At 53.4% G+C, this 70272-nt stretch overlaps 1 protein-coding gene across 4 annotated transcripts; it reads left to right on the top strand.

Moving 5' to 3' along the window:
* Nucleotides 1-9359: 9359 nt before the first annotated feature.
* IRX1 (iroquois homeobox 1) lies at nt 9360-33350 on the top strand. 4 transcript variants are annotated; one of them, XR_008685441.2, is made up of 5 exons: nt 9360-9899; nt 12709-13729; nt 14321-14393; nt 32168-32704; nt 32790-33350. XR_008685441.2 is itself a non-coding variant. In XM_055422295.2 (4 exons), the coding sequence occupies exons 1-4, from the start codon at nt 9621-9623 to the stop codon at nt 32172-32174; spliced, it is 1380 nt and encodes a 459-aa protein (XP_055278270.2). In that variant the 5' UTR covers nt 9360-9620; the 3' UTR covers nt 32175-33350. The 4 variants fall into 4 exon arrangements, 3 of the variants coding, with proteins under 3 accessions (XP_055278270.2, XP_055278272.2, XP_055278269.2); XM_055422295.2 differs by having other exon boundaries at nt 32168-33350; XM_055422297.2 differs by lacking the exons at nt 32168-32704; nt 32790-33350 and adding an exon at nt 27285-32157.
* Nucleotides 33351-70272: the final 36922 nt, after the last annotated feature.

Here is a 70272-nt window from a genome sequence, read left to right on the forward strand (position 1 = left end):
ACCCTCAAGGATGGCGTCACCTCGGGCGCCTGGGGCCTCTCTGCGATTTTCCTTGCCAGGACTGAAGAGCAGGGGGAGGTGTCAGACAGACAGACAGACACCCTGCACTCCGGAGAATCCCTGGGCGCCCTCACAGTGCATGGGACGTCCATGCACGAGTAGGCAAAGGTCCCCCTGGTCTGGGGCTTCTTAAGGCTCCCCCCTCAGACCGTTCGGGCTTCCCTGGTGGATCAATGGTAATGAATCTGCCTGCAATGAAGGAGACTCGGAGATGTGGTTCCATCCCTGGGTTGGGAAGATCCCCCTGGAGGAGAAAACGGCAACCCAGTCCAGTACTTTCGCCTGGGAAATCCTTCGCGCATTTATACCCTGGTTTTGCTCTTCTATGAGAATGGTCCTAGAAGATGCTGGTGATCTTTGTGTATCTTCAGAACTTTCTCGAAACTGTCTCCTGAACTCCTAAAGAATCCTCTGTGGGGTACTTTCGTTGAATGAATGCCTCTTAAATGAACAGATTTTTAACCAATAAGTCCGTGACTTCTGGTCCACACATTATGCGTGCAAGATGAAAATTTCTACCCAGACTGTTGTACGGACCTATATTTATCAATTGGTATTTTACAAAGGTATTTCTACCCTAAAGACTCTACCAGAAAACTACTAGAGCTAATCAATGATTACAGTAAAGTTGCAGGATATAAAATCAACACATAGAAATCCCTTGCATTCCTATACACTAATAATGAGAAAATAGAAAGAGAAATTAAGGAAACTATTCCATTCACTGTTGCAACGAAAACAATTAAATACTTAGGAATAGATCTACCTAAGGAAACAAAAGACTTGTACATAGAAAACTATAAAACACTAGTGAAAGTAATCAAAGAGGGCACTAATAGATGGAGAAATATACCGTGTTCGTGGATTGGAAGAATAAATATTGTAAAAATGAGTATACTACCCAAAGTAATTTATACATTCAATGCAATCCCTATCAAGCTACCAACAATATTTTTCACAGAATTAGAACAAATAATCTCACAATTTGTATGGAAATACAAAAAACCTCGAATAGCCAAAGCAATCTTGAGGAAGAAGAATGGAACTGGGGGAATTAACCTGCCGGACTTCAGGCTCTATTACAAAGCCACAGTCATCAAGACAGTATGGTACTGGCATAAAGACAGAAATATAGATCAATGGAACAAAATAGAAAGCCCAGAGATAAACCCACGCTCCTATGGACACCTTATCTTCGACAAAGGAGTCAAGAATATAAAATGGAGAAAAGACAGTCTCTTTAACAAGTGGTGCTGGGAAAACTGGTCAGCCACTTGTAAAAGAATGAAACTAGAACACTTCCTAACACCATACACCGAAATAAACTCAAAATGGATTAAAGATCTAAATGTAAGACCAGAAACTATAAAACTCCTAGAGGAGAACGTAGGCAAAACACTCTCCAACATAAATCACAGCAGGATCCTCCAAGACCCACCTCCCAGAATATTGGAAATAAAAGCAAAAATAAACAAATGGGACCTAATTAAAATCAAAAGCTTCTGCACAGCAAAGGAAACTCTAAGCAAGGTGAAAAGACAGCCTTCAGAATGGGAGAAAATAATAGCAAATGAAGCAACTGATAAAGGATTAATCTCCAAATTATACAAGCAGCTCCTGCAGCTTAATTCCAGAAAACTAAGTGACCCAATCAAAAAATGGGCCAAAGAACTAAACAGACATTTCTCCAAAGAAGACATAAAGATGGCTAACAAACACATGAAAAAATGCTCAACATCCCTCATCATCAGAGAAATGCAAATCAAAACCACAATGAGATACCATTTCACACCAGTCAGAATGGCTGCTATCCAAAAGTCTACATGCAATAAATGCTGGAGAGGGTGTGGAGAGAAGGGAACCCTCTTACACTGTTGGTGGGAATGCAAACTAGTACAGCCACTATGGAGACCAGTGTGGAGATTCCTCAGAAAACTGGAAATAGAACTGCCATTATGATCCAGCGACCACACTCCTGGGCATACACACCGAGGAAACCAGAATTGAAAGAGACACATGTACTCCAATGTTCATTGCAGCACTGTTTATAATAGCCAGGACATGGAAGCAACCTAGATGTCCATCTGCAGATGAATGGATAAGAAAGCTTTGGTACATATACACAATGGAGTATTTCTCAGCCATCAAAAAGAATGCATTTGAATCAGTTTTAATGAGGTGGATGAAATTGGAGCCAATTATACAGAGTGAAGTAAGCCAGAAAGAAGAACATCAATACTGTATATTAACGCATATATATGGAATTTAGAAAAATGGTAACCTGAACCCTGTATAAGAGACTGCAAAAGAGACATAGGCATTTAGAACAGTCTTTGGGACTCTGTGGGAGAGGGTGAAGGTGGAATGATTGGGGAGAATAGAATTGTAGCATGTATATTATCATAAGTGACCAGTCCAGGTTCGACGCATAAATTTTCCTCTGTTCATTTCTTTGCATTTGTGCTTTTTTAATAAAAATACTTTTTTAGAAAATTTAAAAAAAATAAAATAAAATTATTTTAATGAAAAATTATAAAAAAAAAAGGTATTTCTAGTAGGTAGGTTTTATCTTTAATAATATAAGCGATTGAGGGCTGAGAGGGACTCATGGGAGATGGACTACTCTTTGGTCTAAATTTCAAACATTTTGGAAAGAGCCCAACACAAATAAGCTATTTAGTATTTTCCTTCTTCCGTCGCTCACAAACCATTTTCTTTGAGGGTTTTACTAGCAAATCGTCTTTGGATTTGCTCAGATCTGAGGAATGTATTATCAGCTCTAAGCTATTATCTCATGTCCTTTCTGGTTTTTATTGTCAGTTGTCATTTGGAAGAATATGTGAAGTAAATTTATAACTAAGTTTAAAATATGTATTCATGTAGACCGATTTCTTAGGAAGAAAGATGCTGCTATAACCATAACTTAACATGATTACGTTTATAATTTAAAAATAACCATGATCAGTTGTTAAAGCATCAGTTTTAAAATGCACAGCTATGATAAAAATGAGACTCTAAAAAAGTTAATAATTCTTATCAAAGATTTTATTTTTTCTCGTAAGCCTACTCCTACTTAAACACTATATTATTAAAACTTAATATTTATGTGATAACAGTGCCCAAATCTGCAATTAAATATTTGGTTAATGACCCATGAATGAAAATAACAGTGGAATTCAACCAGGTGGATTTCATATATGTTCAGTTGGGACACATCCCCTTCAGAGCCCATCGGAAAGGGTGGCACAGTTTGGAGTCATTTGCTCTCGCAGAAAGAAAAGGGATGAAATCCTTCCATTATTTAGGAATTAGGGGTTAAGATCACAGTCTGGGGCATTGTAGCTTCCCTTTCTCTAATGTTCCATGACCTCAGAAAGCCTTCCTGTCACTAGTATGGAGGTTCAGGCACCTGGAGAAGCTGGGCTGGAGTTTTCCTGAAGGAGATGTACCAGTTCATTGCAAATATGAATCATAAAATGAGTCATAATAGGCAGCTGTCATCTGGCACACACACACACACACAAAAAAAAACTATTGAAAAATGAAATATTTTATTAGTTCATTTTTTAAATGAACTATTTAAAAATAGATGTGTATGAGGAAAAGGGTTGGAGGATATTAATCTCGAAGGGGCCCTGCCTGCATAACAGAACTAAGCCTCTGTTTGGCTAATAGGAGCCTCTGCCCTCCCCTCAGCCTTCCCGAGATGATCACCCTGTGTGTGCTGAGTGTTACAGTAACCATTACACACTCACAGTTAAAACGCAAACCTTACTACATGGCTGCTTTATACTGTAATGTCCTTATATAACACAAGTTCTTATCAGAGGTCTGCACTGCACTTGGCAAACAAGACGTTCTACCTTTTAAACAAATAATTCATTAGGTAATTAAATTCAAGTGAGATTACTCTAATTAAATACATACTGCTGTTGAATCATAATTTCTATGTGGTCTAGTTAAAGATGAACAATCTCTTATTCCCGATCCAAAAAAAAAAAATCTTTAAAAGAATTCCCTGGTGGCTGGGAAGACTAATTTATACTCACTGCACAGAGGTCATTTCAAGAAGAGAAACGCGCAGGACCTGGGGGTGGGGGTGGGGGTTCTCCCGTCTGGAGATTCCCAAAGTCCCGGCTGTTGGCCGTGACTTCTATGAAAGGGCTGCGGAACCCCGCGGGAAGTGGCAATGACCTTTCTCCAGCGCTGCGTCCCTGCGCGCGCGCCCACAGCCAGCCGGGCATCCGGGGCGCGAGCCTGAGGAAGGGTGCCCAGCGCCCACCAGGCCCCACGGCCAGAGCGCGCGGGAGGCCGGCGCTGGCCCAGGGAGCCCAGGATTCCAGCAAAATGAAAAGTCACTTTGTCCCCACGCCGAGCTGCACCCGACTCTCCCTCTAATAGCATTAGGAGCGGCCGCCACGGAGGCGCTCGGAGGGCGCAGGAGTCCCCGCTGGCTTTGATCTGCGCCTCTCGGCTGCCGAGAGCTGACAGTCCGCCCGGCTTTCATTTGTCAGACACGAGCTTCCGCGTGTTCCCGAGCAGGCAGCTACACCTGTACTTCGAGAATTTACATCGCCGTGCTCCGGGATGGCATTGATTTGGGACGGGTGAACTACAAACGCAAACTAATTAAAAACTGCATAATGGCGCCCTACAGGAACACGGGAGAAAAACAAATAAATACAAGTGCAGCTGGCGCGGGCGATCACACCTCTGCCCCGGAGCAACCGTCTGGTGGCATCAAATTATAAAGCCTGCAAACCCTCACACCGTCGCGGTGGATGGGGTTGGAGGCATAATGGAAATGATCTGGTTAATTAAGGGGAGGTTTATAAAATATTGACATGTGCGCACACGCATGTAATTCGCTTCCTCCGACACTCAGGCCGGGCCCCTGTGGTCCGTGTCTCCACCGGGGAAAAGGGAGGCCGGCTCAGGAGGCTCGCGGCGCCCGGGGCGCACTTCCCCCTCCATCCAGACACGCGCTCTCTTAGTGCGGGGCTTGGCCCCGAGCATCTGGCCGTCCCACCGCCCTTGCTGCAAGGCGATTTTTCTTCCCGGGTTTTTCTGGAATCTCCTCCGCCGGCCCCACTGGGCTTGTCGTGCGGAGGCAGGCGCGCACGTCTCGCCGCGGGGTCTCCGCAGTCCCGCGCACTCAGGACGTTTGCTGGGTGCTACTCTAGGCCGGGAGGCACCAGGGATAACCTTAGGTCGGGCTCCGCGTGGGTCTGGGCTTGGAGTCGCCGGGGCGCGCAGGCCCGGCCCCGAGGGGTCCAGGCCGAGGGGACTGCGGAATCGCCATAGCCCGACCAACCCGGCTGGCTCCGGGCTGGAGCCCTTGGGATCCAGGGTGAGAGCTGGACGCTCCTGAGAGGGTCTTGGCTGCCCAGGGACTGTTTGACACTCGCCTCGCTGTCGCTAAGCAGGGGTGGCTTTCCGGCTGGATCCTGCTGGAGAAAGGTCCTAAGTGCTGCCCAGGGTTTCATCCATCAGGGTGCAAGCTTTGGGGCGGGGGACTGGCCGCCGGGGCAGGGTGCCGCCAGGGTCAGACCGCCACCAGGGTCAGGCCGCCTGATCCGCCTCCGATCAGAGCTGCGGCCCCGCGAGGCTGCCCGGGTATCTGCAATCAAATACGGGCCGTTTGGAAAGGCAGGCAAGGAGGCCGAGGCGCCGCCTGCTGCGCCTGAGTCGGTCTAAGTGGCCCCTGCCTTGGCGACAGAGGCAGGTCCGTGAGGGCTCGGGGATTGGACTGGCTTCCCGGGAGCTTCCTGCTCTTCCTCAGAGACCTGGGTCCGCAAGGCTGGAGGTTTATTTCCGAGGGAATAAAATTGTAAATGAGGATGCCATTTGGTTGACTTAATCTCATTCTTATGTAAACAGAGGGTGCGGTGGGCAGGGATAGGGAAGGGAACTGGAGGAACTTTTATGGGGGCCTGGGGAAAGAAAAAGCACAGGATATGCTTCAGGTGGGTGATAGCAATTCCCTCCCGTTAGAAAACCTGCTCCCCCGCCACCCCCCAACTTTCCGCCTAGTTGGTTCACACGCTCATTGTTCATGCGTCACCCCGGGCCCGCCCTCTCCGGGTAAGCAGCCTGGGAACCTTTCACTCCGCCCACCAGAGTCACCTCCCTCCAGAGCCGCGTCTGCACACGCGGGCCCTGCACACACGTGGGTGTCTCCCGAGGCTCACATCCTAGCCGGGAGGGGCGCCGAGAGTCTGGGCTTTACAGCCAAAGGGAGCTCTGCGGGGTGATGGAAGCCAATCACCTCGGGTCCCTGAGGGGGTGGAGGTCCTTACTGAGCACTGGGCTCCCGGACCCAGCGTGCCAGAGCTCCGATTCGACCTCGCAGCGACCCCTAGGTCCGGCTTTGCACGGCTCTCAGGGCAGACCGGGCGGCAACAGGCTGGGGGAAGGCCCCGTCCCTGCAGCTCCCAGACCAGGTGTCCGGCCCGCCTGAGCCACCCCAGGGGAGGCGGCGATGGTGGCTGAGGTTCTGCAAAGCGGGGCTTTCTCCGCTCTCAGGCCCAGAGCAGCCGGGCTGGGAGCTGCCCAGCCAAAGGCAGGATAGCTGGAGCCCCACCGCCCACACCCCACAACCACAGCCTCTGATGCAGGACCAGGGTCATCTTGTGAATGGCCTGGATGTCCAGAAGCGCTGAGCTGCTGAGCTGCGCTGGCCTCTTGGGGAAAGTTCTGGCTCCATTAGCACTTGGTCAAGTCAGCCCCAAGGAGGTTTTGGGCAGAGGGCCACTCTCCTGGCTCAGGCACCCCGGGCCTTCCTGGGCTTTACTTCACCACTTGATGTTAAAAATGAGTAGAGGACCAGTGGCAAGATGCTGAACCATGAAGCTCTAGAACTTTCTCTGCTCCCCCTTGATGGTCCGACACAGATTTCTTAATTCCTTTTTTTTAAAATTTAATTCTTGTGTACATTGCTTCCAAGTTTTCCATGTGCAAGTTTTCGGGCTCCTCTGTACCCCTGTACCAAGGAGAAAGAAGAGAAGGGGTGGTTGCCAGACTCCATTAGGATGCTGTGCCTGGCCCTCGGGGAGGCCTACCTACAGGCGCCCTCAGGCACCCTGCCAGGGCTCCCTGGGGGCCAGTCCACAGGCCTTCTTAGTACCAGTTTCCCCAGAACCGCCTTATCCCCAGGCACCATTTCTGGTGGGCCCTTCCCACTCACCTCCCAGGTGCATTCAGGAACCCCAATCACTCCAGGACCAGAGAGGGGGTGAAGCAGACACAGCCAGAGGGGAGTGGCACTGCCCGGCCCTGGGGGTCAGGACAAGGCCGTCCTGTCTTCCTCCATCCTCCCCGGGCTGGGATGGCTAATGGTGTGATGGGCTCACACAGCTGCAGGTAGGGGTGGGAAGAAGGTGATTCATCCTGTGGCTCAGTCTTGACACTGGGGAGTTTCTCTGGGCATACATTCCATCCGGCTCTTCAAATCTCACAAGAGGCCTTATCTTACCTGTTTACCTGTCACCCTGAAATGTGACACTGGAGTTTGCTAAACAGGACAGTGGCCAAGGTCCATTGGTTTGTTTTGGGTGTTGGTGAGAGAGAGGGGGTTGGGGAGTGTGGGCTGGGGGGCTGGGGGGGGCAGGAGGAAGCTGTGGTCACAGGGCTTCCCAGAGCAGGAGCACCCACCTGCCTGCTGCCCTCCCACCCCCAGAAGCTGTCACTGCAGGAAAGGAGTCCTAGCAGTTGCTGTGGGTAAGAGGGGCTGGTTAGTGTGGTGAGGTTGGGGGTGGAGAAAAGGGGATGGGGGGGAGCATGACCAGGAAGAAAACCTTACTCTGAACACAGAAAATAAAGCCGGGTTACACAGCTGGTAATTAGTAATTACTATTATGGGCTGTTATTGCAGCTAATTACAGGCGCCGGCTCTGTCCTCAGGTCTCCAGCTGGGGAACCCAAGTCTCTTCTGATGCTTCCAAAGTCCCTGGGCCTGGAAGGTCCCTGGCAACTGGAAGAGGGAGTTAGAGGCTGGAAATGGATGCCTGGGTGTCCAGGGTACAGACGAAGAGCACGCTGGGGACCTGGCCTCAGTTCTGTGGTCTCCAACAGGCCCAAAGCGAGCTGGAGACCAGGTCCGTATGCCGTCCCTGCATGGCTCCGTGTGCCGGAATACAGCTGCAGGCAGTACTCGCCGGGCTTTGGCCGCAGCTTAGGAGAGGGAGCCCAGGCGGGTACCCGGGGGCGCGCTGCCCATCCAGCCTCCAGGGCCAATCCACCAGGGCCGCGCAGGAGCGGCCTGCCGGAGCGCGGTCCAAGGAGCAGGCAGGGAGGCCAGGAGGGCCGAGCGTTCTGCGCGTCTGCGCCCCAGCCCCACCAGACCCCAGGCACCCTGGGTCCGCCCTCCCGAGCGCACGCGGTGCCCCGCCAGGCCGCTCTCGGCTCTTCAGGAGGGCGGTGGGAGGAGGGGGGAAGGGGTGAGGGCGGCGGGAGCCTGACGCCCCGTCCCGGGCTCGTCGCGGCGCCGCCTCGGGCCGCCGCGCTGTGCACAGGCTGACTTCCAGCGTCCGCTCGCCTAGTGGACAAACGAGGGCGTCCAGGCCACGCTGGCCCCTCCTGTCGCCAGGGCGGGGGCGGCCTGTGTCTCTCCCGCCGCGGTGGTGCTTTCTCCGCAAAGAAAAAGTACCCTCCCCCCGCAAAGAACCGGCCGTTAGCGTCCTCCAAGCTTCCCAGCCGGTGGCCTTTCTCAAAGTTCACACCGCTGGAAAAGCTCGCGGCGCTCGGCGGCTGCCCGCCTCTCCGAGTGCAGCGAGCCAGCCCCTGCCGGAGGGATGCCCCGTTAATCCCTGGTGGGGGGGCAGGGGGACACCCTGCCCGCCTCGGGGTGCACACCAAGCCGGTTTAGGGGTACTTCTGCCAAAAGAGGTCCTGGGGGGGACGCCCGAGGAGGAGCCTGGAGCTCGGAGGAGAGGGCGCTCCCCGCCGGCTGGCACCGCGCCTCCGCCCGCCCCTTCCCTGCCGCCCCAACGGTGGGAAAGCAGGCCCCGAGGTGGTGTTTTGTGAGCAAGCAAGACGCGCCCAGGCTGCGAAACTGCAGACCCCGGTGTCCGCCAGCTGTAAACCCGCGTCGACAGGTTGTCAGACGGCCGGGCGGGCCGGCCGGGACGCGGCCTGCGGGCCCCCACGGCCGCCCGGGCGCTCGGCGGGCGGAGGTGGCCGGGCCGGCGCGGGGCACCACGTGCTCGGCGGGAGGGGCGGGAGCGGCCGGCGCGGGCGGGCGGGAGCCGGGGGCGGGGCCAGCGCTCAAGGGGATGCCAATCAAAGCATCAACTTCAAATTGTGTCTGAAAGCCGCGCCGCCGAGCGGAGGGCGGCCGCCGCAGTCGGCGCGCGATCGCGGAGCCGGGCGCAGCCGGGAGCCGGGCGCCAGCGAGCACCGGGCCGCGGAGCAGCCACCGGCCCCCGCCTCCGGGCCGGCCCGAGCGCGCCCGGCCGGCGGCCCGCTGCCCCCCACCCCGACCCCGGCCTCCCCCAGCCCCGCGCCTAACCTCCCCGCCCCTTTGATACTTGCCCGCCGCCGCCGCCGCCGCCGCCGCGGACATGTCCTTTCCGCAGCTGGGCTACCCGCAGTACCTGAGCGCCGCGGGGCCCGGCGCCTACGGCGGCGAGCGCCCGGGGGTGCTGGCTGCGGCCGCCGCCGCCGCCGCGGCCGCCGCCTCGTCGGGCCGGCCGGGGGCGGCGGAGCTGGGCGCGGGAGCGGGGGCGGCCGCGGTCAGCTCGGTGCTGGGCATGTACGCGGCAGCCGGCCCCTACGCGGGCGCGCCCAACTACAGCGCCTTCCTGCCCTACGCCGCCGACCTCAGCCTCTTCTCGCAGATGGTGAGTGCGCCCGGCCCGCTGTCACGCGCTGCCCTCCGGGGGCGCGATCCGGGCGCCCGGGCCGAGCAGGCGGGGGCCCTGGCGGGGAGACCGAGGGGCCCAGTCCGGCGGGGCGGAGGCGGCGGGGAGTGCAGAGAGGCCGGCCCGGTAACGGCCCGGCCCGAGGGCCTGGGGAAGCGGGAAGATGGGAGGCCTGGGCCGCTCAGGGGGTCCGGGTGGGAGCCGGGAGGCCCACGGAGCAGGCCCGGGGCCAGCGGCCCGCGCTGAAGGTCGGGACAAACCCGTGCCCGACGCCCCCGATTCGGTGGCGGGGGCGGCGGCGGCGGCGGGACAGGCGGACGGGGTTCAGGCAGGGCGGTTCGGCCCCGTTTACCCGGCTGCCCCTTCCCGGGCCGCGGGCCCCGCTGCGCGACCTTTTCAGCTTTTGGGCCGGGCCCGGAGACTCGATTTTCTCCCTCTCGGGCAGAACTCGTGCGGTTGTATCCCGTGCATCCGAAGGAACCTTTTAAAGCGAAATAAAGGCGGTCAGAACAAGGTTAACAATGGAGATCGGATGGGCCGAGGGGGTCTCCACGGCCTGAGTGCAAATTTGAAATTAAAAAAAAAAAGGCGAAATAATTGTTGGCGTCTGAAACGGTGTTTGCTTTGACTTCTGTAAGTTGTCAAAGTTTTCATTTGCACCGAAAAGAAAAGCACTTTTCTTCTTGTGTTATGTAATGGAGGATTAGAAAGAAGTGTCCCTGGGCTTAAAATAAATGCTGTCTCTTAGCCTCCTGTCCCAGTGGGTGTCAGATGCGGGGGGTGGGGTGGGGAGCGTGCTGCAGATTGAATGCTCCGCAGGGCCGTTGGTCTAAGGGATCCATTTCTCTAAGGTCTGCCTGCGAAGTCTAGTTTAAACTTCGGACTGATGGGGACTGCACGCCGGGCGCAGGGGTCGGGGAGGCAGCCCCCTCCTGCGCTGCTGCCCGCGGGGTCATGCAATTTGCAGGCACCCCCCTCCCCCCTGCAGGTCTCCCCACTCTGCGAAGAAGAGACAGAAAATAAACACCCGGCAACTGTACAGGAGCAAGGCTGCCGGCGTGTTTTGCTGGAACTTTTCTTGTAGTTTTGAAAAGAAAGCCTATTTCTCTGAAGGCGACCCCAGCTGCCGTTTAGCTAGGTTGCTCTGGAAAAAGATCAGCTCCCATTTTGTTCTGGCGGCGGGGATGCCGGGGAAGCGATGAGAGATTTACAAGGTATCCTTTCAAAGAGAATTCCCAGCAGAGAGGAGGCCGAAATGTCTTCCTTACAATTACAACCAAAATAATTAGAAACGTGCAAAGGACATTTTGCAAAGATTAGGCAGAAAACGAAATCTGGCCAGAGAAACGTTGTCTGTGTGGCTTTGACCACCGAACTAAATCGTCCAAGAAATCCTCTGCTTTTTGCAACTTTCTGAGTCGGAGGTCCCCCTCTGCTAACACAACTCGACAGTTTTTACATGGAGGATATAAATAAATATATATATGTTTTTTAACAGAAAATTTGAATACAGTTTTGTGCCATTTGGGAAACCTGCCTGTGTTTGTGCAGGAGGGTGGGGGCCCTGCGGTGAGGACCCGCTCCCATTGTATTGTGGTTGGAAACAAATGTTTATTATTATTTTTTTAAACGGCAAATTATATAGAAATCCAGCCCCCCCACCCCCAGAGGTGTGTGTGAGTGTGTGCCCGTGTTTCCTCCTGAACTCCTGTCCCTTCTTGGAAAGAAAGCCTAAATCCAAACTCAAATTCTAGGCCTAGGTTTTCCAAGCCCTTACGGTTGGGGATGTGGAAGTCAAAAGATAAAATTGTGAGTGAATGTCTGTCTGGGCAATTTATGGTAATAATGAGGCCTAATGAGGTTGTTAGAAAGATAAAATGTTATTTACCAAAAAACCTGATGGGATAATTTGACTTGCTGTGTTTTACTACCGATGATAAAAAGAATATTGATTGCAAATAAATCACCGCCTCTGAATGCCTGCAAACAGTTTGTGCTTGCTAGCTCCTGATCAAAGTCAAACTCGAGAAGGGGCCGCGGAAGCGGTTCTGCTTCGCGCGACCGGCGCTCGGGGCCTCGCGTTAATGTTTTACCGGATAAGCCCTCTTTTTGTATTTAAAAAAAACAAACGGTGTTTTTGTTATTGTTGTCGATCACGGCCAGGATTAAAATTTTAAATTGCCTGTCACCCACTATAGACCTTTAAGTGCGGGTGAGCCATTCTATGCAGATTTAACTTGGGAGCTAAAAGGAGTGTGCTTTCATTTTAAATTGCTGGCGGATTTGGATTCTCTGAAAACCCGGAACGGTTTATTTTCTTTGACCCCCTTAGGGTCGAAGGGAGGGGGACCTGGGCTCCCGGTCCTCCGAGTTTGGAGAAACTGTTTTATCAGCCCAGTTAAAAGGTTTTCCCCTCGAGCGAGTGTGAGATAAACTTGGAAATCCGGGCTTCTGGAGTGGTTGTGGAAGGTGGGGGTGGGGGCAGCGAGGGCGGCCTAGGGAAATTCTAGGGGCCCCCCGGAGCCCGCTGTGGTCTTCGGAGCACATTGCGAGGATTCTGGAACTTTTCTTGAGTGACAAAAACAAAAAAAAGTCTCCGTGATTGGCGGAAGCGCCGCTTCTGGGGGCGGCTTGTGACCTGACCCCTCTTCCAGCCCGGGTGGTGCATCAGGGTAGGCTTCCTGCTCCGGAGCGGGCTGGACTCCGGCTCGCAGCTTCGGGGACTCACCTCTCTCTGTCTCTCTCTGCCGCTTTCCCCCTCCTCCCTCGCTGGGACTTGCGGCTGCAGGGTTCACAGTACGAGCTCAAGGACAACCCCGGGGTGCACCCCGCCACCTTCGCGGCCCACACGGCGCCCGCCTACTACCCCTACGGGCAGTTCCAGTACGGGGACCCCGGGCGGCCCAAGAACGCCACGCGGGAAAGCACCAGCACGCTCAAGGCCTGGCTCAACGAGCACCGCAAGAACCCCTACCCCACCAAGGGCGAGAAGATCATGCTCGCCATCATCACCAAAATGACCCTCACGCAGGTCTCCACCTGGTTCGCCAACGCGCGCCGGCGCCTCAAGAAGGAGAACAAGGTGACTTGGGGCGCGCGCAGCAAGGACCAGGAGGACGGCGCTCTCTTCGGAAGCGACACCGAGGGGGACGCGGAGAAGGCCGAGGACGACGAGGAGATCGACCTGGAGAGCATCGACATCGACGAGCATGACGGCGACCAGAGCACCGAGGACGACGAGGGCAAAGCCGAGGCGCCGCGCGCGCCCGACGCGCCCGCCGCCCTCGCGCGGGACCGGGGCTCGCCGCTGGGGGCCGCCGACGCGCTCAAGCCCCCAGACTCGCCCCTGGGCCTGGCCAAGGAGCTCCCGGAGCCCGGCAGCACGCGCCTGCTGAGCCCCGGCGCTGCGGCGGCGGGCGGCCTGCAGGGCGCGCCGAACAGCAAGCCTAAGATCTGGTCGCTGGCCGAGACGGCCACCAGCCCGGACGGTGCGCCCAAAGCCTCGCCGCCGCCGCCTTCCGGCCACCCAGGCGGCGCGCACGGGCCCCCAGCGGGTGCGCCGCTGCAGCACCCCGCCTTCCTGCCCAGCCACGGACTGTACACCTGCCACATCGGCAAGTTCTCCAACTGGACCAACGGCGCGTTCCTCGCACAGGGCTCGCTGCTCAACGTGCGCTCCTTCCTGGGCGTGGGCGCGCCGCACGGCCCGCACCTGTCCGCGCCGCCCCCGCCGCAGCCACCAGTCCCCGTGGCCTCGGGGGTGCTCCAGGACGACAAGGCCTCGGCCCGCAGCAGCCCCTCGCTCCCAGGTATGGCACCCAGGGGCGTCCGCCCCACCCCAGGCCAGGAATCTGGGAACCGGGGCCAGCCTAGGGGCCGAGGTGGGGGCTGGAGCGAGGGGAGCACTGACTCAGGGATGGGGTGGTAGAGGGGGTCAGTGGCGGGCGGGGGGGGGGTGTAGGAGGGAGCACTAGCCGGGGAGGATGGCATGGAGGGGATCCGGGCCCTGGGGAGTGGTGGGGGAGGGGATCCGGGGCCTGGTGGTGGTGGCGTGGACAGGAGCACTGGAGGGGGTGGGGGATGTATAGGGGAGCACAGGATGGCATGGAGGGGATCACTGGCCAGGAGGGGAGTTGGCTGTGGGGCACTGACTGCCCGGGAGGCTGAGACCCGGTGGCCACTGGGCTGGGATTGAGCCACGATTCCTGTCGGAAGTAGAGGAATGAAACCGAGGCCCTCGGCTCCCGGAGAGAGCCGTGCTCACCCGTTGGCCGGCCCTGGGGGGTGGGGGTTGTTTCTTGGGGCGCTTTCCAGGGGCGGGGAGGGGGGAGGCCCAGCGCTCCTCCGCAGCGCCCCTCCTCGTCTGGGTCCTAAGCTCGGTGTCTCCCCCTCCCTTCCAGAGAGAGACCTCCTCCCCAGACCGGACTCGCCCGCGCAGCAGTTGAAGTCGCCCTTCCAGCCGGTGCGCGACAAGTGAGTGCCCGTGGGCCTTTACAGCCGGGCGGGGGGCGAGGGTTGGGGGTCGGGGTCGGGGTCGCACAACCCGCGTAGACAGTGCGCGCTGGTCCACCAGCCCGCCAGCGCCCCGGCCAGCTGGCGGAGTCCACCTGGGCTTCTCCCGAGCCGGGAGCCGCGCTGGGCCGACGACCCTGCGCCCGCTCCCCGGGCGCTCGGCAGGCAGTCTGCTCGGGTCCCGGCTTCCGCCCACTGACAGCGCTGTGTTCTTGTCTCGCTGTTCCCCCCCTACCCCGCAGCTCGCTGGCCACGCAGGAAGGGACGCCGCGGATTCTAGCAGCGCTCCCGTCGGCCTGATCCAGGGTCGTCTCCGACTTTCCCGGGGGGAGGGGGGAGATCTTCGGGGGGAGGGAGGGGATGAGGGAGGAATTAAGACATATTTCAGACCGGTGCAAAGGACAGATCTGGCCACGAGGACTCTCCCACCCATCGCTTTCTGCAGAAAGGGGCTCGTCCGACCCGAGCTCCGCATCCAGGCAGCCCGGCCGGCCTGTGCCCGCGGCTCGGGTGGCTGTCACCGTGCTTCGGGTAACTATCCGTTCGGTAAATGCCCCCACCACGTGCTTGTGTCTTTTTTTCCCCCCTTCCTGTATATAGAGTGATTTCAGATTGTAAATAGCGCGTCAGCGAACTTGTCTAAATCATATATTTTTGTCTAATAAACTAAACGAAATGATGGCCCCTGCTCCTGCTGCTGTGTGTGGCTGGGCGTCGCCATGGGCGTCCTCAACCCTGGAATCCGAAATCCTGGCGGGGGCCTCTACTGCCCCTGGCTGGGGAAAGGGGCTCCTGGGGACTCGCTGCCCCAAGGCCGGTGTTTCTCAGCCTTTCCACTGTTGTTGAATTTGTTAATGTTGTCACTAGGGCGGTTTCTGGTTGGCAGTTCAGTTCCTTGCAACTCTTACAGATTTATCTGGGCATGCCTTTCTCAGGACATAAATGAGTTCGATTTTAGGCAGTTTATAAAACGATTTTTTTTTTTAAAGTGGGAAACGATGGGGCGGGGGAATGAAAAGAATTTTCAATCCTGTCCCCAAAGGAGAACTTCGTATTTGAAATCAATTTATAACCAGTTGTCTGAGCGGTGCGCTGTGGCGTCGGGGCATTTCGTGGGTGGAAAGAGGACATAATGGAGTATGAAATTTTGCTTTCAGTGTGTTTTTTAGTTATTTGGCTAAATCACACTTGGATAAATTGAAAGTTTGTTGTTTTTTTTAAACACTCCTGCTGGCAGGCTAGGGATGCGGCTAGGTAGCTCTCTGGGCTTGAGTGAGGGGGCTGCTATAATGGCGGCGGGGGTGGGACAGTGACAATGAGGGGAGTGGGCTTTGGTCTCCCAGGGACGCCCCTTTAAACTCAGGCGCCCTGCCCTGGGCACACCCAGGGAGCCGAGGAGCCAATATCGCCCAGATGGCCGCCGCGCTCGGGAAGCAGCCGGAGCGACGGTGGGAAACAAAGCGGGTGGAGCTTGGACGCGCGGGTGAGAGCCCGCCCGGCGCCAGGGGGGACCGCAGCAGTCAGGACTGGGGCACTCGGAGCGGGGCGTGCAGCCTGCGCTTCCAGAGGGTGCCGGCCACTCGGCATTGAATTCGTTAGCGCTGAGAAAGCAAAGGTTTATAAAACCGCCCGCGAGGATGGAGGGAGGCCGCGGGGTTAGCCGGCCCCCTGGGGCCAAGGCCGAGTTCCTGGCGCTGGGCTGGACGTTCCCGACCCCCAGGCCAGCCCCCGTATTTGCCCTGGAGATCTCCGGGACCCGCTGTCCCTGGGGGCTGCTTTCCACGGCGAGGATCGCGGCTGCGGGGACGGAACAGGCGGGGTGCCGCTCCTCTGCGGCGGCGGAAGTGGTGCTGGCGCCGCGAATGAACGGGGGGCGCAAACCCCTGGCCCCCCGGCCCCAGCGTCCACGTCCTTCTCCAGCGCACCCCCCGCCCCCAGCCCCCGCCAGTCCAAAGGAAGAGGCTCCCGCCGCGTCCCCCAGGCTGAAGGGAGCGCGAAGGGGCGAGCACACGTGCGGGGTCGGGGGGCTGCCTGGGTGGGGAGCAGGGGGGCGGCCGGGGCCGTGCCTTGGAACCGAGGGGCCGCCGTGGTGGAGCCGCGTCCGTCCCAACCGATGTGCTCGAGGCGCCCTCTATGGGTTGCAAGCGGGATGGGGGCTGATGGACGTGTCCATCCTGGGGGTCCTTGGCTTTGGGGCTCTGCTGTGGGCGCCAGTCTCGAATGTGGTGGAGGGCTTTCTCTCTGTTCTAGAGTGCCACCTGGTTGTTTGAAATTGAGGGGGAGCGTGCGGTGCTGGGCTTGCGGGGTAGGCTGCTGGCATGGGGTTGTGGGATGGGGGCGGTGGGTTAGTGAGCCAGGAATCCCCTCTGGCCTTTGCCAGGAATCACCGCTGGGCTTTGTGACTCAGTAGAGGAGCTCTGACCTGTCCTCCTTGATAGGACTTGAGGGGTCAGCGCGGCCGTCAGCTCTCAGTCCAGAGTCCTTGGGCTGAGCCTTGGGCCCCTGCCTTGATCTCTGGGAACCAGGGTATCCAGTCCTGTGTCTGTGGAGGGGTCGCACATATCAACATTGGAGGAGGCACGCTCTGCCCTTCTGATGAGGATTGGAGCCCCCAGCCCACAGACTGCTTGCTCGCCAGGTGAGTAAGGCGTTTGGGGAGACTCCTTCCCATCGCCTCTGGGAGGCTGCAGGTGGGACTCAGGTGGGCCCTGGAATCCTCTGCTCCTGGCCCAGCTCCACCCTTTTCACCCCTAGCTCCCCCACAATCAAAGAGGCTGATCCATGCCCTCGTCTCTGCTTTCAACCCATATTGCCATTCTTTATTTCTCTCCAATACACTCGGGACCCCTGGGCCACACTGTGCTCACCAGGGGCTTCTGAGGCGTCAGAACCCCATGGCCCAGAAGTCATGAAGGGTCTGTGCTCCCCTCCTGGGGATAGAAGCTCCTAGCAAAGAAATCAGATCGCAGCCTCAGAGTTGTTTTTTTCCTCCAGTGAAGAGCTGGACATGAATTTTTAATAGCACGTTGAAAGGCGTTTCTGCCCTTTGTGCACGATTTGTTTACATCTCTCCAGCGCCTGCAGCCACCTGAGGGTTGCACGCTGAGGGTGTGCGGTGCCCACAGGGAGGCCCTGAAATACCTGGGCGCGGACTCAGAAACCCCCTTGCCTGTAAAGCCAGAGTGGAAGTGTTTCTGGAACTTTCTGTGTGTGCAGAGGCGCTCTCTTCTGCCTTTCCCCCACCCCTGCCCAGGACAGTTTCATGGGCTGACAGTCGTCTTATCAGGAGACCAAACCTGAACGTGTAAGGCTGATGGACATCCGCTGGATGAAGGCTGGTAACGTGGCCTCCCTCCTCCGCAGGCACCGGGATCCCCATAGAAAGGACGCCCCCCAAGTCCGAGCAGCGCACTTTTGTCTTTCTTAGGTCTTATTTGAGGGAAGAGAAGAAAGAACAAATCTGGTTCCGAGACCACCTCTGTCTGTTCCAGACCGGCAGTGGTGTTGGGAGATGGTCCCAGGTGCGATTTTCTAGACCAGCCCCCTCTCCCCATTCCTGGTTTGAGGACTTGGGGAGTGGGGTGTGAGCAGTGTCTGAACTGGTGACCTGCTGGTCTCTGAGATTGCTCCCACCACCCTTCCTTCCCTCCCTCCCCCGATCAGTTACATTCACCACCAGCACATTTATCTCGCCTGCGATACGGATAATTTATATTCATATCTTGGTTTCAGTGGCCTGACACTGATTAATGTAATACTCGCTGTGACTCCAAGGGGCCGCCACCCGATGAATCATGCCCTATAAAGTTTCAGTTGTCCTTGTCGATGGGACTTGGCCAGGACACTCAGAAGCCAGAGGAGGAGCGGGGAGGGGGAGACAGTGAGGTCAGGGTGGGCCCTGGTCCTCTCCCCGGATGCTGGGGGCCTTGCGGGGCCTGAGCCCCGCTCCTGAGCCGAGTCCTCTTTCTGGTCCTGGCCCTGGGGTTCCCTTCCCTTCCCCATGCCAGTGGGCCCAAGGTTGTCAGGTGGCCGAGGCAGTGTCGGGCTGGGGCTGCTAAACGCGCTGGCGAGAGTAATGGGGCTACCCGTGCGCCAGTGGGAGCAGGGTTTTGCCTCTGGGGCATCCAAGCTGGAGGTGGGGAAAGGGGGCAAAGGAAACCAAGTCCAGGCAGGGTTGCTGGTGGGGGGCAGATTGGCACGGGTTTGGGGTGCACAGATGGCAGGGGCTTGGAAGGCCTGACCAGCCTCCGGTGCTCTCTGCTCAGGGCTGGACCGCTGGGGCCCCAGTGCAGGGATGTAAGTCGTCCAGGCGCTCAGGCCTCCCGGGACCTCGAAGAGCCAGACAGAGGAGGCTCTGGTACCCACCGCTGAGCACACCGCCTGTGGGCCCGTGAGATGCCAGGCCCCAGGGAGCCCCCTGCCTCACCTCTCTACCGCCCCCCCCCGGAGGGTGCGGCTCCAGAGTTGGGTTGTGGGGGGCGGATGGTGAGTCCAGGGTTGGGTGGCCAGGAGGCACAGCTGGGAGGTAAAGCGGGTGAAGCCTGGGGTGGTGGCTGCACCCCGCCCCCTCAAGGGGTCCTCTGAGTGCATGTGGAAGGAACCGGCCCCCAGGAAGGGCCTCCTGGGTTGGGGCTGTCCACCCAGGGTTGGGGATGACTGGTCTCTCCACGTGAAAAGCCACCTGTTCGAGGCCCTGCTGGGGACAGAAGCCTGCAGGTCCGCCCGGAGCCCCACCCTAGTCTTAGCTCCCAGGTGCCCGGCCTCAAGGTCCTCCACTGGGGACCGCTGGCTGGCCCAGCTCCTGAAGCTGGACGTGTCCCCTCTCCCTCCCAGGACAGACGTCTGAACACGGGCCCTCCTGGGGGGAGTGTAGGGGGTCAGAGGGCCTGATCGACCTGGCTGCACAGTGCTTTTAGAGACACCCAGTAGTATTTTACTTCCTTTTCAAATAAAAAGTGTTTCGTTTTTCAGTGGAGGGAAAACGTGTCAACAGATACGATCCATAGATTCATCTTTAAAATCCAGCAGCCTTCATGCCGCTTTATTTATCGCCTGGGTTCCATAGAGAAGCAGGCCCAGGTCTCCCGTGAATCACCCTGAGGCAGAGGTCCTGGAGGGCCCTGGGAGTGGCCGAATATTCTGGAACTGCCTTCAGCGGGAGGTCAGAGGAGGAGGGGTGCCAGAGCCGGCAGGCAGGGGAGCAGGCGGCTTGCAGCCCAGGGAGGGAGGTCCCCAGGGTTGCTGGGCCTCAGGGCTGCCCCTCCGTGCCCCCACCAGCATCCCCTGCCAGCCTTCTCGGGCGGGGCGCAAGGGCAGCCCTTTCTGCGGCTGCTGTTTGGTTTCTGAAGACGCCGCGGGTGTCTCTGATCCCCTAATCCATTTATCCAGCGTCCTGAGCACTGGTTCAATGCAGGGACACAATGGAGCGGCTGCACCAGGGGCTGGGGTGGGGGTGGTGCACCCAGACACCCCCGCCCCACCGTCCCCACCGGCCCCAGGGTCCCCTGCGGTGGTGGGAGGAACGCTGAGGTGGTTTACGTCTTCTAAACCGAAGGGCTTTTATTCTTAATTCCTTCTACTTGAAGCTGCCCTTTCCGATGGGATGATGCCACCAGGGTTCCTCTGCTCGGGGAGGGGCTCAGGCCTGCGGCCTCGGGGCGGGGGCGGGGGCCTCGGCGAAGGGCGGGGGCCAGGCGAGCTGGTCACTTGCAGCCTGTCCTCCCTGCCTCTGCCTCTTCTGTTTGCTTGTTTGTCGCTACTATGCCCTGGATTGTTACTGAATTTTAAACGTATGCTTAATTGCTGGGTCCTCCGATCGCCGTGGCAGTGTCTGAAAATATTAAATACATCTGCGAGATGGTGGGCACCAGAAATTAAAAAAGGTGCGGGCTGCGCTGAATGCTAAGAAGATCTCACAATGAAGTGATTAACATTTTTATGAATAAAATTAATCACGCATTAACTCTGCGGGCACAGTACATCTGAAAGCCAAATGTGGCCCCACCAGCCCCCTTTCTTACATGGGAGAACTTCTGAGGCCTCCTGGGCCCAGGGCAAACATCCAGCCATTAGGAATCTCGGAATATTTATGAGAGGATGTGTCAATAACAGCTGTCTGAATTCGAGGCAAGGGAAAGAGAAACCCCAAAAATACCACCACCGCCAACCGTATAACGGCCAGATTAAAAAAGCAGCCGGCATTTTTTACTTTCCCTCTCCTTTAGCAAACGCTTGGTCAAAACTGGCTCTTTCAGCGCTTGGCTCTGCCTGTGGGCTTGTGGGACCTGGGTCCCCGAGTGCAGCAGGAGGTGATGGGGGCGGGCGGACGTGAGTCCTAAGACCCCGGCAGTGATGGGTTCCCCTCCCGAGAGCCCTTGTCCAGGGGGCAAGGTGCCTGGGGACACGGATGGAGCCCAGGGCGGGCCTCTGCGTTATTAAAATTTCCAGCCTCTCAGATAATCAAGTGTGATTTCTTGTGTGCTCGCCTGCCTGCTCCTCCGTTCTCATCTCTTGCCGCTGTGGTTTTGGGATTATTCCAGCAGGCTGTACAGAGGGAAGCGAAGGCATCTGAAGTGTCGCTCTGCAGCCCTGGCGACCCAGCGGCCTTGCTGGTTTGTTGCTGCTCCCAGCTCATGTGTGGAGCAGAAGGTAGAATCAAAGCCGCATGTCTCCCCTCTGCACAGTCCTTTTTCACCGCTGTGGCGAATCTCTCCCAGCTCCGTGAACCAATAAAACAACGGCCCCTGTTTGAGTTGATATATTAATATTTACTGAGGATTTGCCAGGTCGGGGCTAAGTGTCAGCAGATCGCTGGGGCTGTCCTGCGGGAATAATTAAACAAGTCTCACCGCACTTCATCCTCCTAACATCTTTATTAATCTTTTTCATTTCCCCCTTCCCCCTCCTGAAAGAGTACGTTGAAATATTGCTTTTGCAACCTTGGAGAAAGATTCAGACTAAGTAACAGGGAAAAGACCTTGTGGGCGATGTGTTTAGCTGGGTGGGTCTCCGAACCCTCCCCTGGCAGGTGTTTGAGGGGAGGGAGGTCCTGGTAGGTGACTTATAGCCCAGCCGTGGTGGTTTTCACCTGGCCGGTCTGACACATTTATCCTGAACAATCTGCCAGAGACAATCCTATCATTTTCGAGATGCGGGCCACACCCCGGCCATGCCTCATGGTCCACTCTGCAGAGCCAGGGGCCGCTGGCGGCGGCTTCCGGGTGTCTGCCTTCTTCCGAGTGATTATAGGTTACACTTAGAACAAGTTGGACAATTGTCTTTAATAAGCTTCATAATTAGTGTCGGGACGCCTCATTACAAGTCATCGCCTGTAGCAGTCCTGGGCCAAACAGCCCTTCTGCAATCTTATTTATTTTTTATCAGGCAGCAGGGCTGTCTGGAGTTTTTGTTTGTATAATGGGGGCCTGCACCAGGCCCCCAGTGTAAAAATACCACCAGGAAATTAATTGCTTCTGTGTGGATCCACCGCAGATGTGTCCTGTTGCTCAGGATGGTATATTTTTGACTTTGCTACCCTGGGGTGAGTAGTGAAAAAAAAAAAGAAAAAATATGAGAACCAGCAATGCAAACATATTCGCATCAATGTAGATTCAGTGTGGCATAATTGAAAACACGGGGTTTCAGGGGAAGATGTGCAGGGAGAGGTCAAGTTTCTAGAAAGATTTTTTTCCCTTCCTGTTCTTTTTCATGATTTTATTGATTTATTTGTTTGTTTATAAATGGATATATGTATGTCTTCTAAGCAGACCCACCTCTGGGCGGACACGTGGCTGGGATGTCTTATAATAACAGAAGCCCTGACGGAGCGGTCGGCTTCCTGCTCTGAGCGTGAAAGCAGGGCCCTGGTTGCGGACCACGGTCTGACGCTTTCACAGCCCAGTCTGGGCTGCGTGTCCAGGCTCCAGCCCAAAGGGGCCTCCGGCAGCTCTGGGTAGATCGGCCTCGTGTGTGCACCACCTTGGCACGCGTGTGCACTTCTCGTGTGAACAGGCCACGTGCACAGATCTTTCTCGTGTGTCCCCAGCGCTGCTCCCCGGGCCCAGATATAAATTAATACTCTTTCATCACACAGACTGATCCCTACATTCTGATGAGGTTGCAAATAACTGCCCCCAACGTAGAACATTTAAAGCATATTTTAAGACTACTTTGTGCCCAATTAGGACTTGTCCCTGGCATGCTCTGCTCTTGGCATCGGGCGTTGGTGCTGGCGAGTGTACGTGGACCTCTACACGAGGGCGGAGGTGGTCCCCGTTCTTAGCTGCTCAGTCGTGTCCGACTCTTCGTGACCCCATGGACTGTGGTCCGCCAGGCTCCTCTGTCTGTGGGATTCTCCAGGCAAGAATGCTGGGGTGGGTTGCTGTGTCCTCCTCCAGGGGATCTTCCCGACCCAGGGTTAAACCTGCATCTCCTGGGTCTCCTGCGTTGGCAGGCAGTTCTTTAGCACGAGCACCTCCTGGGAAGCCTGCGTAGTCCCCAGGTCCTTTTTCTAGAAAAGTTCGATGAGCTTCATCCAGCACGAGCACCTCCTGGGGAGCCTGTGTAGTCCCCAGGTCCTTTTTCTAGAAGAGTTCGATGAGCTTCATCCAGCACGAGCACCTCCTGGGAAGCCTGCGTAGTCCCCAGGTCCTTTTTCTAGAAGAGTTCGATGAGCTTCATCCAGCACGAGTACCTCCTGGGAAGCCTGCGTAGTCCCCAGGTCCTTTGACTTTTCTAGAAGAGTTCGATGAGCTTCATCCTCCTCTTCGTCCTTTTTGAGGCTGTGTGATGTCTGGTTTTCACGCTCAGCTCTGTGTTGGGATGGAGTTTGTCAAATTGACCACAGCCAACTCAACTTATTTATGGAAAAAAAACAAGACAGAGGTGAAGGCGGATCGCATGATGTCATGATAAAGGTCATAAAATGCTGAGGACTGGGAGGGGAGATAAGGAGATTTCCTCCACAAAGAACAGATGGCTGTGACTCTGGGCTCCTGTGGATGCCACAGGCGCTCCTGCCGAGACGTCATCTCTAGAACGTACCTGGCTGGGTTAGCAGAGTCCTGTCCCCGGGAGGAATCTAGAAGTCCCTCTTGGGGTTCCACATCGCTCTGAGTACTCAGGTCTCATTGACAGCAGACGCATACAGGCGGCAGGTGGGCGGGGGCTCCCAACAGAGCGGCCCTTTGGGGATGCCTTGCTGGTTGTGCTTGAGGACACCGGTGGGAGGCAGGGCCTGGGGGGCGCCACCTCCCAGTGTCCAGAGGAAGCCAGTGGGTGAACTCGGGGAGCAGAGGTGTTGAGTGGGACCCTTGAGTGCCCAGGGTGGGGTGCATGTATGAGAGAGACAGACAGCCAGACAGAGGTTGAGAGAGGTAAACTCAGATGAAAGCCCAGACCCACACGTTTCCCCCCGGGTTACCCCCATCCTCCTTTCCGGTACCTCCCACCCACCTCCCTTAGGGAAAAGTGTCCAGAGGCGTGTTTCCCAGCAGCCCCGCCGCAGTTCGTTTCAGCAGGTGATGGGGCCGCTGGTCTTTTGCATTTAAGTCACGGTCATTCTGAAAGCCAGGTGGAGCCCACACCTGGAGGACCATAGTGCGGATCCCAAGCTGCACTCAATCCCTTCCCGTTAAAGAATCAGCTGGAGGGTCACCCCTCCTGCCTCACTGACCCTGAGCTGGACGGGTCTAAGCTCTGCGGGAGCACACACCCGTTTTCGGTGGGCAGAGTCGTCTGCGCTCTCCGGGGGGACATCGCGCAGTGCAAGCTCTGCCTCTGGGCCGGCCCCGGCGACCCACACTCCTTGCTGACGTCTGTGCCGAGCTGCCCGGGGACAGAGGACCTTCCCTGACATCCTGCCGAGCCCACAGTTGGCGGGGCCATGCATCAGCTCCCGGAAGTAAAAAAGGAAGTGGTGAAATGTTGCCTGTCCCCGGCGGGCTCCACATTCGTCACGCCAGCAGCCTCTCCAGATGCTTCCTTCCAGGATCTCCCCCAATTCCGAGGGCCGTGGGTTCTCCGTGCCTGACATCGACCCATTCGTGTGCACGGCGTTTTCTCTTTCACTCTTCATGTGATCGAGAATCACAAAGGAGACGGCAGTTGCTCCGGCCGTAGCCGAATGGACACAGGGGTGAGGCCGCCTCCTCTGGTGAACAGCCAGGCTGCGGGCGCCTGATGGGAAACTGTTGGCCCCATCCCTCTGGCTCCAGGAGGGACGAACCACTGTGGGCAGTGCCATCCGAGGAAAGCTCGGGGGAGCCAACTACAGCGCCCGCTTCAGGGCAGGAGTCTTGAGTCCGAGCACCCACTTGCCTGCGTGTTTTCCTCCCTTCTTGCCATGGACCATGTCCCTTCAGTTGTGTCCAGTTATTTGTGACCCCGTGGACTGGAGCCCAGCAGGCTCCTCTGTCCGGGGAATTTCCCAGGCAAGACTACTGGAGTGGGTCGCCCTTTCCTCCTCTGGGAAATCTTCCCCACCCAGGGTTCGAGCCTGCATCTCTTGTGACTCCTGCATTGCTTTCTCTCCCTTCTTATCCACACCTAAATCTGAATATAGGAAAGAATTTCTCAGCCAAGTTTGAAACCAGCCTCATCTCTAAGGACTGAAGTTGTTTTCTCCTGGGAAATACTTCTTCCCATTTCTTAGAAAGAAAAACAAGCCATAAGGAAGACCCCCAAAACCTTCCCAGACATCAAATAGCTGTTAAAAAACAAACAACATTTTGATAAGCTAAGTATAAATGGATCAGATACATGTGGCTTTGGTTTTCCCTAAAAGGCTTACTTTGAACCCCGAATATTTTTAGAAAGTTTGAGGTGTCCAAATGCTGTTCATTTGGGAACACCCAGCCATCATTTTAAGGGAATGGACTCGATACACATGTTTCTGATCTATTTGCAATGATCAGAGTCAACTGCTCATTTTGGAGAGCTTTTGATGTGCAGGCATCCCCCTGGGCTTTAAAAACCCTCCTGCAGTGCCTCGCCCCTCTGACGGCGACTCCATCTTCCCAGAGTTGAACTCCTACTCGTCACACCGAGGTATCGTCATACGTCTTCCACTTCCACGTCTCGGGGAGGATCTGGCCTGAAACGATGCCTTTCCCGTGTCAGGAACATGTGGTCTCGGAAGGAGGGGTGAGGAGATCTCGGGTCAGCTCGCTGCCGCTGCCGACCTGTTAGGGGTGACCGCCCCCCGTGACTGAACTACAGAAGATGCTCTCTGGACATCCACTGACGGAAGGAATCTTGCTGATGTCACCTTCATTGTGGTGAGCCAGGAGCCAGTGCGCTGCAGCCTCGAGGGGCGACTCCAGGGTGCCCTCTGGTCTGGGCCTGTGAGCCGAATGCACATGTGTGGGCAGAGCGAGGGACATGGCGGATTTCAGACGAGAGCTCATGGACACAAGCATTGTCGTCTCGTCCTAAGTTAGGATGGTCGTTAATTCCTGATGCTTGGAGATTCCTGGTTCAGTGGTTAAGAATCATACTGCAATGCAGGAGACGCGGGTTTGATCCCTGGGCTGGGAAGATCCCCTGGAGAAGGACATGGCAACCCACTCCAGTGTTCTTGCCTGGAGAATCCCATGGACAGAGGAGCCTGTTGGGCTACAGTCAACAGGGTCTCAAGAGTCAGATATGACTGAGGGACTAAACAACGATTCCTGACATTGAGGGAATGGCTGCTGACTGCAGACAGTGTTTGTAATTTGAGTGTGATAATAAGGAAGGGGGAGTTATTATTTTCTTAATTTTAGGGGTGGGGGCCTGGGGTCAGGAATCGCCCCAGAAGCCCAGGGTTCCCATGACACTGGGCTGCCAGAACAGGACAGGAGAGGTTTCCAGGCTCCTTCCGTGCCCCCTGCGCCCCCGGTCGTCAGAGCCCCGCGTTTGGAAATCGTCACGTGATGGGTGCTGCCGTGTGGTAGAGCTTCCCCGTTCCATCAGAGACCTCTGTCACCCCCAGATCCTTTGCTCACCCCTGGGGATGCAGCCTGTCTGTCACGGAGCCGAGGCATTTCAGAATCTGGTTGTCATTTTTCTGTCATCGAGAGGCGAGACTATTTTTCTTAGTGTCTTTTTATGCCCAAATACGACAAGCTGGCATATCATTTCCCACACTCTGTCTGTGGGAAGAGGACCTGGTTTTCCATGGATGCAGACATTGATGTTCCGTGTAAACCAGGGTGCCTGTGGTTCTGAAGACTCGGGGTGCGGTCCATACTCCTGGTTATCCCGGCTGCCTGCCCCGCGCAGGACGATCCTGTGCTCCTCCCCACTCCTCCCCCACCTTCCCCCTCCTCCCCTCCCTCCTCCCGCTCCTCCTCCATGTTCCCCACTCCCTGTCTCTTCGTCTTCCCCCTCCCAAACCTCCCAGGTGTCTTAACACCAAGAAGAGCTTCCCTGAAAGGCCACGGCCTGGTTTGGAGTGTGGTGGGGGCAGAGGGGTGCAGAAAGCCAGGAGGAGTGCACGCCTGCGTTCCTGGGGGGGCAGATGACGGCGAGCCCACCCCGGAGAGGCTCACCCACCCCGTCATGACGGTGACACACGGTCTGCGAGGTGAGGGTTCCAGCTGCCTTTCTGACGGGCCCTGAATTTGGGGTGTTTGCACTTCCATGTCTGAACTGTGTGCACCAGGTGTGTGCACACTTGTGCCTCTGTGTGTGTGTGCACGCATGTGTGGAGGCATGGCCGGGGGAGGTGCTCCCTGGCAGCCTCTCCCTTGACCCGGATTATCTGGGTTGGAGCTCTGTCTGCCTGGAGAGCGCTTCACAGCCCCAGCTGGGTTTGTCTCGGGTTCATAAGACTCGTAGACTCCCTTGGGCACAAAGATCCTTCATTTGCAGGTAGAAAAGCGAGCCCCGCCAGGTTGCAGTGAACTTTCTGAGGACCCACAATTCCGCCTGTGGATGGAGAAAAGGGAGATGTTCCCAGCGAGGGGACTGCGGTGGCCAGCGGGTGTTAGGGACAAGAAGAGGGGGTCCTGCAGGGACAGCGAGCAGGGGCATGCTGACCAGGGTGCGGGCGCCTCCCCACCGCAGGCCCCGGCCCGCTCACCCCAGCTTCCAGGTCACCCCCAAACGGACAGCCTCGTCCTCCCTGAAACAGGGAGACCCTCAGGGCGAATTTACCAGGACCTGCTGAAATTCGCCCGTAGGAGTGATGACTCTGTTTCCAGCTGGATCCTGGGCTTCTGATCGAAGCGTGTCCCAAGTGTCCTATTCCCTGTGAGACAGCCCATGCTGGCCTTGCGTTCCCCCGGAGCGAGACCATCTCCACGGAGGGCCCTGCCTGTGGAGCCAGCCGTCCCTGTAAGAGGGGCGTCCTGACCGTGAGGCACCCCAGCACGTGGAGTAGCTCCCTGTGCCCAGTGGCTTAAGGACGTCCCGGAGCCCCACGACTTCTGCCACTTCGCTTAAAATCAGACACTCGGTTCTCGTGAAGGGGCTCGGGGTCACGCAGGGATCGAAATGTTCCAGAGCCAGTTCCAAGGTGCTGGAAGGAGAGCGGGAGGTAGGGCTCCCTGGGGAGGCTGAGCTCGGGAGGGAGGCGTGTGCACAGCCAGCCAGTTAGCGAGCTCCTTCCCGAGGACATTTCCTCATCCGCCGGGTTTCTCTTCTGAGGGTCCACGGGCGCAGCCGCCCAGTGTGTCCCCATCGCGTCTCCCTCCCTAGTACTTGACTTTCTGGGCTGGAGGTGGGAGGGGGTGGCAGGAGCAGGTGGGGGTGTCCCTAAGTTTTAAACACCATCATGGGGCCCTGGGGACACGTTGGCTGGTCCCCTTCCTGGAGGACCCCGCCGTTTTCAGCAGACGCGGCACATGCTATGGTAACTTTCCTAGAGCCTGGGGTGGTAGGCCCTCTTTCTGCCGGTGGCGAGAACGCATTAAATGCAATTTGCTACTTGCCTTTAGCGTCTTAGTCCATCAAGAGAGCATTAATTGGTGGCGTGAGGGCTGTCCCCCTCCCCCAGGGCCTGGGGAGGAGGGCTTCGGGAGAATTCTCAGAGATACAGCATTCCTGTGGCTTTCAGATTGCTCCCTCTGTGTATCAGATGAGATGCTTTAAGAAAAAGAACAACTGGGGACTCTGTTCCTCCAAGTGCGGTTTCCAGCCCTTCTGGTTCATGCCTTCGGTGAAAACAATTAACTTTTGTATATTTCAGGATACAGGCAGGACCTTGTGGAAATCTTATTTAATTATGTGCTATATTAATGTTATATTGATTATGTTATTGCCTGTAAATCCAGTTGCTTAATAAAGCTGCAGTCATTTTGCAATAAAGTTGTGTTTGCAGTCAATTAACGGGTGTCTGGGGGCAGACAGCTATGTGCAGGGGGGCGTTGGCGGGAAGAAAAGTTGTCCCAGGGCTGAAAACCAGAGGAGCCAGCAGAGAACATCAGTTATTTATGCACACAGAGGAATGTAGGTGAGTGTGTGTACATAGTTGGGTGAAGTCCAGAGGAAAGGCATATACCCCGTGCACTTATTTTTAGCACAGGGGTCTGGGGACTTATGAACTGTATGGGCGGACTCTCTGGGTGTCGGGGCGGTGTCTGTGTGGGGGGCAGGGTAACCTTTGGTTTGAAGAGTCCGAGTGGCCTATAACTGCCGTTATTGAGACCATGTGAAGGCAGAGAAGAGCATGGTTTTGTTGCTCATCATGCTGACTTCCACGTTGGAGAAGCACATCCCCGAGTTCACAGGAAATGCCACAGCCCCTCTGAAGACCACATCTGCCGTGAATACCATTCGGCATGTGGTCCGGCTTTTATCTCTCCAGCAGAGATTGCGTGTCATGATTTTCACATCTGATGCTAAACTCAGGTCCCTACAGAATAAGGAACAGCTCTTTCTTTCTCGTCTTTAGGAATGTGTCCAAGATGGGTGTCGTCAAAATAGGAACTGAATATTGAATCTTTATGAATTTCTTTCTAAAAAATAATACACCATAGCAAATTAAAGATGAGCCATTCCTCAATTCAGATAGATTAATTGATCCTTTCTATCAATTAACATTCTCTGTCAATCAAATAGTGAGGCTTAGGTAATCTTATTTGGGGCAGGCCGATGGTACAATCCTGACGATGTGTCTTTGACCCTAAGGGTAGCATCTGTGAGTATTTAGTCACTAAACTGTGTCTGACTCATTGGGACCCCGTGGATTGCAGCCCGCAAGGCTCCACTGTCCATGGGATTTCCCAGGTAAGAACACGGGAGTGGGCTACCATTTCCTTCTCCAGGGGGTCTTCTGGACCCAAGGGCTGGAATCCAAGTCTCACACATTGCAGGCGGATTCCTTACCACTGAGCCAGCGTGGGACCCCAAGGGTGACATCGAAGAGTGTATGATCTTGTGATCTTCCAGTGAAGGGCACGTCAGTGACCAGCTTCCTGTCACAGGAGGAGCCCCAAGGACCCAAGTTTGGGGCGACTGAAACTGCCTGACTCCAGCTTCAGCTCCTGTCAGTGGCAAACAGCTTTCAACCATAAGGGAGAACGTGGTGTTTCTCCCAGACCTCAGTGGGTCCCGCCAGTGACGTTTCCTGTGGTCTCGTCCACGCCTGGGGTCTGGTTTACCTGCCGCTCTTCACTGTGAGCTTGGCCCACACCAGTCATCAACTGCAGGCAGATAACTATCCCTGGGGGCTCCACAGGGGTATCCAGGGTGGATGGTTTGTCGCTGTCTATATTCCAGATAGCAGTTCACCGCCAAATTTCCAAACGTCCTTAATAGAGAATGAGCTCTCCACCTCAAACCAAACTCAACATCTCCTAGGCTTCTGTCCTTTAGGCTCTGAGGCCCGCAGGGTGACAAGGGAGTCTGTGGTTCTGTGAAAGGTGCTGAGGTGTGGAGCGGGGCTCCACTGCTGTATCATTGTTTGAGAGAAAGATGCTGACGGTCACCAAATAAGTACGCTGGCTGAGTATCCAGTGACGCCAAGGTGTTAGAGCTGAGAAAGGAGCAGGGATCTTCCCATGGAATCTAACAACCCTGAGTCTTCTGCTCAGGGGCTTTCCCTCTGTGACGGACCTGTGCACAGCCCAGGGGTCCCCTCCTGCTGTGGGGAGCAAAGCCTTTCGAGCCAACCACCTGCCCTCGGTGTCAGCAGCCTCCTTCATCTTAGCCTGAGTCAGAGGCAGCTCTGGGATGGCTGAAGACTGAAGTGGGTTTTTATTCTCCTGAGAACAAATGTGGGAAGAAGACAGCCAGCATGGGAGTGGGGTGCATGCCTAGGATGGGTTGGGGAGCAGAGATGGAAGTCTTCGGGGGGCAGAGGCCCAGCCTTTCTCAGGGGCCCATGTACAAGGAGGCATTGCAATGCCCAGAGTTAGGACAGCTGCTACTCCGAGTGCTATTGGGCCCGGCCCCTGCCAGCTGCTTTGTCTGTTACCACCAAGGCCAGACACTTGCACAGAACCATCTACAATCCTAAGAAGGAGAAGCACATAGATGCCTGCACCTCCCCAGGAAGGCTCTGAGGGGACCTTCTGTCCCTGCCTGGGAAAGGGAGACACGCTCCAGTCAGGGAGCTGCCCGGCTTCGTGGCAGGCAGACGGTTACACTGCAGTCCCAGGAAGGTGCAAAACGTGTCGTCCCACGTCCACCACAGCCCACCACGGATGGGAGCACAGACCCGCGGGAAGAACACACGGAAATCCCGTGCATCACGCGGGGGTGGGGCTGGCCGGGCAGCACCTCTCCTGGGATTTGGAAAGGAGAAGTAAAGAGCTTCCTATTCCATGCACTACTTGGAGGTGAAAAGCGACCTCCGGGAAGCACACTTAGACCCGAGGGTGTGCTTCCTGAGGGGCCACCATACCTGGACCACACTGGAGGCGTGTCTTGAGGGGGTCTTCCTCCACCTGTAGTGGATTTCTCCCAGTGAGTGTGGCCAGGCCCCCTCTGTCCCCAAACCTGAAATGTGTCAGCAGGCTTACGTCTCAGATAAAAGCCCCCAGTGGCATTCCTCAGTTTCTAAATTGAAATGATACAAGTTAACGTTTTGGCTATGAAATGAATTTTTTAAAAGAGAGCTTTTGCAAAAGGTTCAGCGGCACGGGATCACTGGGCAGCTTGGAGAGCGTCTTCCTGCCCCTTATTTGTATGATGGGGCCCTGTTCCCTTCAGGACGAGCACCAGGCACCCACTAGGGCCAAGGCAACCATCAGGGTGGGTGCAGAGAGGTGACCGATGGTCCTGGGCCGGGCAGTGAGCCCACAGGGCAACAGACACGCCAGCGCTGACTGCTTCAGGACGTCACGTTTGACGCCGAGTTAACTGTAATTCCCTTTGGAACGTGTGTCTTTTCCGCTTCTCTCCCTCACTGCATTTGTTCTGAAAGTCCTTCTCTGTGGCTTTTCTGATCGTTGGCACTTGCTGTTGTTCACTCGAGCGTCACAGCGAAACATGCGTTGAAAGATAGAAAGCCCGCTGCCTGGGTTTCGGAGCCCAGGCTGGGCTGTGACCTTCGCCTGTGGTAATCACTCACCACCTCTGTAATGTCGTAGATTAGGACGAGACCACGGGCATCATTTAGAACCGTGGACTTGCAGTTTTTCTTTCATACAAGTCCGAAGCACGGACTAACCCCTGGCACAAAATTTAAATTCGTGAAGTGCACATACAGGTATATGCTCACACAAACATTTATGATTCAAAAAGATTTTATGAAAATACACTTACTGTTGCCTGGGCAGCACACTGTTTTCCATTCTCTTCTGTTTTAGATGCTGACTTCCACCGACACAGTTTGTGCCATGATCTGTATCCTGGCCAACAACGATGACCTTACCTCCCAACAGGTAAAACGAGGCTAGAACAGGAGCCTCAGCGAGCACACCAGTTGGCATGATTTTTCTACCACAGGAAGACGTTCAGCCAGAAGATGAGCTGACATGAGGGGGGCATTTCCTCTCCCTGGAATCTCGCTCTAGGGCAGGGAGTCTGGGCTTGGTACTGCCCGAGACCCAGGGCCCTCCACCTGTCTGCTCTGCCTCCTGGGTGGGTGGGTACAGAGGATGCGTCCTCCCAAGGTCACAGGAAGCCTCAGAATTTCCAGGGACCACACGCCTGGGACGTCACCCTGCAAGGAAAATGGAGGTGCCCTCCTGACATCTGGAGTTTTGACGAGCAAGCCCAAGGACAGGTTGGTCCAGGCTGGCCCAGAGCAGACCCCGTGTCTGTGAAGGGTGTCACAGAGCCCACCAGGCAAGCATCTTGTTCCCGAATTCCTGGGGTATCAACAGGCTGTGTACGCATCGCGAGTGAGTCATCGGGAGCGGGGGGCCAGTGGAGGGACTGAGGAGAAGGTGACCCTTGGTTTCTGCCCTTCACTCCCGTCGTCTGCAGGACCCCTTGAGGCTGGTGGGATCGGACGTCTCTGGGACCCTCAGCAAGAGTCTGGCCCTACGAGGATCCCACTTGCATCTGGAAATTTACCTGCCCGACCAGGGACGTGTGAGGTCTGAGGAAGAATGCGCTTGGGGTCGAGGCTGCCGCGGGGGTCCCCAGAACCTGGGCCACCGCCTTGCAACCCCGCCGACGTGGAAGCCCAGTGCGCTGAGTGTGCCTCCCCGTGGACCTGCGCTCCATGGACGCGGCCACTTCAACCTCCTCCCTCCTGAAGCTCAGCCCGCCCTCCCCGCTGGCCCCTAACCCCGAGCCCTAAGCTCAGCCCCTGAACCCCGAGCCTCAGACCCGTCCTGGGACCTGGGACCCTGTGCCGAGGCCGGATGGAGGCTCCCTTCCTGCCAGGGCTCCTGTGCTCGCCTTCTGTCTCCTGACAGCTCTTCTATGGATGGTTTGGTGTTTGTTCTTTTTCTGTGTTATCTGATTTGTTTATTTTTCTCTCTCTCCTGGATGATTTTCATCTGCGTGCAGACGTGTTCTAATGTCTCCCTTCTGAAAGTTAAATAAATACCTTGCTGTCTCAATCTACCGTGTCTTCATTCAAAACATCTTCAAAACCGACGCTGCCGGGGGTTTGCTTTCCCCTTCCATTCTCCGGCCCGAGTTCCCCGGATGAGGCTGCGTCCTTCCCCGCTGCCCGAGGCTGGCTCCCGCCACACCCATGGAGACCCCCACTCCTGCAGATCCGCACGCGGGTGCTCCGCTCCCTCCCCTTCTTCAGCCTCCGCCCACGGCCCAGCCAACCTCCCACGTGCCGGGAGCTGGGAGCGCTCTGCCCTTGGGTTCTGAAACGGCTTCCTTTCCTGTCGCCCCTTCCTGCTCACTGGCCATCTCTTTCAATCGATTCCGCTGGCTCCCCCCCAACTGGGATGAGCCTCCGGTCGTCTTCCTGTCGAGCTACAGCTTTCCAGGCGCCCCGGTCCACCTGATGACTGCGAGTGGCATCAGTCCGCAGATGATTCCAAGTATCACCCACGGCCCAGCCTCACTCACCTCTGCCATGTCTCTGCAGGTGTCTGACCAACATTCCAAACCCAGAGCATCCAGGGGAATCGCTGAGCGCCTCTGTCTGAAACCACTCTCCACGCTGCTTCCCCTCTGAAATGAACAGGGCACTGTCTCCCCAGTGCTCAGCTAAAAGCCAAGAGGCTGCTTCTTTCCTTCACCCTGTGGCCTGTCCATCAGCATGTCCTTCTGGCCCTGGCCCAGCAGGTCCAGCATGTCCAACCTGTCTGCCCAATGCCACGTCTGGCCCTTTGCTCAATGACCACCCTGGTCCCCTCCGCCATCTGCTCTTACCTGGGTCACTGCACAAGCCATTTGACCTTCCGTCTGGCTGTTGGATGGTAAAGGCTGCCAGGGAGGGCTTTTAAAAATGTGAAGTCATATCACCTTATCCCCATCATCATGAGCTCCCCACGGCCGTCACTTGGTGAAACCTAAACAAAACAACACACACAAGCACACACACACTTTGCATCCTGCTTTACAAGACCGAGCATAAAAAGCTCAGTTCATGATTAGGAGAGAAGTCGACCCTTTACAGCAAGGAGCCGCCCAAGCCATCGCCCAGTTGCGTGTACAGTGGTTAATAACGGATGCATTTTGAGAGTTTCTTGGACATCAAGGAGATCACACCAGTCAGTCCTAAAGGATTCGTTGGAAGGACTGATGCTGAAGCTGAAACTCCAATACTTTGGCGACCTGATGCGAAGAACTGACTCAGTGTGAAAAGACCCTGATGCTGGGAAAGACTGAGGGCAGGAGGAGAAGGGATGGCAGAGGGTGAGATGGTGGGATGGCATCACCGACTCAATGCACATGGGTCTGAGCAAGCTCCGGGAGCTGGTGAAAGACAGGGGGCTGGTGGGCTGCAGTCCCTGGGGTCTCAAAGAGTTGGACACGACCAAGTGACTGAACAACAGCTTATAACAGCTCCACTCTTGACGGGCAGGAAGCATCACGGTGAGCACTTAACCCGCATCGTCACCATCGCTGTACGGAGCGGACACCGGCTCCACAGCAAGCATGCGGACACTGAGAGAAGACTGGTGGTCGGTTTAGAGATGGTGGGGTCAGTGTGGGACCTGCTGCAGGTCAGGGCTCCCGGGGAGCCGACCATGAGGTGGATGGGTTGCCGGTTGTACTCTGTGGAGGGGAAGGGGCGGCAAGCCTCCGGCGCTGGAAGGATGCTGCAGGTGTGGGGAGGCTGCTCCCTTTGTCCCCTCACTCACCCAGAAGGGAGTGTGATCTGGGTGCTCTCCCGCCAGGAGATGCCCAGAGGGGTGGAGGCCAAGACCGTATGCAGGACTCAGGAACCGGGAGAGGCCGACTGGTCCTCACCGGGCCTGGGAGATCAGAGCAGTGTCCCTGTGAGCACTGCAGATCCCAGGGTGTGGACCACTGAGCCTTCCTGACCGAGCGCCGAGCACGTTGGCTCCTTGTGTTTCAGTGTCAGCAGAGAAAGTGACCTCGGCCAGAACCGACCCCACTCAAGGGTCAACGGGGCCACCCGCCCCCGAGTCACTGCACAGTGCGTGCCTGCTAAGTTGCTTCAGTCGTGTCTGACTTTGCCATGCTATGGACTGTAGCCCACCAGGCTCCTCTGTCTATGGGATTCTCCAGACAAGAATACTGGAGTGGGTTGCCATGCCCTCCTCCAGGGGCTCTTCCCCACCCAGGGATTGACCATCTCTTATGTCTCCTGCATTGACAGACAGGTTCTTTACCACTAGCGCCACTTGGAAAGCCCCACTCTGCACAGGCTGGGCATCTAATTGAGCCATAACGCTTTTCTCCAGAACTGCCCAGCTGGCACTCACGTCATCTTGCATTATTAACAGAAACAACTCATTTTTTTTTTCCTGGGGAAATGTAAGGATTAATAAGCAGAGTTGAAAGGTGTGATTGGGTCGCTGGGTAAAGCAGGCTTTGCCTGAGGACACAGGTCTTTCTGTGGATGAGATGGATTTGGGTCTCCTGTGGACATGCCCAAGGCCGTTTCTGTCTGGCTTTCATGGTGAGTTATGTTATCTGAGTCCAAGGAAGCGAAGAAGATGGCTCAAGAGGTTAAAAGGAGTGGAGGGAAAAACTGATTTTTCCATCCAAAATGTCATTGTTCATTGATAACAGACCGTGGCGGTAAGATTCTAAAGGCTCGCACGCTGTGTCCACTGCCGTCAACCGGAAATTGTTTGGCTTCTTTTCTAATGAAAAGATCAGGATTAATTAGCTAGCTAAACAAATTTTTATGAAATTGCATTCTCTGTAGCTACAAACAAGTAACTGTAGCACTTGCCATTACAGCATAAACCAAACATAAATAAATGGAAATTTAGAGCTTGCAGAGCAGTTTTGAGTGGAGACAACTATGTGACCGGTGGGTTCGTAAGGCCCATCGCCTTTGTGATGATGACGTTGATACTCAGGGGTGATGGAAGTTTCTCTCGAACTTCCTGGTTCTCAAGCTCTTGTGAGAAGTGGGTGGTCCAGTCTGGGATTATTCCCGAATTCCCAGGCTGGGGCTCAGGGAGGCCCTCTGGGTAGGAGGAGAACTTTGGGTTGCATCTCGGAGCTCTGTTTCCATGGCTAGAATGCTGCTCTGTTTACTTTTATTTGGGGAAGTGGATGGAGATTTGAGAGCCTAGACCTCTCTTCCTCTGGTCCTTGCTGCTGCCCTGGAGACAGGCTTGTCCAAGCTCCAGATGTTCTGTGGGTACAAACTCAGAGAGGTCGCCTCCAGGGACCCTCACCATCCTTCCCCCTGGCTCCCCTTAACGTCGCCTGGGAAACCTGGTGTGAGGACCTCAGGAGTGGACCAGCCTCCTTTATCCTTTCTTGGTTTTATTGAGATATAATTGCCACAACAAGACTCCTTTGGACTCCAAGTGGCTTGACCGCCAAGGCCCTCCACTGGCGCTCTCAGGAGGGACAGGGCTCGCCTTGGGGGCCGCAGCCTCCCTTTTCTCCCCCCCCATCCACTTTCACTTTGTCAGTTTCCTCAAAATGGTTTCTTAAGACCCTGAACCCCTCCTCAATGTCTTCCCTGAAATGTGCCGTAACATTGCCGAAAAAGTAGCCCTCAGTCATGCTTATGATAAAGTTTCTCTTCTGGAGATGATTCCACCCTGACTGTACCAACACACTCACACAGATTCCCACGCCCACCTGTCCGCCACCCGCCTTTGTAACTCGCTCCATCTGCCGGGGAGACACTGTCCTTGGGGCGAGTCCTCCCCTGCCACATCTGCAGATGCCGGAGGTGTGCCCACAGTATGAGGGTGCAGGGATCGCATTCATCAGAGCCTCTCAGAGCCTGAGAGGAGTACGCTTTTCTGAAAAGGGCTGTAAACTGCACCAAGTGGGAGCGATCAGAGAACAATCAGTCAGCGTTGAAAATCAGCTGTGAACTTGGTCTCTGCCGAGAGGCAGTGCATTCAGCCTAAAGTCTCCATGCTAGGCGCACATTCGCTCTGGTTTACCTTAATTCCCATCTATTTCTACGACTGGCCCGAGATGCCTACAGAAAAGGTATACACTGAAAGGTTGATAAATTATGTAAATAAAACAAGGAAGGTGGGAAGTGGAGGCCAGCACCTGGCAGCACGAAGTTTTAACACTGGGGCGTGCCAGTGCAGCAGAGACGCAGGTTCGATCCTGCTCTGAAAGATCCCCTGGGGGAGGGCATGGCGACCCGCCCCAGTATTCTTGCCTGGACAATCCCTTGGACAGAGGAGCCTGGAGGGCCCCAGTCCATAGGGTCACAAAGAATCGGACACAACTGAAGTGACTTAGCATGCAGCACGCACAGGTGACTGAACCCAAAATCAAGAGAAGGAAAGAAACCTGACGTGGAGACCTACACATTCAACTAACATTCAAATTCTGTTATCTCTCCAGATCCAGGCCAGGCGATGGGAGGGGAAAGTCACAAAGCCTCATTTGTCTGGGATTTATCCTCAGCACTCCCTGTTTCCCCCGAAGGCAAATCCAATTTTACGTAAACACGTGGGTGTTATTGTGGAGGCCCTAGAGTCCTACCCTGTCAGTCAGGGAAGGTATATTTTCTCTAACATTTTGGAACAGGTAATGCTCAGCACTCGGCCTTGGAAAGACCCTGGGAGAGCACCCCGGAGCTTGTGGCTGTGAGTGACGGATGCCTGGGGCATATCCCACTGTTTGCTGGAACGGGCACACACACGTCTGAGAACACTCTGTTTAGGACACATACCACGGTTTGTATAATTAACTGTGAAAGACCTCATGTAAAGTGTGGACTCTGGGTGATCATCCATGTGGAATCCTGGGTTTTAACAAACACACCCCTCTGGCGGGATGTGGATGGTGGGGGGCTGTGCCTGAGGGGGCCAGGGTATATGGGGGCTCCCTGCACCACCACTCAGGTCTGCTGTGAACCTCAAATGGCTCTAGAATATTTGATATAAAGTCTATTCTCAAATAAACAGCAGTGATGACACTGTTTCTTTTTTTTTATTGGCGTATAATTGATTTACAATGTTGTGTTACAGCAAAGTGATCCAGTTATATGTGTGCCTGTGTGTGGGCTATATCGCTTCAGTCGTGTCTGACTCTGTGATGCTATGGATTATAGCCCTCCACGCTCCTCCGTCCATGGGATTGTCCAGGCGTGAATACTGGAGTGGGTCACCATTTCCTTCTCCAGGGGATCTTCCCGACCCAGGGATCGAAGTCATGTCTTCTGAGTCTTCTGCACTGGCAAGAAGGTTCTTTAACACTAGTGCCATCTGGGAAACCCAATTATGTGTGTGTGTGTGTGTGTGTATTTGTGTGTATGTATGTGTTTGCATATATATATTCTTTCTTAAGATTTTTTTCTCCCTTATAGGTTATTACAAGATATTGAGTAGAGTTCCCTGTGTTATACAACAGGTCCTTGTTGGTTGTCTATTTTATATATGACACTGAAAGTGAAATCCCTCAGTCGTGTCCGACTCTTTGTGACCCCATGAACTGTAGTCAGCCAGGCTCCTCTGTCCATGAGATTCTCCAGGCCAGAATACTGGAGTGGGGAGCCATGTCCTCCTCCAGGGGATCTTCCTGACCCGGGGACTGAACCGGGGTCTCCTGGCTTGCAGGTGGATTCTTTTCCAGCTGAGCCTCCAGGGAAGGCCCTCTTTTATGTGGAGATGTTTATCCCTCCCTCCTTTCCCCTTTGGGAGCTGCAACTTTGTTGCCTGTGTCTGTGGGTCTATTTCTGTCTCCTACATGAGTTCACTTGAGCAACCCTGTTTCTAACACGGAGATGTCCCCCACTGAGAGCTGTGGTCTGCAGTCAGGATCTGATCCTCGGTGGCCCCCTTCCCCTGCCCGGCTCTTCGCTACTCTGTCAGTTCTGCTCCCGGATCCTGAACCTCAGATCCTTCCATCACACGTCACAGTAAAAACATCCTCTCTGTCACAAAACACCTTTATCATCCCTCATTGCCCGCAGACTTCACAGGAGCCCGTACCTTTAGTCTCCACGAGAAGAAAGGAGGCTGTGATCTCCGTATCGCCGCACTTTTATTTACCTTATCTGTAATATAATTAATAGATGACTGTGCAGAGACCAAGGCACTTTCAAAGAGAAGGAGACAGCTTCGTAGGAGACTTGCTCTTTTGAATCAGTCCTGGGCTCTATCAAAGCCTGTGTGATAATTTCATGTAAATCCTGGTGTTCCGAATCTGTATCTTTTAACCTGTACGTACCCTTTTTTAACACACTACATTTCAAAGGCCCTGAAGCCTGGTCTAATTTGTATTGCAGAATTATATTATAATCGGGAGGCCGCACATCACACTGATTTCTTAAAATTAAGCTGGAAACTCATTATAAAGACATTCTCCTGTAGTCATCTCAGAAGGGCTGTGATGGGGAAAATCAGGTCCTCAAGTTAAAACTTCCTGGTTCCCTGCCTTCAGGTCCCACCGCGGGTGTTTGGATTTTGAAGCCGCCTCTTGGCAGGATCCGGTGGTCCCGAAGTGTTGCCCAAGTATCAGCACTAGCAATCACAGCTCATCACCGTCTGAACCTCCGGTGTGTTTGTTTACACATTCCCCTTTGTTTGGTTTGAGCAAATCAGACACGTTTTTACACATTTGGATTTCATAAATGCCCCCGTTCCTCTCGCGGGTCCCTCTCAAGGGCTTTCCTGATGGCTCACAAGTGTCGCTGTGATTTGGTGCCATAGACAGTGAGCTAGCGGGGCCTTCATCCCGACGCACCTTCCGTCTGCGAGAGGAAGCTGAGATGCGGGTAAAAGGACACACACCCGGAGAGGCGCACCGCCCCGCGCTCCCGGGACCGGCCGCCGTCAGGCCGGGAGGCAGCTGCAGGCTCCAGTCTTCCTCCTGCTGCTCTGCGTGGGGAGCGGTGCCTGGGGAAGAGGGGTCAGGGGCCGCTGGCTTCCTCTGTGCGGGTGTCCCGGGGCGGCGGTGACAAAGCGCCACAGACGTGGTGGCCGACACCAACGGCCATTTCTGCTCTCAGCTCGGAGGCCAGAAGCCCCAAATCAAGGAGCCGTCATAGGACGGTTCTCTGTCCAGCCCCAGGGGAAGGTCCTCCCTGCCTCCTCCAGCCCCTGGGGCCTCCGGGCTCTCCTGGCCACATCCCTCCCTGCTCTGCCTCTGATTTTACTTGGCTTCTCCCCTGTGTGTCTGGCGCTTCCATCTCCCGCTGAGTCACTCTCACGAGGACACTTGTCCTTGGACTCAGGGTTAACCTAAAGTGCAGGGTCATCTCATTCAGAGCCTTGACCTTAATTATGTCTCCAGAGACACTTCCCAAAGGAGCTCGCCCTCAGGTTCTGGAGGGTGGGTCTTGAATGTATATTTTGGGGGGATACTACTCAACCCACTGTACTTGGGGAGCCTTCTTTAGAAACCGAGCAGGTCTTCCCCTGTGTCTGCATCTCTGGGGGTCCAAGGGCAAGTTCTCAGACAAGAGAAGAGTCCCATGTAGCATCCCAGTGCCTGGGGACCCCTCACACTGCCCTCGCCACAACCCCAGGATGCCCAGGATGCCCTAATGGAGAGAGTGCCACCACCGCCGTGTGGGGGCTGCCCCGTGTGGAGCAGGCCAGCCCCCCGCGCAGGCACAGGACTCGCCGAGGATGGAGAGGACTCACCAGAAGCCCACCTGCTGAGCCACTGTGGTCAAGACCTCAGGACTTCGCCCTCCAAGCTCTCCTTGGGCGCTTGGGGGGTTTTCTCTGCAGATCCGGGTCCTTCTCCTTACCATGGTGGGATGGCATCACCGACTCAGTGGACATGAGTTTGAGGAAACCACAGGAGATGGTGAAGGACAGGGAAGCCTGGCGTGCTGCAGTCCATGCTGTTGCAAAGTCAGACATGACTTAGGGACTGAACAACAGCAACGGGATCAGCACCCAGAAGGGCTGGGGGCCAGGGCGGGGGGGTCTGTGCAGCAGGGATGCTGAGGACGCTCTGCCCCTGGGAGTGGGGCTTCGTTTCCCTCCTGGGGCCCCCAGGACATCGGCTCCCCTGAGTCACAGCCTCCCTGTCACACCCACCTGTGTCTGTACTCCCCTTTGGCAGGCTGCACATCAGGGGTCCAGCCAGCCCCCAGCCCACGGTCACCCCGCATGGCCCTGGATGTAGGACCACCGGAGAAGTTCATGGCTGCCAGAGATTTCTTATCCTGTGGCCTCCACCCACACCAGGCAGATGCTAGACTCCTCCTGGGACGCTGCCCCGGGGGGTTGGACAGCCCCACACCCTGGGCTGTGTGCCCCGTGTACCCTAAGCCATCAACCCAAAGGTCACCCAAGCCAGTCAGCTTCCTGAGGCTCCATATCCTTCAAATTAAGCAAATAACCAGTTTCCTCTGGACAGAACACAAGCACGCACAGCTCTGCTTGGCTTCTTCTGGCTCCATATTCCTGGGGGCTCCCCTGGGTCCTCGATGCGCAGTGGAGGCTCACAGCCTCCCGGAGGACTCCTGCAAACTCCCGCCCCTCCAGTCGAACTGTGGTCCTGGGCGTCCCCGGGGAACTCGCCACGTGGGTGGTACAGGCTGTCGGGAGCGAGGACCTTCTCCCAGGCTCCTGGAGACCCAGATGGCTCCACCAAGCTGGTTTCCCTACAGAAGGTCTAGGGTTCCCTCTAGACCCCGTGCCCTCCTCAGCACAATCTCTTCTAAGGACCCCACAGACCCAACCCCATAGGCACGCTGCAGGCTTGGGCAAGAAAGGGGATGGGAGGAGGGTCTCCAGGGAGGATGCAGAAGGCACACATGAGGGCCCCCGGAGGCCCCCCGAGGTCCTCTTGGAAGCTCAGATCTGTTCCCGGTCGGGGCTGGAGGCCGCCTCTTCGAGGCTGGCGGGCTGACTTCTGTCTGAGTTGGAATCTGAGTTCAGAACTGTTCTCAGAAAGTCTTTGTGGTTCTAGAAGGTGCCTCGGGATGGAACCTCCACACCAGCCCTAAGGGAGGCATTTGGAGCATCCATCCTCCCACCAAAGCCCAGCGCTAGTCCACGCCCTGCTCAATAAGCCCCACGGTGACATCTTATCTGCAGAAATGGACCTGGGAGAGTCACGGTCATTTGCGTGGGGCACGGGTTCCAAAGCACTTCTCTGCTGGGCCAACCCATCCATCATCTGCCTGTCCAGCACTTCAGCGGCTACTCATGACGTGTCCATCTGGGGCTGAACATATAGTCTCTGCCTTCGGGAAGCTGAGGCCTAGTACTGGGCACCCAGGGGCAAGCCAGGAGCCCTCTATAGGGCGTGCACAGACTTTCCGGCAGATTTGAGAAATGCCACAGCTGGTGAGGCTGCACGTCTAGGGACTTGCTCTCTGATGTCAGGAAAGCTTTCTCTGAGGCAGTCTCTGCCTTTCCTAGGTGAACGGTCCACCATGGAAGAAGATGGCCATGCTCCAGTGTCTGCCCTAGAATCCAGATTTCAGCAGTGCTGTCTGCCATCTCATCAGGGTGGCACGGCATCTTCCAAAGGCCCAGGCCTGTGATCCAGGAGCACCATTCCCTCTGCAGCGTGGGTCAGGGCCCAGGTCTTCAGGGAAGCTTGCCTGGGGCCTCTCTCTGCCACGTCCTGCTTCCACCAAGGCTAGGGGGGCTCCGGGGTGATGCGTGGGGTCATCTGCAGCTGGTTGGTTCTCTTCTGCACCCTGAGTCAGGAGGGCTGGGACAGGGCATCACAGTGGGTGCTGTTTTGGCCAAGATGGATGGAAACTTTTCTGCAGCCTTTAGTTCACCGGTGAAGTTCAGAGAGCCCTCGACCCAGGAAATGCAATGTGAACCTGCTGCATTGTGATAAAAGACACTGTCGTGAAAGAGAAACGTAAGTGGAGATTATTTCTTTTCAAGGAGCCCTTTCCACAGTCTGGCCTTAGCGCATTTGGTAGAGACAGGTATTCAGCATTCACCCGCAGTGGTGAAGGATGGGGGAGGGCCCTGAACAGACTGCTTCTTTCACGTCCTGGGGAAACGGGCAAGGCTCCCATGGGTCCAACTGCTCCTCAGTCTACCACTTAACTGCATCAGGATCTTGGGACCAGAGATGGGGCCGAGTTTTAGATGTGGGGCTGCTCCCTCCCGCTACCCCCACACGAAGGCCAGCATCACACTCGGCCTGCACCTTCAGGAGGGGACGTGTCTCATGCTGCACTGCAGGAGGGACCTGACCCACGACCCACGTGGGTGGAAATCTAGCCGTCCTCTGTAACCTCGAGGCTTTGGGAGCAAAGTTCCCCCAGCATTTCTGAGCATGCAGCGCTCCTGTCCAGTCCACCTGAGCTCAAGACCAGAGGTCGGATGGGACGGGATGAGCCATGGGATGGCTCGCAGCACAGTCCCCAGGGCATCGAAGGTGCCTGGCTGAGGCTGGTTCCCCGCTGCCTCCTGCCGTTCTCAGGGTGAAGGGAGAGGTCCTAACCATGGCTTCCTGAGGACGATTCTGCGTTCTGGCAGATCGTGGGGGCCTTTGCAAAATTTTCAGCTGTTTTCTGTCCCCAGTCCCCAGGGTTCGGCGCTCGAAGGAGAATGCTAGCAGATCCTCGCCTTGTCTTTGGGAACGTGTCTCCCCTCTGTGGTGCTCCTTTGTCCTCTCCAGCCTGTCCTTTTGGAGGCAGGGTCATTGGGACCATCTGTCACCGTGTGCCGTGCCTGCTGGGGTTCTGGGAAACCAGGGGCTCAGGCTGGTCAGGCCCGCAGACAGGAGGCAGGTCCCGCCACCCTGGCTCCAGGCCAGGGCTGTGGTTCCCATGAGCCTAGTCTCTTAGCAGATGGAGGCTGCACAGGGCAAGTCCTGCCCCATCCCAGGGGCCCCGAGGAGAGCAGGTGTGGACGGGGGCTCACCGTGGACTGCTCTGGGAGGCCTGGAGCTCAGCAACACATGGAAACTCCTGATGCAACTTAAGAAGGAACTAGAAGGACAGGAAGGGGGTTGGGGTAATGGAAAGGAGCCGGGTTGTTGGTCCAGGACAGCCCCCTGGATTGCCCAAGTCCCTCCTCCTTCTCTCTGGCGGGAGCATCCCTTCTGGCTTCCCGTCTCAGGTGTCATGGGCCTCCAGTCCTCCGGATACACGTTTTTAATTTTTTGCCTTCAGGAGCTGACTCCGCCCTGACTTGAGAACAACCTTCTCTTACATTGCTTGCAGCAGCGACAGTCCTTCCTGCCAGGTTCCTGACAACAGAAACCTCACCCGTGGAGGTGTCTCGCAGAGGCGGCTGCTTTGGACGGCTGGCAACGTCAGGCTAAAGCCATAAGGTTCGCCCCCCACACCAGGACCCCTGGAGGCAGCCTCCCAGCTGGGCTGGCACCTGGAGACAGGTTTCGGGGCTGAGAAGGGGAAGGAGGGCAGGGAGGGGAGTGGTGGCTTTCACTTTTCTGTGGAGCTGATTGTAATTCTGACAGCAACTCGTGCCATATTTCTGGGACGTTCAAACAATTCCAGCTAAACATTAAAACCATGCGTTGCTGTTCTGGGACTGGAAATTGAAAAGCACGGCACTAAGTTATTATGTTTTTATGACTTTGGTTCACATTTGGGTATAAAATCCAGTAAATAACTGTTAAAAGCAGAGTCATTTGCTCAGAAGTATTTTACGAGCATAGTTTTTTTGGAATGGCAGAACTTTCCGTAGGATTTTCCCCCCTCTGTGTGTGCGGAAACTCTGGGTCCTTCTGCTGTTAACAATGCCTCTCATTTTAGACCCGGGTGTGGGTGCAGGCTGACCTGTCAAAGCTGGTTCCAGGCCTGGGGCACCCACCCACCCACCCTGAAGTCCTCCCCGTAGTTTGCTTGGAAGGACCAGCCTTGCTTTCCAGGCTCAGCCGTGGGTGCTGACATCAAGGTGTGAGTGTCCAGCCTCCCTGGAGGCCCCACCATGGTTTCCAGTCTTGGGTCAAGACTGGCCGGTTCTCTGCTCATTGGCTCTTGTGGGTCCATCCTGTCCGCCGGCCATGTGACATTCCCTTCCCTGCCCCTTATCTCAGCAATGGCTGGGAGGGTCATTCCTCGGAGATGCTGGGAAGACCTCCTGGATGACAGGCTGGTGGACAAACAAGACGCCTCTTGAGGTCAGCTCCGGAGCTAGCTCACTCAGGAAGGGCCCTGCTCCAGGTGGCTCATCCAGCACATCATAGACAAGAGCTGAGTACTCACAGCAACCCTGCAGGTGGTGTGAACCCATTTTATAGATGAGCAGACTGAGGGGGCAGAGGCTGAGGGGATTGTCCCAGGCCCTGCAGCTAGCGAGTGACAGGGCACCCTCGTGTGGCCCTCACTGTCCCCACCACGGTGACGAAATGTTTGAGTAGACTGCTCTCAGGGGCCTTGGGTCCCATCACAGCCTCATTGCAGTCTTCTTAGACAAGGCTACTGGACTCCGAGGGCCAAACAAGGTGCCCTTTCAGTGCCATGCGAGGCACATCTGTGCTGCCTTCCAGGCCTGTCCTTATGCTCCAGGCTGCACAGCTGTTCCCGATTCCTAGGGGTGGAGGCAGACATCAGAACAGTGTGTGCTGTGGTCCTGATTTGAATCCAACCTCATTCCCTAAGTGGCCTTGGCCTTCAAATGGTAAACGCAACTCTTTTTAGAAAGCAAGCAGGCGAATAGGGTGTTTCTTTTGCCATCATTTTGCTTTCTCTACGGCCGTTTTCACGACCTGCAGGAACAACAGAATCCAGCATCTTGATATTCAGAACGTCCTTGAGAAGGTGTAATAATACCATCCTCTGAGTATTCACTGGAAAGACTGATGATGAAGCTCTAGTACTTTGGCCACCTGGTAAAGAGCCGATTCACTGGAAAAGACCCGATTCACTGGAAAAGACCCTGATGTTGGGAAAGATTGAGGGCAGGAGGAGAAGGGGATGACAGAGGATGAGATGGTTGATGGCATCACCAACTCGATGGACACGAATCTGAGCAAGCTCTGGGAGATGAAGTACTGGGAAGCCTGGCGTGATGCAGTCCATGGGGTCACAAGGAGTCAGACATGAATGGGCTGCTGAACAATAGCAACAATACTGTCTACTGCCAACACTATTATGTGCATACGCTCCCTTCTGAGATTTGATTATCATGCCTGCCAAAATAGGTGCCACACTTTTCCTGCTTTCTCATGTGGGGAATGTTAGCCCTGAAATGACTCAAGCGTGGGGTGTTCAGGGATTGGCACCTGGAAGGAATCCCTGAGGGACACACCTGGCCACCTCCCTCTGGACTCTCAGCCACATGTCTGTCAACGTTAAGTATCCAGAGAGCTCCTGGGCCCTAATCTTCAAAGACTTTCACCTTAATGTAAGGTTTCCTGAAATGTATACTATTAAGAGTATTTTCTACCTAGAGTCTGCTTTTAATTTTTCCCAACAAAATCTCAAAGTGTTGGCCAGTGGTGATGACTAAAGAAGGAAGTTTTGGACAGGAAACATGGGAGATGGGATGTGAAAACTGGTCCTTATGGAAGCTACAAAAGAAGGATGCTGAGGTGACGTGGGGAGGAGTTTAGTGCGTACCCACTCAGACAAGGGTGTCACAGGCTAAAACCATGGATAATGAAGCTTGAGCACCCACACATTCCTTCAGATAAGCAGACGGCATGCCACAGTGTTTCAGAACTATAAAACACCCAAACTGGAGCTCCCAACAAAGGCTTGCTGCGCTGTGCTCCGTCACTCTGTCGCGTCCGACTCTCTGCAACACCGTGGACTGTAACCCGCCAGGCTCGTCTGTCCATGGGGATTCTCCAGGCAAGAATACTGGAGTGGGTAGCCATTTTTTCCTCCAGGGGATCTTCCCAACCCAGGTCTCTCACATTGCAGGTGGATTTGTTACTGTCTGAGGCACCAGGGCAGCCCAAGATGAGTGGGTAGCCTATGCCTTCTCCAGGGGATCTTCCCAACCCAGAAATCGAACAGGAGTCTCTTTCACTGTGGGCGGATTCTTTCCCCGCTGAGCTACCAAGGAAGCCCCCGACATAGGCTTACTTTGCACCAAAACAAAACATTCAGGTTAATGGAGTCTGTGCCACTGATTAAATTTTACAATGGGAAAAAACTATAGTCAAATGACTGGGTTAGAAGGAGGAAACATTGTGCTTGGGGAACCAAGTAGCATTTGAGATTCTTTTCATGAACTTAGAATCAGAAACTGGTAAGGGATCTTTACAGTTTAATAAATTGTAATTTAGAAACGATTTCTATCTTGTCTATGCTACCTAGCTTCCTTTCTTATAAGCAGGACTAGGTTAGGAAATAGAAGGTAACAATGGACAATTATTAAACTTTAAGTGCTTCTTAGCTGGGAGACCTCCACTACCCCTTCATCATCGGATCCAACCTCCACACACCTCATGAGGTCAAGAGAAGAATAAGCCATTTAGGGAAGAGACAGCCGGGCTTCAGGAATTCAAGCATCTCACTCCAGGTCTAGGCACCGCTAAGCTCGTGGCAGCCTGGGAAACGCACCCAGGTGTGTTGGAGTCTGGAAATTGCCTTTTTTCCATTGCATTACACACCTGACGAGATGCTCATGTAACCCACTGTGAAATATTGCCTGTAATTATAGAAATACAGGGGACTTTGTGTGCTGCGAGCCCGTATCTCACTCTTCATTAAACCCCAGTGAGAACTCGGTGATAACGGTGATCGGCTCTCCCGTCACCCAGCCGGTTAGAACAGTGCCGCTAAATCCTCAGAGTGGGGAGCAGGAAACTGCAAATATTGAAGCGCTATTCAACACGCGCCTTTTCTGGCCTGAACGGAGGTGTCTGAGTTTGTACGTTTTTCACGGTCTTCATCTGAATCTGGGTAGTAAACGCTGCGTCGAGATTTAAAGCCCAGGAAATGAGGCCATTACTGTTCTCGGTAGGTATCACTTAGATGCTTCTAAGCCACATCTGCTGAGATGAAATGGCATTCCCGGGGCATGTGGTCGCCTTGTGGCTGCGCAGTTGTTCAGGAACGTGGGCGTGTTGGGCCAAAGCGAAGCCTGGAGCGCCTGAGCCCCAGGAGTGGTCCTTCCCTGGCATCTAGAGCTGGAAACAGAGTCGCCTGCTGCCCGTGGGGGCGCAGAACCACTGGTCCCCAGTCTGGCTGCCCCAGACCAGGAGATCCCGGACACACGAGGCTAACTGGACTCCAGGCGATGTATTTTTTCTGAGACAAAGCCCCACATCCTGCCCAACGGGACCAGTGTGGTCAGGTAAACACCATGTCGCCCCATGAGGGACATCCTGACAAAGAAATGAGAATGTCCGTCAGCGCCCCAGCAACAGGCTGGATGGAGGCTCTTCCACATCCCTCCTGCCCTGGCTGGCTCGGTCACTCATGGTCGTCCCTCACTGAGTGGCCCCTGCCCTGCTCCCAGTCTGCTGTTACATCAGCTCGTAAAGCCCAGTGAAAAGTACAGGGATGCTCATTGCGCTGTTTTTGTTTTTTTAAACTTCTCACAGGTTTGATGTGTTTCCAAATTAACAAGTTGGAGGAAACTTTGTCTCAAGACAAAAAGCCCCAAAGGGGTCCTGCTTTTGGTTGGATTTCCAGTTGCAGCAAGCTTGCAGGGTGTGAGCTCTGAGCTTCCATGCAGACGCTATTCCAGGTTCTAGATGAACCACAAGGCTACCCTTGGGGTCGTGAGGAGATAGCCCCTGTGTGTACTGGATTCAGACGTGTGGCCCCGTGAAATCTGGCCCTGGAGTCCAGCCTGGACCAACCGAGTGGCTCCCTTGTTCCCAGCACTTTGGGGACCCGGAGTCCCTTAAGCTTCCCAGCAGACGGGGTAGGATCTTGGGGTGACCGGTCCAGTGAGGACTCATCTGCTGGGGCCAGGACTGGTCTTCAGAGAATCGGGTGAAGTCTCCCAGGAACCCGGCCCAGCAGGACAAAGGGCAGAACAGGGCTGGGGCTCCCAGTGATGGACTGGGGGTCCCGTAGCTGTGTCCCCTTTCTGAGGGCACAGAGCACAGGACTCAGCGCTAAGGGCAAGGCCAACAGTCAGGGCACCCACACGCCTATGTGAGGGGCTGCTCCCCGGGGAGACTGGGCTGGGAGGCGGAGGGAGGGGGTCCCGGAGGCAGGGCTGGCTGTCCCCACGGCAGTGCTGGGTGCTTCCGTCATCACAGACTCGGGGTTCCGTGTCACTCAGCCCTCCTCACACAGCAGCTTTTCTTAAACGCCATTCTCAGCGTTCAAGGGGAAATTTGGTAGAACAGTGGATAATTAAATATCATGTTTCCCTAATTCTAAGGTGCTGACAACTGTAATATGCACCATTAACATAATAACAGCTTTTCTGGAATTCAACCGACATGTAACACCAGCAGGGCTTCCCAGATGCTCCCTGACTTCAGGACCAGTTTTTAAAGCGCCTGAACACAAGGAAATACTATGAGTTTGGGAAACGCTGGGTTAAATTTGGGAAGTGTGTCCTTCCTGCAGAACTTCCCAGAGATCGGACGCACTGCCGTTTCTGTGGGGCTGTGACAGGCAGTTTGTTCAATTCAGCCGCAGCTGCCTGGGGCCGCCTCCCAGGGCCCTGCCTTGGTGCCCACCTGGAGACAAAGGTCCCTCCATCCACTTCTCTGAGATGGTCTGCATCCCCCCGGGTCTGTGGTGTGTGAGCTGCCATCACTCTGGAGCTGGGGGTCTGTACATCCCACCATCCTGACCCTTAGGTCTCCTCTCTCCTGGCAAAGCTATTAGGTTTCCTTGTTTTCTTAGGGAACTCCCAGTGCAATCTGGCCACCAAGGAGACTCAGCATCATGCAGTCCTGCAGGAACCCCGGGGTTGGGGGAGACAGGCCTTCACATCCTCTGGCTTCCAGGCTTCTGTATCCCCAGTGCTTCTAGAGACCTTCACCCGTGGGACTCCAGCCCTGCCCCTAAGTCCCTCTAGATCAGGTTTCTACGACTCCCTGTGATCCTGAAAGAGCCAGAAGGCAGAATCCTCCCCATGGGCGATGCCCACTGCTAGGCATGTCCCAGTGGGGCGTGGCAGCAGTGCGGATGCGCATCCCAGGTGCCCAGGCACAAGCTCACGGAGGGATGGTTAGGGATGCGAGAGCTTTGGATCCATTTATCCAGTGAATGTTTACTGTGCCAGGATCCCTCTAGTTTCAGGGACCCCGCATGGGCCCCGCAGAAGGGGTGTCTTCTCTTCTGGGGGTGGGAGGCCAGCTGTACATTCAGGTGAGATTCAGAGGGTGCTGGCCCTGCAGATGCCGCGGAGAAAAGGGAAGGGGGAGGATGGAGCCCCACCACCCAGGTCATTCCAGTGGGAACTGGAAACCCCCTCTGATGAACTGACCCAGGGTGGGGCGGCCCCAGCATGGGAGCCGTGGGCATTTTGGAGATCTGGGTCAGGATGAGCTGGACTCCCCTAGTGGGTTTAGTGAATAGACAGATAGTTTGCAAACACGGTTTTCTGTAGAGACTCGGGTGTTAGTGGGGATGTGCCTATCACTCATGAGACCACCCATGGGGGCCTGGACATGAAGACTCCAGGTGTCCAGAGTCTTCTCTGGACCAGTGTCCAGCCAGTGTGTCTCGGGGTCCCCCAGAAACCAGATCTGAAGCACGGGATGTCAGGCCTTTTCCCAGTCACCCTCTCTGCACCGTTGTAAGTGAAGAGGATTCAGGTCTGAGTCGGAACTCTTGCCCTTCCAGAATGTTCTTTCTTGGGAGGCATGTTCCACTGTAGACACGGGGTCCTTTCTCTTCTTTCTCTCTTTCTCAAACTGGAAATAGACCGACATGGAATTTACCAGAATCTCTTTGTAGGGCAGACTTGTTGAGTCACTGCAAATGGCAAGCACACCCGTGCGCGAGGTACGTGGCCGCGCGTGCCAAACACCAGAGAGAAAAACCAGCCTCCCCGTCAGCCAGCCCCACTCCATCCCCGGCCTCTTCTCTGTGCGAAGATCGTGTTAGTAAATCACTGTCATAAAGAGAAGCGATACAAACGTGGAGCAGGATTCCAGGAGTGTGTGGCAGTTGATTAATGTGGTGTCGTTTTGGATTTTGTGGTGTCTGTGGTCTTCATTAAACTTCTCAAATTTGTAACTTCATGTTCTTATTCTCTGCAAATGTCCGCTTTCGTGCCTAATTCTTTTCCTCAAAAAGCCTCCGCCAGTCTCCTCACCCCATCCTTGTATAAACTTCTGTCGATCACACCTGGATCAGTCTCTGCATAGAGGTGTTGAGGGGGTGAACTCTCCAGAGAGAGAGAGAAGCAAGCAGGAGAGCTTGGACTGTCTGGCGGGGCGAGGAGGCCCTGTGCCTGGAGGGAAGGCAGGCAGGAAGGAATGGGGTCCAGGGGTGCAGCCTGGGGGCCCTGGAGGCTTTGGTGATGATGTGAGCTTTTAGGAAGAGAGAAATGGAGGTTGTTGGCGGGCCGGGTCAGAGAAGTGGCCTGACCCCGTTCATGCTTTCTGGAAAAATTCTGGCCGCTATCTTACGACCTGCTCTCAGGCTTGTCTGTGGGCTGCTCCCCAAAGTGCGTGATGCTCTTGGAACCCCCTGCCCCTGCCCCTGGGGGGTCCAGAAGATATTTCATCATGACATGAGAATGAGTTCTAAAGCTGTTCTCTGGGAATGTAAGGTCAAATTCAAGTGAGACCTTTCAAAATGAAGGAAGGAGGGAGAATTATCCACTGCCTTGTGCCAACCCCCTCACCCCTGCCTGCTGGGGCCTCTGCAGAACTCACCTGGAGAAGGAAATGGCACCCCACTCCAGGACTCTTGCCTGGAAAATCCCACAGAAGAAGGAGCCTGGTGGGCTCCAATCCATGGGGTCGTGAAGAGTCGGACATGACTGAGTAACTTCACTTTCTTTTTTCTTTCCACAGACTCCACAGAGGCAGACTCCCAGTGGGACTGCAGACTCTGCTCTGGACACGTGGAGGGCACACTTATGGGATGGAAGGTCTGCTTCCCGATGTCTTGGGACCCGACACCCTCCGTCTTCCAGTGTTTACTTTGGAGGCGATTGCAGGTTGCCCGCGCCGTGTGAAGTGACACAGAGCCAGTCCCCGTGTCATTTCTCTAGAGGCAAAACGTCTCACAAAATACAGGACACGGTCTCAGCAGACAGCGGCGCATCCTGGCTGATGACCCATTCTGCCTGCACGCCTGGGTGCGTGTCTTGTTCTACATCGTGACCTTCCTGCAGATGCCTGTGGGGGTGGCCCGATTGGAATGCAGGCCCCGCGTCCCCCCAGGACTTTTCCTGGAGATGCTCTGACCTCTCCCGGCCACACCATCCCCTCCCGCTCAGCCTCCTGCACCCCTGGAAACCAGTCATCTGCTCCCTGCTTCCAGAATCCTGTTCTCTCAAGGACGTGGCCTAAATGGAAGCACTGGGCATGTAAGCCCTTTCGATCCGGGTTCTCTTCAGTAGGCATAGACCCCTCGGGATTTGCCCAGGCCATGGTGTGTGTCAACAGGTCTGCTCCTGGCTGTTTCTGAGTAACGTTCCATGGAACGGATGGGCAAGGCACTTTTTGAAATGTATTTCTCATTATCACAGTCCCTGGGAAAAGACCCAAGGGACGGACTCCCAACACGTCTTGAGTGATTTCAGGGCCTTGGGGGAAAGTCTGAACCAGTGTAGGAGGTCTTCCTCGTGGGGCTGCATATCGGGGGGCTTATTGGAAAAGCAAAGGGGACACAGTGAAACTCAGCCTGAATCGCAGCTCAGAGACCAGGGGGCACCGGGAGGAGTGGGCTCAGGTCTACCAGCTGGTCACCTGGGTTCCTGGGGATATTTGGGGGACGATACTCCTCAAGGAGTGCTCTGGGCTGCCCTGGGAAAGGGCAGCAGCTTTTGCTGTCACTGTTGGCACAGGGAGGCCAGGATGCCCTGTTCCTTGCAGAGCATGTGGGCAGTCTTTCCTGCAGGGGTCACCTGGTGTGAAATGGCAGGTGTCCGGGGGATTGGGGTGCAGTCCGTATCTGTGGGGTGTGCCAGTTCCAGATAACTTTCTCCAGGTGTGGAGCAGCCCTGCCCATTTACTCCATCACAGCTTGGGTACCAGCACCCTCTGCTCTCTGAGAACGAGCTGGTTAATTCTGCAGAGTGCTTTGGAAATGCAAAGCACAGTAAAAGGCTCCGATATAAGAGGCGCCTCCCATGCATGAGAAGGGAAAGTGTGCAGAGGGGTCTGCGGTGTGCGGTTTGCCTAGTAAATTTCATGATTGCTTTTGGAAATTATGCTTTCTTATTTATAAGTCTTGTCAAAGAAATAAATTGGATGGAATCACCAGATGGCCCTAAATATTGTCTTTATTGCCTAGAACCATCTTTAGAGGGCTCTCGTTATAGGAACGGGAAGCCTTAAGATGGGGAAGCCCAGGAGGGGAAGGACACAGGCCTAATTCCAATGATTGTCACGGCCATGTATTTATTTGCTCAGTAAGGTGAGGGGGAGACCATCTCATTTAGACTTATTAAAGCCTCCAAAAGTGTAACACTCTTCTAAAGGGTCACTATAAATATGCCACATACTGTATTTCATGGAGTTTATGGGAAAGGAAATTGAAATCTCCTAAAAATAGAATTGAATCTTGTCCAAACAATATTGGATACACCAAACGAGTGTTTTTGTTATTACACGAACGGGCTGATATTCTGAGCACATTTTTATAAAACCTCAGTTTGTTTTCATAAATTGTGGACTTCCCTACAATTCTTGGGTTTCTTGCAATTATCAGCCGGCGTGACGGTGTTTTTGAAAGCGAAACTGAAAGGCTGGTTTGTCGCAGGGCAGCACCTCCTCCCGTCCGCCCTGCTCTGGTCCCTGGCACAGCCGCGGGGTCTGGGGCGGCCGGGCGGGGCCAAGGGGGCAGAGGGTGAATGCTGGCTGGTCTGCACACATCCCGGGTCTGGGAACAGAAATAGGGTCCACCATCCAAGCCCCCTGTCACAGTCCACAGGGCAGGCTTGTGCCCTGGAGGCCTCCCCACCCTCCCGCACTGCCATCTTGAGACCAGGAGGAGTGCTGATTTCCTGCAAGAGACCAAGGAATTTGCAGAGACCTGAACCCGAAGCTTCAAGCTTCCAGGCCACCCACCTATGCGACTGAGTCACACAAGGAAAGTGAAGCCTCACGCCGTTACAGCTGCTCTCTGTAGGGTTTTGCTACCTGCAGCCAAATGCACCGTGCTGATGGCTGAATGACTATCCACTGGGACAAGATAGGGAGCAAGCCGAACAGCCAGGAATTACTGTGGAACAGCAGGGCTGTGCTTCACATCAGGCAAGATAGGGAACAAGCAGAAGGATCAGGAATTACTGTGTAATAGCAAGGCTGTGCTTCAGATCAGACAAGTGGCACACCCCAGGGCATCCCCAAGCCCACCTGGATGCTAGTACCTGGACAGGTGAGTGGGAGGAGAAAGGATGAGCCTTCCGGGTGTGTTCTCAAGGCAATGCCTGACATCAGGGTCAGCACCAGTGCAGCTGAGACTGACACCATGGGGTGGCTTGGCACCACTTTATTCTGGAAAGAGACCTTAGTAATTCACAAAGGAACCGGTTTTCTTAGTTCATAGAGCTATCCACCAGGTTTCTGCCGCATGAATGCTACATGGGCTCTCTGTCCACAGATACGTTTTCTCAACAATCCCTAGTGTTGGCATAAATTACTTTAACTCTTATTACTCAAAGGTGTACACAAATAAAGCTGATATAAACCCTTTATGCTTCCCATTTGCACATTAAATTGAAAATTACATGGAAGTAAAGCTTTACTATCAGTAATATTTAAATTAATAACTTCAGTGTCACGGTTGGGTTTCAGTTGTTGCTTTCCCCGTAAATGCTGTTCAGACTTCCAGCGTTTCTTTTGGTTAACACACTGTGCTGTGTGGTGATGAGAGTCCTCATCACTCTCCTCTCCTTGAACTACAGAGAATATCCTTCCAGTCACCTGGATGCTGAAGGGACCTTGCTTGTACAAAGGGTAATAAATTCCAGTTCTCTTTTTCTTATTAGCAGGTTACAACCAAGTCCAGTTTATCTATAAAACAAAGCTCTTATAGGGCCTTACATGCTTAGTTATGACTGAAACTCAAGTGCAGAATTAAAAACATTTTATAAAGGAAAGATGCATGGGTTTCTGAGAATGTCTAGTCCATGGACCCCTCCCGGTCTGCAGGACACGCTTATAGAGAAACAATCAACTGATTCTAGAGTGTTTGGTCATAGCGTCTAGAGACCAACTTTCCTTCACAGTGTGCAGATGTGGGCTTGAATTGGTTCAGATGTCCTTGTCGGAACATGCTTTGTTACATTTATAAGGAAGGAGCTTAAGAATCTTATATGGTGACATATCCACCGCAGTAAGATTCCGAGCTTCCTCTCGCTGGGGCTTTCCTTGTTGGAAGATCACAGGCACGGGACTCGGCCACGGGGCTGTGTCAGGGGTTGAGAAGAGGATTATTCATTTCCAGGCATCTCCTCACAAATAAATGCCACTTTTTAAAACAATTCAGTGTTCGAGCATAGCAGATGAACAATGTTGTCATCCTTTCAGGCAGACGGCAAAGGACCTGAGCCAAACACATTCACGCATCCATTCTCCCCCAAGTGCAACTGTTTATAATCTACCATTGCTGCTGCTGCAGCTAAGTCACTTCAGTCGTGTCCGACTCTGTGTGACCCCATAGACGGAAGTCCACCAGGCTCCCCTGTCCCTGGGATTCTCCAGGCAAGAACACTGGAGTGGGTTGCCATTTCCTTCTCCAATCTACCGTTACCATCCTCCAAATGCTCAGCTGACTTTTTTGAATACATAGTGCTCCATTACGCGTCGAATTTACTTAACAAAATAAGTAAAAAGTGTCATGGAGAAAACCCCCCCCCCATTCCCACAGCCTAGACATGACTCCTTGCCCAACAACTGGGGCTATTTGGTTTGTGTGTCTTCCAGGGTATTTGTGTCACGTGCAATCCTGCACCAGTACTTCTACACACACGGTGATCGACTATCGCACTGTTCTGCCCCTTTTGAATTTCTCCCTTGTAACTTTACAGCCCTCAAGGTGAGGTGTGCATGCTCAGTGGCATCTGACTCTTTATGACCCTACAGGACTGTAGCCCGCCAGGCTCCTGTGTCCATGGAAAACTCCAGGCAAGAATACTGGAGTGGGTTGCCATTTCCTTCTCTGGGGAATTTTCCTGACCCAGGGATTGAACCCACATCTCCTGCATTGGCAGGCAAGTTCTTTACTCCTGAGCCACTGGGGAAGACCCTCAAGTTGATATAGGGACCATATCACAAACAAAAATTGTGCAATTTAACAACTTTCATCTGGGGTGACAATTTTGGTGCTCATCCCATGACTATTTGGAATATTCTCAGAATAGTCCTAAAGATGACTTGATGTGGATTTGGGATTGATAAAGGAACTCCACCTGGAACTGGGGGAAGCAGTGATTGGCAAAGGACTTTGAATACGTCTTCCGTTCATGCATCTCAAATACTCGCTTGTTCAGCTGGACCCTGGACCTTCACACGAGGAGGCCAGAGGGAGTGCCGACAAGGCTGTCCAGAGCAGCCGTCTGGAGCCCGGGGTGGCTCCCTGGGGACGCGTCTGTGGCTCGGGGAAGAAGCGCAGCGCCCTCTGCCTGCTCCTGCAGCCGCACCTCTCTGGTCCGTTTAACACCTGCCCTTCTTGGCCATTGCTCGCCACTTCAGTGTGCCCTTGGTCTCACTTTCCTTATTGCTGGTTTGAGTCAGATTCAGCGGGAGTTCCCAGCTTCTGTCCCTTGGGGTTTCAGGCCCCCCCCCCCAGCATCTCCACCTGGGTGTCTGTGCAGGGGCCCCTCCCCCACCTCCCTGCAGGGCTCACCCCTCTCCCCCTCTCTCTCCCCCTTGGGGCCTTCTCCAAATGCCACCTTCTCCAGGAAGCCTTCCCAGACCTCCCTCCTCCCACCCAGTTTGTTCACTGATCCCCTCCGTCTCTGCTTCTCTCAGCACAGAGAGATGATTTGCTTATTTGTATGTTACCTTTTTAGTAAGATCCCTGCCCTCCCCGGATAGAGGGAGTGGGGGTCTCCATCCACCCTGACTCCTGTGGATCACGGGGACCCAGAACAAACACCTTTGTCAAATGAGTGAGCACACGGGTGAGCGGGTTTTTGGGGTAGCCACCCGCACGCCCTGACAAAGGCCCGGGAGCTCACGTGGGCCTCCCAGAGCTCAGAGACCAGCTTCCCAGGGGTGGGATGACAGGGCACGCCCACGACTCTGGCCCGCCTTCCTCCAAGCTGCCTTTCAATCTGAATATTCTACATTATAAAATAAACTACTAGCAGGAGAGAGCCTAAAGCCGGGAGGACTGTGGTTTTCAGGCGGATGGGAGACGGAGGAAGCGAGAGAGACAGGGTGTCCGCGAAGGCGCTCCTTCCATCGTGTGTGGAGCATCCTGTTTGAAAGCGGATTCTGCGCATGGCACTCCTGAGCTGTGAGAAGCTGAATCTTTGTTAAATTATTTAGAGCTTTTGGGGGCTGCCAATCAGGATGGGATTAAAGCTGGATATTCCTTTTTATTGGGCCTGTTGGTCTGCTGCTACATATTTTCAGTAACAACACATTTTCAGAAAGCACCATTTCCATAGGAAATTAATTAGCCTCTGATTGGATGAAATCTGCTGGGCCCCGTTCAACAGGGATCCTGCCAGAGCTGTACTTGCGATGGTCACCCTGAAAGGAAATTCTCTATGGAATGAAATCAAGGTTCACATTCATCTTCTTTCTCTACTATTCTCTTGTTTGTGCAATTGGTCAATTTATGGTGAAATGTACTTCCTATTAAGTTGCGGGATATATACGTAATTTGAGGTTAGCATTATTAGAAAAATCATTAGGAAATTAATTATAAACAACTTATAATGATCTTAGAAAAGTATTTATGCAGAAGTCTTAGCTTAAAACTTGTCTTGTGAACCTATTACTTTAGGCAAGAAGAAAGATGTCTTTGACAGTCTTTACAAAGAGCAGGAGCCATGGACCTCACTGGTCCTTAGGAGCTATTTGTAATGGAGGGTAGAACCTTATACGGTGTATTCCCAACCAGAAGTTCTCACTGTGTCCATGAATTCTTGCCATGTTAGAACTGGATGGTTTATTCTGCATGCTCAACTCATTCTGCAGAGAGAAATTTCAAATTGTTCGACATTCTTCTTTGATGAAAATTTCCTCTGAGAAAAATTACACGTAACTGTCATTTCTTAAATGCTAAGTTTTTACATACATCATCTCATTTAATTCTCATAACAATAAATGAACTTGTACGTTATTATCAAGTATTGATATTTAAAGATAGGAAACAAAGGCTTTCAAAGAGGCCAATACAGATTCAGGACCCATTGTTATTCAACAGACAAGGTCTGAAGACCCACTGATGAAAAGGGCTTGATTCTTAACCACTGTGTGCTCTGCTCCCAGAAGCAGAGGGAAGGATGCAGTGTGGCTAGGTATGAAATGCTGGCTACAGATGGATGCTGTCATGCTGTTCTTCAATTGCTCAGTGGTGTCTGACTCTTTGTGATCCCATGGAGGACTGCACCAAGCCAGGCTTTCCTGTCCTACTCTTTTTCCCAACATTTTCTCAAACTCAAATCCATTGAGTCGATGATGCAATCCAACCATCTCATCCTCTGTCACCCTCTTCTCCTCCTGCCTTCGATCTATCCCAGCATCAAGGTCTTTTCCAATGAGTCGGCTCTTCACATCAGCGGCCAAAGTATTGGAGCTTCAGCTTCAGTTCTTCCAATGAATACTTAGAGTTGATTTCGTTTAGGATTGACTGGTTGGATCTCCTTGCATTCCAAGGGACTCTCAAGAATCTTCTCCAACACCACATTTCAAAAGCATCAATTCTTTGGCACTCAACTTTCTTTATAGTCCAACTCTCACATCCATACATGACTACTGGGAAAAGCATAGATTTGACTATATGGTCAAACTTATATGCAGAGTACATCATGCAAATGCCAGGCTGGATGAAGAAGAAGCTGAAATCAACATTGCCGGGAGAAATATCAATAACCTCAGATATGCAGTTGACACCACACTTATGGCAGAAAGTGAAGAGCCTCTTGATGAAAGTGAAAGAGGAGAGTGAAAAAGATGGATTAAAACAACATTCAAAAAACTAAGATCATGGCATCCGGTCCCATCACTTCATGGCAAATAGATGGGGAAACAATGGAAACAGTGAGAGACTATCTTCTTGGGCTTCAGAATCACTGCAGATGGTGACGGCAGTCATGAAATTAAAAGACACTTGCTCCTTGGAAGAAAAGCTAAGACCAACTTACACAGCATATTAAAAAGAGACATTACTTTGCTGACAAAGGTCCATCTAGTCAAAGCTATGGTTTTCCCAGTAGTCATGTATGGATGTGAGAGTTGGACCATAAAAAAGCTGAGCGCCAAAGAACTGATGCTTTTGAACTGTGGTGTTGGAGAATATTCTTGCGAGTCCCTTGGACAGCAAGGAGATCAAACCAGTTCATCCTAAAGGAAATCAACCCTGAATATTCATCGGAAGGACTGATGCTGAAGCTGAAATTCCAATGCTTTGGCCACCTGATGCGAAGGAGTGACCCTGATGCTGGGAAAGATCGAAGGCAGGAGGAGAAGGGGACAACAGGGGATGAGATGGCTGGATGGCATCACTGACTCAATGGACACGAGTTTGAGTAAACTCAGGGAGTTGGTGATGGACAGGGAGGCCTGGAGCACTGCAGTCCATGGGGTTGCAAAGAGTTGGACAGGACTGAGTGACTGAACTGACTATGTGGATGTTTCTTAACAAAGTGATGTCTCTGCTTTCTAATACACTATCCAGGTTTGTCATAGCTTTTCTTCCAAGGAGCATGCATCTTTTAGTTTCATGGCAGCAGTCATTGAAAGTGAGAGTGGAAGTCACTCAGTCATGTCAGACTGTGATGCCATGGACTACGCAGACCACGGAACTCTCCAGCCCAGAATCCTGGAGCGGGCAGCCTTTCCCTTCTCCAGGGGATCTGCCCAATGCAGGGATTGAACCCAGGTCTCCTGCATTGCAGGCAGATTCTTTACCAGCTGAACTACCGGGCAAGCCCAAGCATACTGGAGTGGGCAGCCTTTCCCTCCTCCAGGGGATCTGCCCAACACAGGGATTGAACCCAGGTCTCCTGCATTGCAGGCAGATTCTTTACCAGCTGAACTACCGGGCAAGACCAAGCATACTGGAGTGGGTAGCCTATGCCTTCTCCAGTGGATCTTCCTGACCGAGGAATTGAACTGGGGTCTCTTGCTTTGCGGGCAGATTCTTTACCAGCTGAGCTCTCAGGGAAAACTGGCTACAGTCACTGTCCGCAGTGACTTTGCAGTCTAAGAAAATAAAATCTGCCGCTGTCATAGGCATCTTTATATTTCTTCTTAGGTGAGCCTCAAGGCAAGCTTGGAGGGGAGGGTTATAATAACCTCCATTCTCAGATGAGAAAGCGGAGGCTCAGAGAAGCTGAGGGACATTCTCATGTTCGGGCAGCTGGTGAGAGGCCGAAGGGGATTTGAACCCAGAGCGTCAGTGCACCTCCTGCTGGCTGCTCCAGAGGCTGCCTGGGCCCCACACCGAGGTTCTGTCTATTCTCGAACATAATACTCACCGAGTGTGTGTCTGTGTCGCTAAACTTCAGTGCGAGCCCAGCCCCTCCGCTGTGCTGGAGAAACAGGAGGTGGATTGCCGAGTTTAGAAACACATTCTCCTCATTTGACTTGACCCACCTCCCCGCCCTGGCCCCCATGGGCCACATCCCTAACTGTGTTCTGATTTGGTGTTTCCAAGAGAAGATCTGCCGTCCCACGTTGTATACCCTGCTCCTGAGCCCTGAGGGCAGCCAAACAGCCAGCGGTCTCACCAGAGGGCCTGGGCTGTAGGGTCAGAGCTGGGAGAAATGCAGATCACCAGGTCCTGACGGCCAGCCCGAGCCCCCAGCAGCTTGCAATCTCCTATGATTGGGAGCAGGCAACCCTGAGCCGCCTTTTGGGGTCCCGTGCCCCTCAGACAAACCCCACTGGTCTGCAAACTTGTGAAGGGAGGGGGCTTGTCCTCCTGCTGTTGGGCCCTGGGCTTAGTTCTCAATATGCCCATCATTCCCCAGGGAGGACCCCACACCTGTGACAGCCCCCTCCTGGCTTTGTCCCCGCTGGGGGCACAGTGAATGAGCAGATGGCTTCTCCTCCTTCCTGCTTGACGCTGTGTGGATCTTTCTTTACAGGCTTGGTTATAGAAAAGCCTTTCTGCCGGCTCCCCGGTTGATTTCAGAGAGGGTGGCTCTCTCCGACAGTGTGGTTTTGCTGTGTTCCCGAGGGGAGCACACCCAGCCTTCCCGCTTTACACCATCTTGGTCTGTTTCCACCCTGATCACGTGCATTTTGATGAAGCAGGACCACTGGAGCTGTCAGATAAGGATGCTTGGGGTCTTCAGTCTGAACATTGCTTTTTCTCTGTTGAGGTAAGTGATTATCTTGGGGATTCCCCAGTGACTCAGTGGTAAAGAATCTGCCTACAATATAGGAGGAGACACCGGTTCGATCCCTGGGTGGGGAAGGTCCCCTGGAGAAGGAAATAGCAACCCACTCCAATATTCTTGCCTGAGAAATCCCATGAACTAAGTAGCCTGGTGGGCTACAGTCCGTGGATCATAAGAGTCGGACACGACTTAGCAAGTAACCAGCAACCATGTGATTACCTGAGAGTTATTCGTGCCTTCCCTTGTCCCTCCCTGACTCCTCTGTTCTTTCCTTCCGAGTTTCTATTTTCCACCCACAGCCTTTCACTCAGTCAGTCAACCAGTTCAAATATCCTTTTACCTTAGGGTCCTTAGCTTACTCACCAAAAATGGCTCCAGGAAGCAGGGCAGACACGTGCCCTGAAATGATCAGTTTTATTTATGTCACAGTTATGTTACAGGGGACAAAGTTTCAAGATACGCACTGAACCCACACTTTCTCCTTGGGTGAGATGGAAGATTGTTCAGTCTATTGTTTTTTTTTTCTCCTCTCAATCCCTGCCCACTAACCTCTACTGAATGTATTTTCTTCCATTTCTGTAATCTACGTCTATGAATTATTGGAGACACAAATGGAAAGTTTACTTCCAAACTGCTGGTCTTAGGGGGAAAAAAAAAGATTTGTTCTCTTTCATAGAGTTAGTTGATTGCTTTACATTTGAAGTTGTTTATTTGGTTTTGTTCCTTGTGAAAAATGATGCTTTAGGGATTTGAAGACTGGCTACCCTGGTGGCTCAGTGGTAAAGAATCCACCTGCCAACACAGGAGATGTGGATTGGGAAGCTCCCCTGGAGGAGGAAACAGCAACCCACTCGAGTATTATTACCTAGAGAATTCCGTGGACAGAGGAGCCTGGCGGGCTACAGTCCATGGGGTCTCAAAGAGCCAGACACGACTGAGCCACTAAATCACAACAGGAATACGAGAAGAGCAAATGAGTCCACAGTGGGGGCTCTCATCTGGCCCCAGCAGCGGTGTGGTGAGCACTGCCTCTTTACTTTTACTGGACAGGGGCTCAGATGCAGCTTCCTTGACTTCAGCGACAGAGGGGCCAGTGCATGGGAATTCTGGGTCCTGGCGCTATTGGTCTGAGACACGTGGGGGCAGGGGGCTTTGATGGACACAGGGGCATTTGCCCCAAATCTCAGAGGGGATGCTGTTCAGAGCAGCTCCTATCCCCTCCCCGCTGCCGCCCCCATGGCTGTTCTCTCTCCTGGTCACTTAATCCATCAGAGAGAGGCCCGGTGACATCACCCATAGCATCCTTTCAAGTGTTTCCAGATATGAGAACAGTTTGGCTCTTCGTGGGTCTCTTGTCTTCAAGGGGAGAATGTGAAATAAAAACCAGCTGAGATTAAAATGCACCAATCAAGCAACTTGCATTCAGAAAACTTTGAAAAATATTTAAACCAATTGTGGTGGCTCAGCTTTTATCAGCCTATGAACTGTCTTGGGGATGAAGAAGCAGTTGGATTCTGGTTGTATGCACAGACTTCTCAGCGTCTTCATCTGTAAAATGAAGTGATACATGAACACATACCATAGTTGATGTTGTGAGGATGGGTAAGAACTCTTGCAAATGGTTTTATCAAGGTGCCTGGCTCAGAATGAGTGTCTTAAAAGCCTCTTTGCATGCTTTAGGCACAAGGAATGTTTGGAACGAGTCTAGTGGACTGAAGGGCTTCATCCACATGGTGGGCAGCTTACTTACTGAGGTGTTAATGCCCTGAGCGCTTATCTGGGAAGCATTTGAGATGCTCGAACTCTGCTGCTGGAGAAGACTCTTGAGAGTCCCTTGGACTGAAGGAGATCAGACCAGTCAATCCAAAAGGAAATCAACCCGAATATTCATTGGAAAGACTGATGCTGAAGCTGATGATCCAATCCTTTGGCCAGTGGATGCAAAGAGCTGACTCATTAGAAAAGACCCTGATGCTGGGAAAGATTGAGGGCAGGAGGAGAAGGGGACAACAGAGGATGAGATGGTTGGATGGCATCACCGACTCAATGGGCATGAGTTTGAATAAGCTCCAGGAGTTGGTGATGGACAAGGAAGCATGGCTTGCTGCAGTCATGGGGTGGCAAAGAGCTGGAGGCGACTTAGCGACTGGACAGCAACAGCATGGTGGTTCACACCGCTCGTTGGACAGGGTGCTGTCCTCTAGGCACCAGTACTCCTATGTCCCTAGCTGGGGTGGGGATTTGTGATTCACTGTCCATGAATGGAAAGAGCCCTTCTGACATGAAGCCTGAGTGTCATGGGCATCAGTGACCAAGAGGGCCTCAGTGATGCCACCAGGTCAAGAGCTTGTTTGGAGCAACCGCGTTCTCTCTCCTCTCCTGACGCTTCTGGGCTCCATGCCCCCTGGGTCCTCTCCAGGCCAGGCGGTGGAGGGTCTTGGCCTTGCTGGGGGACTGTGGCTGCTCCCTGGGAGGTTGGCTGGTGGCTTTTTAATTGAGCCTCAAGTCTGTTGACATAATGGGAGAGTCAACAGCAGTCCCGTTTGCAGGGGGCAGAGGGCAAGAGAATTACTCTGCATTTTAATGATTCCAGGGAACTCTTGTTAGTTTTCCCTCTTAATTTTATTTTCCTTTCCTGTTCTAAGCTCAAGAAACAGTCTTAGAATCTTTATAACAGTAAGGTTTTTTTTTCCAAGTTAATGTTGGCAGGACAAGAGTTGTTTTAGTCTCACTTTGGTTGATAAATGACACTTGTTTTAATTTTGTATCATGGAGAATTGATTCAAGATGACTTGTAATGTCTGGAACAACAGTGCCTAATGTGATTCTTGTTTTGACTAGGCAAAGTCATTCTCATGTGCAATAGGGAGGCCTTTTAATTGAAGCTGTGTTGCAGGGAATTCACGTCTGATCACAGGTAGTTCTGGAGTCATCCAGTCAACATTTTAATCATAGTTGTCACTTGCTGGCTGGGTGACTGTGGGGCGCATAACCTTTGTTCCCAGGTTACCAGTTTCTTTGTCTGTAAATTGGACTGGTGGTCACCACACAGGCTACTGTGTGAGCGAAGCGGGTGATGTACATGAACGGCTCACCCAGCAGCTGGAGCCTGGCCCATGGTGTGCACAGTGGATGTCTGAAGTCATAGGTGGTCTTCGGTTGGTTTACCATCATGGGCCTCTCTCTCTGTCGGCCTCTGTCTCACTCTAGGACTCTCTCTCTCTCAGCTGTATTGGATATTGGAAGCAGGGGGAAGTCTGCAAAGAAAGAAGGATCATCCTGAATATGGTGTCCTCGGGTACGGCAGCACTGGAGCCAGGCTGCTGATTTTACTAGAAACCATGTCAGGTCTTGAAGACCTGAAGCTGGTGATGCTTGCACTTTGGAAGAAAAGCTAACCCAAACCTAGACGGCATATTGAAAAAACAGAGAAAGCCTTTTGCCCACAAAGGTCCACATAGTCAAAGCTGTAGTGTTTCCAGTAGTCACGTATGGATGTGACAATTGGACCATAAAGAAGGCTGAGCGCTGAAGAGTTGATGCTTTTGAACTGTGGTGCTAGAGAATACTCTTGAGAGTCCCTTGGACTGCAAGGAGATCCAACCAGTCCATTCTAAAGGAAATCAGTCCTGAATATTCATTGAAAGGACTGATGCTGAAGCTGAAACTCCAATACTTTGGCCACCTGATGCGAAGAGCCAACTCATTGGAAAAGTCCCTACTGGTGGGAAAGATGGAAGGCAGGAGGAGAAGGGGATGACAGAGGATGAGATGGTTGGATGGCATCACCGACTCGATGGACATGAATTTGAGTAAACTCTGGGGGATAGTGAAGGACAGGAAAGCTAGGCATCCTGCAGTCCATGGGGTCGCAATGAGTAGGACATGACTTAGTGACTGCACAACAGCAACATAAAAAATGTTAAATATGATTGCATTAGATGGATTCTTCTGCTTTTAAAACCCAAGACAAATTCTGTTATCTGCCTGTATCCACATACACCCCTCCTACACAGGGCTGGGTCCAGGGTCCTATGGGCAGCTTTTCCAATGCCCAGAGCAAGCCTGTGATTTAACACTCAGGCATCTCTGTGCCTGGTGAGGCCCCCATGAACATAAAATCAACCCATCAGCTCCAGCAGCTTCTCCTCTGTCTGGGATGAATGAGTCAGCACTCTAGTCTTCTGGGAGAAAGGCAGAAAGGAAGGAAAGAGGAAGCCCACAGGTCTTTCTCAGCTGAAAAGTGGAGACCCTTCACTCAGCTGCAGGAGCGTGAAGACTCAAATTGTGACTGCAGTTTAACATATTAAAAAGTACCGCTTTAATGCAGGTCATGGCTCAGATGGTAAAGAATTCATGTGCAGTGCGGGAGACCCGGGTTCCATCCCTGGTTCAGGAAGATGTCCTGGAGAAGGGAGTGGCTAACCATTCCAGTATCCTTGCTTGGAGAAACCCATGGACAGAGGAGCCTGGTGGGCTACAGTCCAGGGGGTCGCAAAGAGTCGGACAAGACTGACTGACTGACTAATACGCATGCTGTTACCAAGATCTGTTGTTCATAGAAGTCAGCCTTCAGATTTCATAGTTTTTATTGTGTGAAACTTCCCCTGCTTTCCATGTAGCTGTTACCGGAAATGAACGCAGAGGTTTGCACAGTAAGAAGTTTTTCCAAGACCAAGGACAGAGTCTGACAGTGCTTCAGCCTTGATGGTGCTGTTCTGTGTCCCCATCAGTCCAGTCCACATGTGAGGTCTGCCTCTGGTTTGGACCTGGAAGGAAGAAGAGGATCCGGCATCCAGATGCAGGTAACTGGCTCATCCGGGCGCCCTCTGAGCTGGCCCCACACCTGTCTCGGATGCACGTTTGTCTAGGGCTTGCCCCTTTGAGATGCCTGGTGAGCGTTCTCACCAGGCCTGCGGTGCAGTAAGGCTGAAGTCCGGGTAGCTCAGCTGCAAGGCGAAGCTCTGTCAATCCTCAGTTCAGTTCAGTTCAGTCGCTCAGTCGTGTCCGACTCTCCACAACCCCATGAATCACAGCACGCCAGGCCTCCCTGTCCATCACCAACTCCCGGAGTACACTCAAACTCATGTCCACAATCCTAGCTCATCGGAAATTGAAGCTATCCCTCTGGGTTTCAATTCTGACCAAGTTGAAATGTCTACTTTTTTTTTTTTTTTATTATCAGGAAACCTTTTAATAGATTTTCACCAGTAGACCTCAGGTCACAGGAGGAAATACAGGGCAGAAAGATTAGACCAACGCTCTCATTTGGCTTTGCGGGAACCGGTTATAGCCACCCTATAAATAGTCGGCCCTGTGCAACCTTGAGACTTTTGAAAAGCCAACCATCAGCTCTGCGCAGGGCGCTCGGGGAAATCTGTGCTAACAAAATGTCATGAGGCTGACAAACCGTCAGCTGCCCTGAAAAACATGTCTCCTCTTCTTCTCAGATCTAGTTCTTCTCCGTCAAATGGCTTCATCCTTCCTTCCAGCTGGGAAGGGACCCCTTGCACATCGCTGAGCCAGGCTCAAGTCTGGGTTAGGAGCAGAGTGCCTGGAGAGACCTGTCTCCTCAAAAGCACCGGGAGAAACCTGGTCACCCCTGCCCTGGGGACTTCAGGCACCAGGAGCCCAGGAGCCTCTTTCTCTATATTAACAGCCCTGGGCTGGGACGGTGTTTGTTCAAAATCACAACTCCATGTCTGCACCCCTGCTATGCTCAGCCCTTCATACCATGCCTGGCTTTCTCCAGGTTGGGTGGACCCCTCTTTAACCTGGATCACTACTGAGAAATTCATTTTTAAACTCTTTCAACTGAACTAGTTTTCCTTTTCTGACTTGATCAGGCTTCCTTGGTGGCTCAGATGGTAAAGAATCTGCCTGCAACGTGGGAGACCCAGGTTAGATTCCTCAGTCAGGAAGATCCCCTGGAGAAGGGAATGGCAACCCACTCTGGTATTGTTGCTTGGAGAATCCCATGGACAGAGGAGCCTGGTGGGCTGTCCAGTCCGTGGGGTCTCAAAGAGTCTGACTTGACTGAGGGTCTAACATTTTGACTTTTTTTTTCCATTTCTTTACAGCATCTTGAAAGGAACCATAGTTCATGACTATTTTACTTCTGTTTTTCTGTTCCTCTCACAGCATTGAGCTCCATACCCGTAATAGGGGATGTCTTTTTTGTTAACTTCTTTACTTAAATATAGTATATAGTCAAAAGAATAAATATAATGCAAAGAAGTGGGAGTAAAATAAACACCTTTGGGCCCATATTTCAGTTTAAGAAATAGGAAAACCAATGCCATCAATGGTTCCTGAATTCCTTCTCCTATTTTGCCCACATCCCGGCTTCCAGTTTGAGCTCTGCGGTTGTAATTCTTGGGGTTCCCTGTAGTCCTGTCCCATGTGGATGTCACCTTAACCACATCCTGTTTACTTCTGCATATTTGTACTCTGTGCAAATAGAAGCCCACTTTATTAGCCTCTTGGCTGCCTTTCTCATTCACCATTAGGTTTCAGATGCTGAGCTCCGCTGGTATGGGCTGCAGGTTGGTCTTTTTCCCTCTGTATGCAGCTGCCGTTTATCTGTTCTCTTGTCCTTTGACGTTGCACGTGTTTTCGTTTTTCTTATAGCAACCATTCTTCTAGAGACCTCCTTGTGCACGTCCCCTGAAGCAGATATGAGAGTTTCTCTAGGGATCATATGGGCAGGAGTTGATGTCCTGAATGGTTGGATCCCACCTGGTGTTACGAAGGTGTTTGTGTTCAGGCCCTCCCTGTGGAGTGTTTCTATTGCTGCACGAGCCTTGTCAGCGCCTGCTATTAGCTGATATATTAGCTGTTCCCATCTGATGATTGTGTAAAAGGTTCTCTTGGAGGGTTTACTGTGCATTTCCCTAGTGTTGACTACCTTTTTGTATATTCATTTAAAAAAAAAAATTTCTTCTGTGAAGATGTGCCCCTTCACATCTTTTGCTTATTTTTCTTTTATTTCTTTGTTTCATTTAATAAGTTTATAGTCAGTATCTAGTCTTACAGAATTCAGGCGCTGACCTTTAGTTGTATATGTTGTAAATATCTTCAGTCACTTTTTGGCACCATTACCTTACATTTTGCATAGAGCTTTGCAAAAGTTGTCCATTTTAACATAACCTAATTGATCTATTTTTTCTTCTAAAATGTTAGCTTTTTTTTTTTCTTTCTCTTTATTAAAACATTGCTTCCTGCACTAAGGTCAGGAAGATAGTCTATTTTGCCCCTAAATTTTTTCAGTTTCAACTTTACGTCATCCGTAATTAAGTTTTGTATGTGACTAGTTACTCCACATCAGTAAGTGTTCTGGCAACATCTGATTAAATAGCTGATTGATCTACTGATAATTAAAGGCACATCAGTCATGTTTCTTCCCTGTATGTATGCAGAACTCTTTCTGGACTCTCTATTCTATCCCAAAGGTCTACTGGAACCCACTGCTGGCTCCACAAGCTTTTTATCACTGAGGCTAAGCACTGCTCACAGGACACCAGGATGATCTTCAGCCCTAGCCTTTGTTCAGCATTGCTCTTAGCAATGCTTGGTATTTGCTGGGTAGCCTGTGACTAATGGGTTATGCTGCTCAAATTTAATTTCCTGTTCAAGTTGCATCCATATTGAACTTTCGGGGTCAGATTTAATTTGATTTTTCAGTTGCTAGGAAAGGTATATTATAATCTCTCACTATAATGGTAGAAACTTCAATTTGACTTATTCAACTTTTTTGGCCTTATTTTGGAGCTCTAAAGTTAAGTTTATGCAAGATTAGAATTCCTGTATCTTCCTGGTGAATTGACTGCTTTATCCATTACGGGTGAATAATTAAAATAAATAAAACTAGGATTGCCTTTCTCCTTAACATCTATTTCACCTTACGTTAGTATCATTATATCTTTTCTATGTTTTGGGTTTTTCCATGAAGCTTCTGAGATCCTAGCTCCCCAGTCATGGATGGGACCTGTACCCGCTATGTTGGAAGACAAAATCTTAAACCGTGGACTGCCAAGGAAGTCCCTTTCACACTTTTAATATGCTCTCTTTTTTCCTTATTAAACATTATTGCTATATATTCTGGTAATTTAATCAGTTGAAGACTTTGTGAATCATATGTTGGTTGGTTCCTTTTCTTTTTTTTAGCTGAGTCTGGCTCATAGTACCTTGTTTCCTCATATGTCTTCTGATTTTTATTTTTATTTTTTTGAATTGTGAATTCATCATCCTTATAACTTTGTGGGAATTCTTGAGGCTTTTAAGATGTATTACTCCAGAGGGACTCATGACTCCAGCCACAATCTTGAGTGCACTTTCAACTCAGGGCCACTTTATCATGGCTTTAAAATGTTCATTCTGAATTAATTTTA

This window comes from Moschus berezovskii, chromosome 18 (assembly GCF_049115385.1).
Source record: "Moschus berezovskii isolate FMDL1 chromosome 18, NW_MosBer_1.0, whole genome shotgun sequence".
Taxonomy (NCBI): Eukaryota; Metazoa; Chordata; class Mammalia; order Artiodactyla; family Moschidae; genus Moschus; species Moschus berezovskii.

What these genes read in the sequence shown, in the direction of transcription:
- IRX1 (XM_055422294.2), top strand. Translation starts at nt 9,621, where the DNA reads ATGTCCTTTCCGCAGCTGGGCTACCCGCAGTACCTGAGCGCCGCGGGG. An exon ending in TCAGCCTCTTCTCGCAGATG is followed by an intron (nt 9,900 to 12,708) that starts GTGAGTGCGCCC and finishes TTGCGGCTGCAG; the next exon opens with GGTTCACAGTACGAGCTCAA. An exon ending in CAGCAGCCCCTCGCTCCCAG is followed by an intron (nt 13,730 to 14,320) that starts GTATGGCACCCA and finishes CCTCCCTTCCAG; the next exon opens with AGAGAGACCTCCTCCCCAGA.